The 62,188-nt window shown below is 36.3% G+C and overlaps 2 protein-coding genes and 1 long non-coding RNA gene across 3 annotated transcripts; all 3 read left to right on the forward strand.

Moving 5' to 3' along the window:
- Positions 1 to 4,406: 4,406 nt before the first annotated feature.
- LOC138312476 (uncharacterized protein KIAA1958-like) lies at positions 4,407 to 5,366 on the forward strand. Its single transcript, XM_069253336.1, has one exon. It carries the CDS (start codon positions 4,407 to 4,409, stop codon positions 5,364 to 5,366), a length of 960 nt encoding a protein of 319 aa, XP_069109437.1.
- A 29-nt stretch (positions 5,367 to 5,395) lies between these two features.
- Positions 5,396 to 6,206, forward strand: LOC138312475 (uncharacterized). The gene has a single exon (XM_069253335.1). The coding sequence runs from the start codon at positions 5,463 to 5,465 to the stop codon at positions 6,084 to 6,086; it is 624 nt and encodes a 207-aa protein (XP_069109436.1). The 5' UTR covers positions 5,396 to 5,462; the 3' UTR covers positions 6,087 to 6,206.
- Positions 6,207 to 10,558: 4,352 nt separating this feature from the next.
- On the forward strand, positions 10,559 to 25,927 carry LOC138312474 (uncharacterized). The gene is made up of 3 exons (XR_011206960.1): positions 10,559 to 10,848; positions 12,299 to 12,464; positions 25,217 to 25,927. It is a non-coding gene; the product is annotated as an uncharacterized lncRNA (long non-coding RNA).
- Positions 25,928 to 62,188: the final 36,261 nt, after the last annotated feature.

A 62,188-nucleotide genomic window follows, 5' to 3' on the forward strand; every position in this document is an offset into this window, starting at 1 on the left:
ATGGATATAGGGCATATCTAGCAATTACGATCGAGATAGTATCTAAGACTAAGATAATTCATCTGCCGTGGGTAATGTGTGATTGCTATCATTGTATACGGAGTTGAGAAGTTAGAAGTGTAACGTGAGCAAGCAAAGTTTTCTTGTGTCTAATTGCGTTCTGTATACACGTGAACGATTGTCACTAATTTATAATTCAATACGCTCTATTTTTACTTGAAGAAAGAACAATTCCTCTTTTTTCTGAGAGTGAATTATATAACGTTAGGAATCTGTGGGTTATTAATTTTTAAAGAAAAATTGAAAACAAATTGAATTGAGGTTTGTTATGGGTAAAACCAATGCAGTTCTATCAGTTGAATAGGATTTTGGCCGTTCAACCATCGGAAATAGAATCGGGTTTGACACGGCAAAATATATTTCACTGCGCGGGTTGAGACTATCCTCCTGTTACCACATGACAAAACCCATGTAGGTTTCTACACTTATATTAGTTCTTCATACTACCCTATCAGAGAAACGAACCATGTATATGCTAAAGTCATAATAGCACAGTTGTTTGTAATTCCGGCTCTTCTTATTGCATCGATACTAATCTGAACTATTTAGAGACAACCAGGCTAACAGAGCTTTTAATTTTATTCCAAGGATTTGACACACGAATATGCACATGCACAGGATTCGCAATTGTGGGCACAATCATGGTAATGGTGGACTGTGGACTTACAAGATTCAATACGGGGCATTATCGTAGCGGTCCCAAGAAAACGACGTAGAAAGTACAGTACTATTTCACCGTAAGATCTTGTCCGCCACCTTATCCGGCTGATTACTGACGATCGTCATTTGACGTGAGTTTCGCTGGACTGTTCACTAATCCACAGGAAGGATGCTTGGGACTCAATCGAAGTGTCAAATTGTACTTTACAACCACGTCGTTTATAGATCTCGAAACCCCCGTATGTTCGTATAGACATTGTAATCGTTTTTGGAGAAAAGATTACAATTATAAATTGACATGAACTACCGTTATAGTTTACTCAGAAATGTCCTTTATTCTCAAACCAGCGCACAGCTGTTGTCAAGTACAAATTTCATTCCTTAATTACATCTTCTCATACATCATACATGTATTGTAAACCCGTTTCTACCTGATAGACAATGTATATTTATTTATTTATTTATGTTTATTATCTAGAATGGAGTTAGATTGAATTATACATGCATAGTATATACACATCAAGTGTGGAGTGAAGTTAAGTATATTATATATATCTACAATAGGTTTGTAAAAGTGGACAAAACGCCATCATGATAGTGACACGGTATCATTTTTTTCTAAAGATGTCGAGCGCAGAAAAACTGATAAAATCTGCCAAAATCTACGCATGCAATGTCCTGTCCTCAACTCATTATGATAAGGGGAAACGCCTTACTTGTTTGGACAAAGAAGAATTATAGATTAATTTGAAGTCATTTAGAAAATTCAAACACTCATCAAGAAAAGCGACGCTTTTATACGATGCTGACAAATGTGAGTTCTAAGAAGTCTGAATAACCTCTCAACGAGAATATCCTGATAATATTCAGATGACTTGGTTTCCTCTAAGTTCCGTGCTGGAGGAGCGAGTATACTTCCGGGACAGTAGACGAAATCTGATGACATTATAAGGACGGTTTTATCACACCTAAAGGACAGCTTGTGTATGATGGGCTGGACTACACTACCACGTTAATACGCCATTCAGTTTACTGCAACTAACAATTCCGGAGGTAGCAGGATTTATTGGTAAACAAATGGTAAGCATGATACAACCGTGTGTTTATAATTATTGTTACCATTTGAAAGGTTTTAACAGCTTAGACTCCATGAATCTGATATTATCTTATCTGTAAATCTAAACAACCTTACGTTTTAAGTCAATCAGAAATGAAAAGTTACTTACAGATTTTACTTGCAAACTAATCACTCTAGTCTCGTATGATCCAGGCCCCGCATTCACAAAAATTACCAAACTGAGACTAAAGCTCAGCCTGAAAGTTTCTTTGCAAGCGGGTCTCAATATTATGATACGTCTTTAGTCTTTAGTTTACTAAGTTGCATCAATTGGTGTCAACCGGAAATTACTGACATCATGAGGTTGTGCAACGAGGCATCCTAATGAAGCAGGTAGCATCATTGAAAGTGTTAGTAAAACCTAGCCAAAGAATGTTACAATATCTGACAATTTTAAGTTGGTTCTTAATTAACCTCATGGTCTCGTTAGAAATGAGTGTATCTTTTACGGGAACATCGGGAAATGGAGAATGCCGATTGACCACCGCGGTGTAACCTACCGTTAAAGATGTCATGGGGGGGGTACATTAATAAAAGCAAGGAAACAAAGGGGATAGTTGGTGGAATCGTTCTTGGCTATATTTTGCATCTTATTCTTATCTTATTTCTTATCAAGATCTTTGTCTGAAAAAATCTTCGTGGAAAGTGAAAATTGTTAGGCTACATGTAGTCTTCCAACAACACATATTGAGTAGGCAGACATATGTCTTGCAAAGCAGCTAGGATTGACATGTTGCAGGTTTCATCACTAAGACAGAGAACCAACTCTTTCCATGCGCATTTTATGAGTTTATATCTGGTTTTGGTTTGTTTAGTTTTACGTCCTATTAACAGCCAGGGTCATGTAAGGACGTGCCAGGTTTGTTGGTGGAGGAAAACCGGAGTACCCGGAGAAAAACCACCGTCCAGCAGTCAGTACCTGGCAACTGCACCACATGGGATTCGAACCCGCATCCCAGAGGTGGAGGGCTTGTGGTAATATGTCGGGACATCTTAACCACTCGGCCACCGCGGCCCAAAAAATATATTATTTCTGTCTTTTCTTTGAATTTGCTTTCGTTTATTAAAATTATGATTTCCTTATAAAGTTTTTGTCCTAATGCATCGTTCGATATCAATGTTAAATAACCTTTATTGTACTAGGTATATTTATTCCTTTTTAGGTAAGTTTTATGATTGGGGCAGTTATTGATGAAGGCCACAGTGCATTGACACAGGCTGCCAGAGTACGTGAGGAATTTCAACATAAAGGGATTTTTTCTCAGACGAAGAAATACATAGTTAACAATCTTATCCAGGGCCCGGGTAAAAAGTGTATATTGCGTTATAGATTCTGCTATACTACAAACCTTACAACAGAAGGGGTGCCATGTCGTATTCCAAAGGGTAAGCATATTTGCTGCTATTGTTAAGCGATGAAGCAAATATAAAAATCGTTTTCTGATAAGAAACTTCTGCTTCTATAACTTATATATATGTACTTGCATATGTTTTTGTTTTTTAGATTATGATCTTGTGTGGTGGTTATGATATACTATCTATCAATGTCAATAACAAAATACATAGATCTACATATTCCATAACATTATTGGTATCATCATCAGACGGAGGTTGATGATTTATTTGTGAGAATGTACAAGATTGTATTGCTATGGATGTTTCTGACCAATCAACGGATCATTTAACGTGTGCTTTTTAAAATCGTAAATCACATATGTAAGAATCATATCATTGTAGCGTTTATCTACGATTTGAAGCTGATCTTGTTGAATTATTGCTACAAACAATCTTGCTTACCGATTAAAGGAACACTAAAGAGATACTTAACTATGGTAACACTTTTCTTAACTATGGTGAAAACGTAAAGATATGTTTCTTAACGACATAAAACACTTGTTAAATCATTAGCATGCCTCATTGCACAAACACGTGACGTCAGTCATTTTCGGAAGTGACGTCACTAATTTCCGGTCATATACTGCATGCGACATCACTACACCAGCATTATGGTTTGACTATAAAAGTCATCCTATACTTATAAAAAATGGTAATCATACAAAGAAAAAGTTCCGCACTATCAAAGAAATGATTACTTATAAGGGTATAGGTATGGACATAATACAGTGTAGGGAAGGTATTTATACCGAATTCGTAATTTATTAAGATTCAATTGACACTGATACACTAATACATTGGATTTAACAGTACAAAGAGAGAGCGTCATCGCTAAGGTGATTTGATTCGCCGTTATCAGAGTAAACTATTTTCTTTTATCACATACCTGTTGAATCTGGTTATAGCAATACAAGCAAATTTCAGACCACGAAATACATTGTTTTGTATTGCACATGTACAATACGGAATGTTGTATTCACCTACTAGCCGGAACTACTTTTTAGGGGAATTCCCTTGTATTGCATTGGTTTATTTTGGGAAGAAAAAAAGTTTGCTACTTAATAAATTGTAAATTTTATTTTTGTACTTTATTTAAAATATAAATTAATAAAAATAATGTTGTGGACTTAGAATAGTTCTGGGTAGAATTTAAATTTGGAATATTAAAAGGAGGATGTTGGCAGCAAATAACAACAAGTTGTCGTCTGCTTACACCTTGATATCAGAGCCGGTGTTGGCTTTGTTTATAATGGCATTTGTTGGGGATTTCGACATTTTACATGATTTACTAATGGATCCAGAGACAGATGATGAATCAAGCATTCCTCAAGTTGAAGGTAACGAAACATCGAAGTCTGGAAATGAAATTAGATCTAGTTTATCATCCACGACCATCGCGTCTTGTGCTCCCCCTCCTCCTGACCCCACCCCCGATACCCATGGCCATGTTTCATCTGATTTAGACGACGCCGATGACCTTATTCCATCCAATATTTACACTTCCGGTGTCTCAGATCTGAGAAATTACATCATGAGTAAAAGAAATGAAAACACTGTTAAGAAAACTGAGGGATGCATTAAAAGATTCAAAGACTGGATCCAAGCTCCTCCTAGGTCCGATCCCAGGGAAGTTCTTCAGATTCTGCCATTTGAACTAGATACATACATTGGTGGGTTTTTGCTGTCCCTTCAGAAGAATGATGGTTCTAATTATGAGCCTGATACTCTTACCAGCTTTCACAGGGGTATCGACCGCTATCTGAGAGAAAATGGTTATAGTTTCAACATTTTAACCTCAGATTTATTTGCCACGAGTCGTCAGGTACTTCAGTCTCGGCGTAAAGAGTTGAAACAGAAAGGACTTGGGAATCGTCCCAATAAAGCTCAGCCTGTCTCAGACAACGAGGAGGAAATGTTGTGGGAATGTGGTCACCTGGGTCATGACAACCCACATGCTTTGCTAAACACCGTCTGGTTCAATAACACTAAACTTTTGGGGTTCAGGGGGTGTGATGAAAACAGACAATTAAAATGGGGAGATATAGAATTGAAGCACGATGAAACTGGATCAGAATACCTGGAATTTAACGAAAAAGAACAACAAAAACAAGAGGGGGAAACAGTACTCACATGAGATCGTTTAATCCGAAAACAGTTTGGAAATCCTGAAAATAAATCGCGATGTCCGATCGAGGCCTACAAACTGTACGCAAAGCATCGACCTCAGGCGATGAATACACCGGAATCTCCATTTTACGTTGCTGTTAATCAAAACAACAGTGGTCAGAAGTGGTTCAAAAATCAACCCGTCGGAAGAAACAAACTTGGTGTAATGATGAAAACAATGGCAAGTAATGCTGGTTTAACTGGTAAGAAAACAAACCAATCCTTGAGAAAGACTCTGTGTACAAAACTCCTTCATTCAGGTGTTGCTCCTACGACAATTATGCAGTTATCTGGTCACAAAAACGTAAATAGCGTAAATAACTATGCCGTCGCCTCATTTAACCAACAGCGTGAAATGTGCGAAATTCTTCAAAATGTGAAAAAGTCTGCTGCATTCTCCAGTGTAGCTTCCAGTGTAACTTCCACAGTATCACACAGGCCTATGACCATGACGGAAACACCACACAGGAAGAGTTTACCAGATGTCACCACGTGTTGTGAGAAAGACGTAAGCCTACAAAATCTTGCGACGGGAATGTTTTCTGGTGCAAATATCAGTGGTGGAACTTTCAATATCTCATTCCAAATATCATCCCAGTCAAAAAATACAACATCTCATAACACTTCACCTCCTCGCAAGTACAAACGTATAGCTCAGCTACCGGATTCCGATTCTGACAGAAGTTAAGCCGTGGGAAATTTTGAGTGTGTGACCGATGTCGGTGACGTCACGATCAGACCATGATATCGCGAGTTGGGAGAATTTACTATGTTATTGTGTTTTTTTTTATCTTATTTTACAAGTAATTGTTGTAAATCTTAACGAGAAATTATTGTCATATATAAAAATCAAAACCTGTATCTTACTTGTTGAGTTATAATTTCCTGACTCAATTCGAAAAACGAGATAGTTTGCAAAATCTACACTTTGTAGCATTTTCTCTCCTCTCTCTGACAAGTAAGGCAGTGGCTTGTATCGAAACTGGTTCAGACCGGTTTTTGAAAGACGAAGCAAACTGAACATTTGGATTTTTGTTAATCATCTCAAAGTCAATAAAACGATCTACATCAAATAGGGAAGGTATGTGATAAAAGCACTCGTGAATATATTCGTCCGCACAATAAACTCGTGCTTTCTGATTCGTTAGAAAAACACAAGTGTGTGGTCTTGCATATTTATATTACAGATCTCGGAATATAGGTCAGGAACCAAATATTTCTTTAATAATGTCATATTTCAAGTCATTTCGATTAATTTGTTGTAAAAGTGTATTATAAATTCGATCGCGTTGGCTCGATTTGTTAAGTAAAATACTTATTGAGTTGAAATGTATAGTAATTTCTCTTTTTCAGAATGCCGCAATTTTCAAAACTTCAAGAACAGCTCTGTTAAATGCAGCTCGATCGATTGAAGACAAACTGTTGATAAAAAACGTTTAAAAACGTTGGAAAAAATATTCCTCTCTAAGGAAACGACCCAAGGTTTATTTCCAGAAAATAGGATGGTCGTACGAGGCATTCCATTTCAATTATTAGTATCAAATGTTACCTACATATTTAATACAAATATCACACTGTTGATCAATGAAACAGAAGCGATGGAAAGAAGAAGAAAAAAAGTCCATGTTTAATGTCCGCTGTGACCACCATGCCTTGTGAAGCGGGACGACTGATACACCTGGATTTTTTTGGTCCTATCTGCGATAGGAATGTTGTAACAGCTCACATCTCTCAACAATTATCGAGGTTTTTAAAGGATAGCGAAGAAAATCTTGTCCTGTACGTAACCTACGGGGTGGACCAACAGATAAGCGTCACTCTTGATGTTTTAACGAGGTACTCGTGGAAACTAAAAAACTCTGAAATACTCTCGGGTATAGAGGAAATAATCAATATATAAATCGATGGATAATTCTGTCTTAGAGTACATTAAGCATACAAATCGGAAACAAACCAGTTCAATGGAAATTAAATTAGTTGATTTTACTGTGATATGCCAGAAAAGCCAACTGTATGTGAATTGTTCAAACTCGCCAGCCGCCCGCCATTACACATTGAGGTCGGACGTCTTGTATGCCAAACCCTGGCCTTTGCCAGTGTAGTAAAGATTTTTTTTGTCTAGAATTACTCGCTCTTACAGTAGTGTGTTTACGTTATAAGGTCATCTTCTTGTCTAAATATTATTTCACTAACTCCTCAGTGGTTATGTATTTCATTTGATTAACGTAAGTGACTTTGGCTCGGATATCGGTACAGCATACTTGTTATACCTACTTAATCTTATTGATAAACGATTTGGAATTTCAACGGTCTTAATTAAAATATAATGTTGTGCAATTCGACAATTTTTCTTGCTATAGTTTTCATAAGGAATGTGATAACAGAATTAGCTTCATTGAATTGTCTCTTTAAGACAAAAGCTTTTTTAACATCATCATAATAAAACAACTGTGGGAATACCATAAAATCCGTTATATGAATATTGTATGAGTGTTTCGTATGATTTATCTCTGTTATTAGGATAATTGTGCTGATACTTGCATTATCTCCTTTTCTTATATAAATAGCATTTTTTACCTTATTTTTACAAATTTGATACTTCATTAATATTTTAGACGGAAACATATTACGTGTGTTTCAATATACCTAGTTCGAATCCTTAAGCCGTACTGGTCGCAATCGGTGGTTTTTCTCTGATATATCCAGCTTTCCACCACCATTTAAACCTGATACTTCTTTCAAAAACCTTGGCCGTTTATCAGACACTAAACTAATGAAACTATTTCCATGTTATTGGCATTTTTCCATGTATCTTTCACTGACGTTGTGATCGTTTGTTGTCTTGGAGTTATATGACCATATGATCCAGAATAATCAACGTTATACTACGTTCCTTTATGGTTTGTACTATATTAGTGTCAGCCTTCCTAGTAGTCGCGGTTGTGAAAAGTTTTAAAACTAAAACCGGTATCAAAAACTGCTGCAAATGATTGGGAAACTTAAAGTTCGTTTCACAACATTCATTCCCAACACTTTTTTTCTGAAAAAGTGCCAAGACAGTACATCTGAACACGTGTTACATTGATCAACATTAACTGTTCATACATTGTAGAAACGTACGTCGTTGAATATTGTTATGAAGCTTTGAATAAAACTTTGGCTTTTGGCTATTTACTATTGTTATCATTTGTAATCTACATCATCTCCTCAGACTACAATGCTTTCAGTGTATTTTCTCCCCATAAGCCGTAGGACGTTAGAATTATACATATTAGCCCCATTGCATGATCGTAAAAGGCAACTAAATTTGATAACTTATCTTTTCTAATCTTCCTTTTTTGACTAAGTTTTCTTCTTCCAAGCTTATCTTAACACAGCCTCACTTAAGGCCTTCAGATGAGCGCTTGCCCCTCTCGGTTCTTTCTCCATGCCGAGATACACCACAGTCTAAGGGATTGGGATTATGACAACTGATTTGCCTGTTGTCAGCATAATGTTACTGGCTGATTTTCTTTAATGATAAAAGGATTGTTAGATTGCATTTATTGGAGAAATAAATGCAATCTGGGTGGCAGATAAATAGAATAGCGCCCGTTAGATGCGAGTGAACAATTGAATCTCCCGCTTCAGCCATTTAACCTCAACAGCCAAGTTCAATGATATGAAAAAGACTCTCTATAAAAAATGGAAAAGACTACAAAAAATTTCAATGTTTTTCAATAGCTTTTTAATTTACTTTCAATTAATTAGACATTTAACAGATTTTTTATAGTTTCATAGCCAAACTGGTTTGTTCAACTACAACGTCAATTTTTCCGCGATGACTAACATGGTGTCAGTAAACAAGTCTCGCATCCATTTATATAGAGATTACTACACCAAGTCTAGGCTGCATTTATTGGCTCATACAGCAGATCACGATTATCATCAGAGTAATTGGAGTCTCTGTGGCAAAATGTAAATATTCAGTGACATACCACTATTACAAAGAGTCAAAACACGACCATACCACCAACACAACCTACCTAAGTCGTCTTAATAACCCTGGCTGTTACTAGGAGGTTATTCTACTAAAGCAAACCATTGGTGTCCACAGACGTTCAAATATCATGTTTTCAGTGTATGTTTTCTCTTCTGATTTATAATATATTGATGTCACCGAAGTGTAGTTCTTTGTCTTCATGCTTCTGATAAAAAAAGGGAAAATACCAGATTTACATTAGGTAATACCTCGCTCTCCTTTTGTTTATGATCATTGCTTTATATGGATGGAGGCCTATTGGGGTTCTATAACGGTAAAGTAAGTTAGTGCTGCGCATAATGTCTCTACGTAGACTGAAAAGTTTTTTATGTTAAGCTTCATTTTGGCATCTGCTTAGCAATCAGACAGTGAAAATAGATTACAATGTTTTCTCTACCAACAAAAAATATTCATATTCGTACATTAAAGTATATGACAAAGAACTGTGTCCATATTTAATCTACACAATGCCGTTGGCATCTCCAGAGATTGACTAATGTTGTCGAGGTTCAACGGAGAAATGGTGCACGTTTATCTAGCTTGAAATGACCTTTACGAACATCGAAAGGGCATCGGCATAGTCTAACCGATATCTGCCACTGTAGAGTTCACGAGAATTAGTGTCAATACTCATTTTAAAAGCCGTGCACTAAGTTAACTATATGTTATGTGTCCTATAATTAACTTGATTAGATGATGTTTTGTGTTTGATGAAGTGAACACTACAAGACACATTTAAAATGGTAGAGGACTACTTGGAAGTCGGTAATTGATTGGTGGAAAGCACTCTTGTCACTAAGTTTGAATTCTGATCACGCCGTTTATCTGCCAGCGATTGTTCATGCCACATTGTTATTGATTTAAGGGTGTGTATGGCAGGTTCAGAAAGGTCATCTTAATTACTGTCTCCTTCTTAAAGTTACAACCAAAACTAGCATTGTCAGCTAAATCGGGAATATGTCGCGGTCTCTATTAGAGCGCGTCCGGAAGTAGATTAGGTATCATGAGAACAGAAGGCAAAGATGTGTTGAGAAGAATCTGTCCATTATAATTAGTTTTAACTATTCTATCAAATACAAGTAGTCTATCTAAATACAACTTGACAGTGTTAAAGTGTCTTTTAAGACCATCATCTCACCTTTCCATTTTGTAAATGAGAGAAACAGCATCCTTTTCTACCTATATGGGTGTGACTTTAATGTCCAACCATCTGCAAGCCTCGAGGAGAACGTTCATGAAGTATCCCTCGGGTTATGATTTAGTTGTCACACCCTCCTGGTAAGGACAGATTCTATTCAAGTGTCACACACATTTAAGAACGTATATTTACATAGTTTATATATACTGGATACACATTTACGAAATATTAACGGAAGACGGATGTTGTCAGACTGACATCAGTGGGTATCGTTAACCGGTATTTGTCAATGTAAGTATGATGTATTATCATAAGTACATTTTCCATCTATTCAACAAGAGTGATGATTTATGGATACGGGCATATCAGCAATACGATCAATAAATAGCCTCGATAATTCTCTGCCGTGGTAATGGGATGTATCTATGTATCGGAGTTAAGTAACGTTGAGCACGCCAGTTTTCTTGGATAGTTGCGTTCTAAACACGTGCAGATTGTCACTATTTCTAAACAAATACGCTCTATTTTTACTGAAAACAATTCCTCTTTTTCTGCGAGCATATATAATTTCGGATCAGGGTTTATTTTACAGAAAGTTGTAACAAATTGGATTTAGGTTGTTTTGGTAACCACTGCAGTTCATCAGTGAAAGATTTTGGCCGTCAACCCTCGGAAAGACTCGGGTTGACCGGCCAAAATCTTTCACTCGGGTTGAGATATCCCTGTCCACCTGACAGACCCATGTAGGATTATATTAGTCTTCATCTCCCTAAAGAGAAACGAACCAGATATCTAAAGTCTAAAGCCCAGTTGTTTTATTCCGGCCTTCTTATGCATGATACTATCTGAATATTTAGACAACCAGGCTAACAGAGCTTTAATTTTATTCCAAGATACCACAATATGCACATGCACGGATTCAATGGGACAATATGTGGTAGTGGATGTGGACTTCCGCTCCAATACGGGGCATTCGAGGTCCCAAAACGACGTGAGTACAGTACTATTCACCGTCGATTTGTCCCACCTTCTGGTGATTATGACGTCGTCATTTGACGTGAGTTTCGTGACGTCATAATCACCGGAAGGTGGGACTAATCGACGGTAAAATGTACTTTACCCACGTCGTTAAAAATCTCGAAACCCCCGTATTTGTATAGAATTGAATCGTTTTTGGAGAACGATTACAATTATAGATTGGCATGAACTACCGTTATAAGTTTACTCAGAAATGTCCTTTATTCTCAAACTAGCGGACAGCTGTTGTCAAGTACCAATTTTATTGCTAAATTATATCTTCTCATACATCAAATGTATTGTAAACCCGTTTCTACCTGATAGACCATGTAATATATTATATTAGTTTATTATCTAGAATGGAGTTAAATAGAATTATATATGCATAGTCTATACACATCAAGTGTGGAGTGAAGCTAGATATATTATACATATCTACAGTAGGTTTGTAAAAGTGGACAAAACGTCATCATGATAGTGACACGGTTACATTTTTTTTACTAAAGATGTCGAGCGCAGAACAGCTTATAAAATCTGCCAAAACCAATGCGATGTCCGTCTCACACATTGCTATGGGGAAAGGCTTATTGTTTGGACAAAGGACACTCGAGCGTCCGAGTCATTTAAATTCAAGCACATCAAGAAAAGCTGACAATGTGAGTTCGAAGAAGCAGGAATCACTTCCAGAGAAACCTGAAACATTAGATGACACGGTTTCTTCCAGTTCCGTGACTGAGCAGCTGTACTTCCGGCAGACGACATCTGATGACTATAAGGACGTTATATCACTAAGACAGCATGTGTATAATGGTCTGGACTACATACCCGGGGAATACCATCAGTTACTGAAATACAATACCGGGGTAGCAGGATTTATTGGTAAACAAATGGTAAGCATGATACAACCGTGTGCTTATAATTATTGTTATCATTTAAAGGTTTTGAAAGCTTAGACTCCATGAATCTGATATCATCATTTTAAACAACCTTACGTTTTAAGTCAATCAGAAATGAAAAGTTACTTACAGATTTTATTTGTAAACTAATCACTCTAGTCTCGTATGATTCAGGCCCCGCATTCACAAAATTTACCAAACTGAGACTAAAGCTCAGCCTGAAAATTTCTTTGCAAGCGGGTCTCAATATTGTGATACAGTCTTCAGTCTAGAATTGTACTAATTTTACATGACGTTGCATCAGTATTGTTTGACCGGAAATGACTGACGCCATGTGGTTGTGCAATGAGGCATCCTAATGAAGCAGGTAGCATCATTGAAAGTGTTAGTAAAACCTAGCCAAAGAATGTTACAATATCTGACAATTTTACGTTGGTTCTTAACTAGTGGGGCAACACCTTAAGGGATGTTGCAGATGAAATGAGAGACGAAAAGGACCACGATAACTCGTGATAATTCTCCAAAATATATGCTATGCATATAAATGTACATGTATACGGTGCATACGTGCATGGAAATTAAATGAAAAATAACGCACAACGGGTCATGTTACATATATCTCTGATCTATTTTGTCTGTATGAAGGAGTGTCGCAAAAGGGATATAACTTTTGCTTTTACTCTTAACAGAGAGCGGTTTCATAAGCTTAGGAAACAATATCCAACAATTCAAAGTCATTTTACAATTTTAGTCTATTTGACCCCTGTGGCTGTGACTTTAAATGAAGGTCAAGGTCATTCTTTTGATCAAAATCAAAATTGGTAGCCCTTCAGCCTAGCATGCTGCAAACGTAATACATGTACCATGCATATGACTACATCAGACCAGTCAATTATTGATAGAGGAGTCATTTAAAGATTTAAGCTCATTTGACACTGTGACCTTAAATTAAGGTCAAGTCCATTTATTTTAACAAACTCTGTAGCCTTCCATTTGATTTCAGCATGTTACTGGCACTCCGAATTCAAAACTGGTAGTTTGATTCTTTTAATACTTATCCTAACCTTGGGAAGATACCCCGATTCTATTACAACTTACCAATACTTCGGAAGGTATTCTTTCACGTCTCATCCTAATCTTCATAAAAAATATATTAATTTCCTAACAAAAAGCACCTGAATGTACACATTCACATACCTTTTTGGTGAATAATGTATTTACTTGTTAAGATAAGATGCATTATTTTGTCTTAAGGTTACTTTCCCTAATAAAAGTAGCATTAGAATGACTATTTAATGTTTTGTATTCCTATGAAAATCTGCCTTGGGTATGGGTCTACCAAATTATTTTTCATCAATTCTACATACACTACTGTACATTTATGGACCCTTTGACAGTGTGATATGAAGGTTTATTTATCTGAAGATGAAATATTTACTGAGGAATATTACATCTTAGGGTAAATTAACCTTCATATCACACTGTCTCCGGGGACAAACATTTTATTATATAACTCAGTGAAAGAGGAGCGGTTGTACTAGAATTAAATATTTAACATTATGCTTGGAAGTTTTGTGTTCTTACATGTACCCTGAAAATATGCATGTTCATGAATACTCATGAAAAAACTCCCCTATACCCATTTTATCAAAAAGAAACTGTTTTTCCTCATATAAATATGAAAATGAAATTGGTAATAATAAACAATATCGTCCTCGTCGAACACTCAATCAAATTGGTAAAAATAAATAATATCGTCCTCTTCGAACACTCAATCCCTTACAAATACATACATTTTAGAGAACAAGATTAAACTGTTTAACATTGTTTTTATATCATATAATAGAGAATCACATAATTACACTGTAATGCTACACATTAAATTAATATCCAGAATTCATGTAATATGGATTGTATGACACCCAACAAGTTATTAAGAGGTACCGGGAAGTTTTGCAATGAATGTTAGCTGAATGCATGAAAGTGAGCAATCAGCCAATTACCTCCCCTTTCCTATTCCAGATGAAAATCTTATTTTATACCTGCAATTTTAACCACTCAGTACCCACAGCCCCTAACAAGCTACTCCATCTTTTTCACCTTCTGAATAATTTAAAACAGTGCGTTCTAATATACGTGACCAATACTGATGAAAGGACGGCAAAGAAAATTAATCAGAAAGTTGAAATTAAAGTGATCATAAAGTCATTTTGCAGGGACAAATATTATGCAATCATTGTGTGTTTGACTTAAGTGGTGTCTTGACATATTTACCACCAGCCCACTACCTTTGGGTTACGAGTTTGAATCCCATGTGTGGTAGATTCCAGGTATTGACTGCTGGTCAGTGATTTTTCTCTGGGTACTCCAACTTTCCTCTATCATCTCCTTAAATGACCTTGCAATTAATACTGATTCTGATATTCAATTTAGATATTATAATGGCATGACATTAACGATTTTGAAATGTCTTGAATATTAGGGGGCCGCGGTGGCCAAGTGGTTAAGATGTCTCGACATATTACCACAAGTCCTCCACCACTGGGTCACGAATTCGAATCCCACGTGGGGCAGTTGCCAGGTACTGACCGCTGGTCGGTGGTTTTTCTCCCGAGTACTTTGGCTTTCCTCCACCAACAAACCTCACATCCTTACATGACCCTGGCCGTTAATAGGACATTAAACCACAGGTGTTTGTTTCTAATATAAGTATACGTTTGTTTTCTACCAAACTTTCATTCTTATGATGCTGAAGTGTTGACATGCAGTGGTTTTTGAGCTACCCATTAGAGCCCTGGCGTGTTTATCGGAGGACACCACAGTGTCCGACCAGTTGAAATCTGGCTGTTTTCCGATGTTTCTGGATACCTAGTGACATTTATACGGCATGATTTATATTGTATCATATACCAAATTAAAGATAAATTATCTGGCTGTCGATTGAGAGTATTCATATTATCATATCCTATACTGTTGATTAATAATCATACTTTTTCTGAAATTGGGTAGTGTTATATGGCCGGCCAAGTTATAAACCTTGACCCAGTATTATACTTATACTTATATTAGAAACGAACACCTGTGATTAAACTAATACTCATGTAAAAGTCTCCGCTATCCCTATTTGAGGCTATTTCATCAAAAAGAAACTTTTTTTCCTCATATGAATAAGAGAATGGTAATAATAGACAATATCGGTCTGGCTAAACAAGAAATATGTTACCAATTACATACATTTCCATATATTGCCTATTCTTTTAATTGTATTAAGCATTATGCTAGAAAATGAACAAATAGACAAATTACCTCCCTTTATTCAATCCCAGTATTAAAAGACTTTTTATGTGAACATGTAAAGAATGAAGTATTTAATTGTAAGCAAACCTTTTCAAAGTCAGCTGTCATTTTTCATACGTTGAATGTATACATGCATCAGATTACAGCAGATATTGTCAGAAAACACTTGTAATTGATAAGATGTATAATTATAATGCTACTGAAAAAATTCTGAGGTGGGCATGGCTAGGTGTCCATCTTTCTAATTTTGTTCTTTCCCCTCTGAAACATGACATTTACGAGACCGCATTTCCAAGCGCTGACTGTTGGTTAGTGGTTTTTTTCTGTAGGACCTCTTTTGTACATCCGAATTCGAAACACATATATATTATTGTCAAGGATATGAAAATCAATTAACTAAATTCTTAGTACATAAGACACAGAAATGAACTATTTAGATACTTTTTTTTGTTATTATTTAGCCTTATTATTATAGCCTTTACATGTTCAGGGGTCAATACTAACAGTAGCCTGGCAGCCTGGGGCTGATGAAAAAAATCAGGCTGCCAAAATGTCAAAGTACAGTAGCCCTGTTATATTTCAGACATGTACTATTTAGTTGAGGAAGATAAAATGGATGCTTTTAGATCTGCAAATTGTGTACCAAAATTCACTAGAATGCCGGAAATTGAATATAGAAATTGTTCCCCGTCCCGGAGGAGAATCACCCCAACCTACATGTACTCCATTATATACTGCTCGCGCCTTTTTCCACAAATTAGAGAACATTTTTTTATAATTAATTTTTAATATAAAAAAATCAATTAGCCTAAAAATTTAGTTGGTTTCTGAAATGCTCGAAACTGAAGAGGCTGTTGAATGTTTGACATTCAGTACAATTAATTTAAAAAAAAACCTGTTGTTAACTATGCCCCCACCCCCTCCCTCTATTCTAAGTGAACAGTAACTTACAAGGCAATGTACATACATGTAGGGTACGTGTCATACTGAAGTGCATATAATGTTAATCATATCCATTGTCAAACTACCAGATTTTTCAGGTTTGTCTTCTTTAGTTGTCACTTTATAAGCCTGTATTCATGATATTTGGTTCACAGTTATCTCTTGTCTGACATTGTTGCATGGACGTGTCATATGCTCGCGCGATCGGTAAGTCTATTTTTAGACTGCAGACGAAAACAGCTGACAACAAATCATGTGTCATCTTAACTATACTAGCAGTAGGTAGCAATTAAAACATTTATAATCAAGCAATATATTAGGAGAAACATATTCAAACGGCATCTGTCTCAGAGTATACACAATAGACTGTCAATTTACGAGTTTTTTTTTTATTCATATCTAACTGTTACACGTATGATTCAGTCGCTGTCATGATCAGACTCGGTACTGCAGTAACGTTAGGCCTACGCCAAAAACAATTATAACGGACAACAGCAACCTCAAATATAATATAAAGATACTAACATCCGCCGATCGTGATATAGCCTAACAAGTAAAATACACAACTAGGCCTACTTACCTGATATTGACGATTGCAACTTGAAAAGCGAGGCGGCTTTCAACATCAACACAAACCGGTTCAAACCGGATACACAAGTGACACAACACATTCCTCCTACCAGATGGCGCTTGCCGTTGGCATTTCTTTGTGCGGTTGAATGCCCAAAACAACACACACTACCCAAATTCACGCAATCCCAAATATCTACTTGGATATCATTGCAAGACTTGTAAAACGTTTTATAAATTTAAGTAATTATTTCATAAAATAAACAGAATTTTTCATTAATACGACCCATTTGTGAATGGTTCACCAGTCGATTCAATCGTCAGAATAGCTTTGAAGGAAGGCGGCCCAAGTCCCAAAATATCTCGTCTGCCGTGGAAATTTACTGAGAACCTGTGAAATACCACCAATTTCCAAGACCGTCTTGTGGTCGTTCTTTATAATATTTTCAAAAACCAAAAATACCGTTTTGTTCAGAATTACTTGTACTATTAATGTGTAAAATCTCAATTTGTCAACTATGAGCGTTTGTTTGCTAGGACGAATTTAACAGAAACTAGCGATGAAAATGTCGATTTTTGCCTGTTTGACCCTAAATTTCTCCCTCAAATGAATTTTCGCAGAGTCAACAACTATCTCAGAAGATAGATCACGCCTGGATTTACTTAACTGTAAAATATCATTAAAAACTTTCTGTCAATTTCCTTATTACCCAACTTGCGGTTATAAGCGTGTTGGTAGGTTAAAATCGTCGTGGTTAACATTCGTTCCGAAGGAACGATAACTCTGTTATCGCACCTTACGTCTCTCATTTCATACTAGTGGGCAACACCTTAAGGGATGTTGCAGATGAAATGAGAGACGAAAAAGGACCATGATAACTCGTGATAATTCTCCAAAATATGCGCTATGCATATAAATGTCCACGTATACGGTGCATATGTGTATGGAAATTAAATGAAAAATAACGCACAAGGGGTCATGTTACATATCTCTGATCTAATTTTTCTGTATGAAGGAGTGTCGCGAAAGGGATATAACTCTTCCTTTTACTCTTAAAAGAGAGCGGTTTCATAAGCTTATGAAACAATATCCAACAATTCAAAGCCATTTTACAATTTTAGTCTATTTGACCCCTGTGGCTGTGACTTGAATGAAGGTCAAGGTCATTCATTTGATCAAAATCATAATTGGTAGCCCTTCAGCCCAGCATGCTGCACTCGTAATACATGTACCATGCATATGCTACATCAAACCAGTCAATTATTGATAGAGGAGTCATTTAAAGATTTAAGCTCATTTGACACTGTGACCTTAAATTAAGGTCAAGCCCATTTATTTGAACAAACTCTGTAGCCTTCCATTTGATTTCAGCATGTTACAGGCACTCCGAATTCAAAACTGGTAGTTTGATTCTTTTAAGACTTATCCTTACCTTGGGAAGATAGTCCGAATCTATTACAACTTACCAATTCTTCGGAAGGTAGCCTATTCTTTCACGTCTCATCCTAATCTTCGAAAAATATCTTAATTTCCTTACAAAAAGCACCTGAATGTACACATTCACATACCTTTTTGGTGAATAATGTATTTACTTGTTAAGATAAGATGCATTATTTTGTCTTAAGGTTACTTTCCCTAATAAAAGTAGCATTAGAATGACTATTTAATGTTTTGTATTCCTATGAAAATCTGCCTTGGGTATGGGTCTACCAAATTATTTTTCATCAATTCTACATACACTACTGTACATTTATGGACCCTTTGACAGTGTGATATGAAGGTTTATTTATCTGAAGATGAATTATTTACTGAGGAATATTACATCTTAGGGTAAATTAACCTTCATATCACACTGTCTCCGGGGACAAACATTTTATTATATAACTCAGTGAAAGAGGAGCGGTTATACTAGAATTAAATATTTAGCATTATGCTTGGAAGTTTTGTGTTCTTACATGTACCCTGAAAATATGCATGTTCATGAATACTCATGAAAAAACTCCCCTATACCCATTTTATCAAAAAGAAACTGTTTTTCCTCATATAAATATGAAAATGAAATTGGTAATAATAAACAATATCGTCCTCGTCGAACACTCAATCAAATTGGTAAAAATAAATAATATCGTCCTCTTCGAACACTCAATCCCTTACAAATACATACATTTTAGAGAACAAGATTAAACTGTTTAACATTGTTTTTATATCATATAATAGAGAATCACATAATTACACTGTAATGCTACACATTAAATTAATATCCAGAAATCATGTAATATGGATTGTATGACACCCAACAAGTTATTAAGAGGTACCGGGAAGATTTGCAATGAATGTTAGCTGAATGCATGAAAGTGATATCAATCAGCCAATTACCTCCCCTTTCCTATTCCAGATGAAAATCTTATTTTATACCTGCAATTTTAACCACTCAGTACCCACAGCCCCTAACAAGCTACTCCATCTTTTTCACCTTCTGAATAATTTAAAACAGTGCGTTCTAATATACGTGACCAATACTGATGAAATTACGGCAAAGAAAATTAATCAGAAAGTTGAAATTAAAGTGATCATAAAGTCATTTTGCAGGGACAAATATTATGCAATCATTGTGTGTTTGACTTAAGTGGTGTCTTGACATATTTACCACCAGCCCACTACCTTTGGGTTACGAGTTTGAATCCCATGTGTGGTAGATTCCAGGTATTGACTGCTGGTCAGTGATTTGTCTCTGGGTACTCCAACTTTCCTCTATCATCTCCTTAAATGACCTTGCAATTAATACTTATTCTGATATTCAATTTAGATATTATAATGGCATGACACTAACGATTTTGAAATGTCTTGAATATTAGGGGGCCGCGATGGCCAAGTGGTTAAGATGTCTCGACATATTACCACAAGTCCTCCACCACTGGGTCACGAATTCGAATCCCATGTGGGGCAGTTGCCAGGTACTGACCGCTGGTCGGTGTTTTTTCTCCCAGTACTCCGGCTTTCCTACACCAACAAGCCTGGCACGTCCTTACATGGCCGTGGCTGTTAATAGGACATTAAACAAATAAACCAATCTTGAATATTATAACCATGTAAAAGTCTGGGCCACGGTGGCCAAGTGGTTAAGATGTAAATACATAATTATTACCACAAGCCTATAGCTAGCTCCACCTCTGGGTCGCGAGTTCAAATCCCATTTGGGGCAGTTGCCAGGTACTGCCACTGGTCGGTGGTTTTTCTCCCGAGTATTTTGGCTTTCCTCCACCAACAAACCTCACATCCTTACATGCCCCTGGCCGTTAATAGGACATTAAACCACAGGTGTTTGTTTCTAATATAAGTATACGTTTGTTTTCTACCAAACTTTCATTCTTATGATGCTGAAGTGTTGACATGCAGTGGTTTTTGAGCTACCCATTAGAGCCCTGGCGTGTTTATCGGAGGACACCACAGTGTTACTGACCGCTGGTCGGTGGGTTTTCTCCCAGTACTCCGGCTTTCCTACACCAACAAGCCTGGCACGTCCTTACATGGCCGTAGCTGTTAATAGGACATTAAACAAATAAACCAATCTTGAATATTATAACCATGTAAAAGTCTGGGCCACGGTGGCCAAGTGGTTAAGATGTAAAGACATAATTATTACCACAAGCCTATAGCTAGCTCCACCTCTGGGTCGCGAGTTCAAATCCCATTTGGGGCAGTTGCCAGGTACTGACCACTGGTCGGTGGTTTTTTCTCCGAGTATTTTGGCTTTCCTCCACCAACAAACCTCACATCCATACATGACCCTGGCCGTTAATAGGACATTAAACTAATACTCATGTAAAAGTCTTCTCTATCTCTATTTCATCAAAAAGAAACTTTTTTTTCCTCATATGAATAAGAGAATGGTAATAATAGACAATATCGGTCTGGCTAAACAAGAAATAATGTTACCAATTACATACATTTCCATATTTTACCTATTCTTTTAATTGTATGAAGCATTATGCTAGAAAATGAACAAATAGACAAATTACTCCCTTTATTCAATCCCAGTATTAAAAGACTTTTTATGTGAACATGTAACAAATGAAGTATTTAATTGTATAAGCAAACCCTTTCAAAGTCAGCTGTCATTTTTCATACGTTGAATGTATACATGCATCAGATTACAGCAGATATTGTCAATATACACTTGTTATTTATAAGATGTATAATTATAATGCTACTGAAAAAATTCTGAGGTGGGCATGGCTAGGTGTCCATCTTTCTAATTTTGTTCTTTCGCCTCTGTAACATGACATTTACGAGACCGCATTTCCAACGCTGACTGTTGGTTAGTGGTTTTTTTTCTGTAGGACCTCTTTTGTACACCCGAATTCGAAACACATATATATATTATTGTCAAGGATATGAAAATCAATTAACTAAATTCTTGGTACATAAGACACAGAAATGAACTATTTAGATACTTTTTTTTATTATTATTTAGCCTTATTATTATAGCCTTTACATGTTCAGGGGTCGATACTAACTGAAGCCTGGCAGCCAGGGCTGATGAAAAAAATCAGGCTGCCAAAATGTCAAAGTACAGTAGCCCTGTTATATTTCAGACATGTACTATTTAGTTGAGGAAGATAAAATGGATGCTTTTAGATCTGCAAATTGTGTACCAAAATTCACAAGAATACCGGAAATTGAATATAGAAATTGTTCCCCGTCCCGGAGGAGGATCATCCCAACCTACATGTACTCCATTATATATTGCTCGCGCCTTTTTCCACAAATTAGAGAACATTTTTTTATAATTAATTTTTAATATAAAAAAATCAATTAGCCTAAAAATTTAGTTGGTTTCTGAAATGCTCGAAACTGAAGAGGCTGTTGAATGTTTGACATTCAGTACAATTAATTTAAAAAAAAACCTGTTGTTAACTATGCCCCCACCCCCTCCCTCTATTCTAAGTAAACAGTAACTTACAAGGCAATGTACATACATGTAGGGTACGTGTCATACTGAAGTATGTATAATGTTAATCATATCCATTGTCAAACTACCAGATTTTTCAGGTTTGTCTTCTTTAGTTGTCACTTTATAAGCCTGTATTCATGATATTTGGTTTACAGTTATCTCTTGTCTGACATTGTTGCATGGACGTGTCATATGCTCGCGCGATCGGTAAGTCTATTTTTAGACTGCAGACGAAAACAGCTGACAACAAATCATGTGTCATCTTAACTATATTAGCAGTAGGTAGCAATTAAAACATTTATAATCAAGCAATATATTAGGAGAAACATATTCAAACGGCATCTGTCTCAGAGTCTAAACAATAGACTGTCAATTTACGAGTTATTTTTTATTCATATCTAACTGTTACACGTATGATTCAGTCGCTGTCATGATCAGACTCGGTAGGCCTACAGTAGGCCTACGCCAAAAACAATTATAACGGACAACAGCAACCTCAAATATAATATAAAGATACTAACATCCGCCGATCGTGATATAGCCTAACAAGTAAAATACACAACTAGGCCTACTTACCTGATATTGACGATTGTAACTTGAAAAGCGAGGCGGCTTTCAACATCAACACAAACCGGTTCAAACCGGATTCAAAATCGGATCCACAAGTGACACAACACATTCCTCCTACCAGATGGCGCTTGCCGTTGGCATTTCTTTGTGCGGTTGAATGCCCAAAACAACACACACTTCCCAAATTCACGCAATCCCCAATATATACTTGGATATCATTGCAAGACTTGTAAAACGTTTTATAAATTTAAGTAATTATTTCATAAAATAAACAGAATTTTTCATTAATACGACCCATTTGTGAATGGTTCACCCGTCGATTCAATCGTCAGAATAGCTTTGAAGGAAGGCGGCCCAAGTCCCAAAATATCTCGTCTGCCGTGGAAATTTACTGAGAACCTGTGAAATATCACCAATTTCCAAGACCGTCTTGTGGTCGTTCTTTATAATATTTTCAAAAACCAAAAATACCGTTTTGTTCAGAATTACTTGTACAATTAATGTGTAAAATCTCAATTTGTCAACTATGAGCGTTTGTTTGCTAGGACGAATTTAACAGAAACTAGCGATGAAAATGTCGATTTTTTGCCTGTTTGACCCTAAATTTCTCCCTCAAATGAATTTTCGTAGAGTCAACAACTATCTCAGAAGATAGATCACGCCTGGATTTACTTAACTGTAAAATATCATTAAAAACTTTCTGTCAATTTCCTTATTACCCAACTTGCGGTTATAAGCGTGTTGGTAGGTTAAAATCGTCGTGGTTAACATTCGTTCCGAAGCAACGATAACTCTGTTATCGCACCTTACGTCTCTCATTTCATATTAACCTCATGGTCTCGTTAGAACATCTTCGAGAAAAGTGAAAATTGTTAGGCTAGTCTTCCAACAACTCATATTAAGTAGGCAGACATATGTCTTGAAAAGCAGCTAGGATTGACATGTTGCAGTTTTCATCACTTTGACAGAGAGCTATCTCTTTCCATGCGCATTTTATGAGTTTATTTCTGTCTTTTCTTTGAATTTGCTATCGTTTATCAAAATTATGATTTCCTTATAAAGTTTTTGTCCTAATGCAGTGTTCAATATTGAATAACCCGTATTGTACTAGGTATATTTATTCCTTTTTAGGTAAGTTTTATGATTGGGGCAGTTATTGATGAAGGCCACAGTGCATTGTTACAGGCTGCCAGAGTACGTGAGGAATTTCAACATAAAGGGATTTTTTCTCAGATGAAGAAATACATTGTTAACAATCTTATCCAGGGCCCGGGTAAAAGTGTATATTGCGTTATAGATTCTGCTATACTACAAACCTTACAACAGAAGGGGTGCCATGTCGTATTCCAAAGGGTAAGCATATTTGCTGCTATTGTTAAGCGATGAAGCAAATATAAAAATCGTTTTCTGCTAAGAAACTTCTGCTTCTATAACTTATATATATGTAATTGCATATGTTTTTGTTGATTAGATTATGATCTTGTGTGGTGGTTATGATATACTATCTATCAATGTCAATAACAAAATACATAGATCTACATATTCCATAACATTATTGGTATCATCATCAGACGGAGGTTGATGATTTATTTGTGAGAATGTACAAGATTGTATTGCTATGGATGTTTCTGACCAATCAACGGATCATTTAACGTGTGCTTTTTAAAATCGTAAATCACATATGTCAGAATCATATCATTGTAGCGTTTATCTACGATTTGAAGCTGATCTTGTTGAATTATTGCTACAAACAATCTTGCTTACCGATTAAAGAAACACTAAAGAGATATACTTAAACTATAACTATGAAAACGTGATATGTTTCTTAACGACATAAAACACTTGTTAAATCATTAGCATGCCTCAATGCACAAACACGTGACGTCAGTCATTTTCGGACGTGACGTCACTAATTTCCGGTCATATACTGCATGCGACATTACTTCACCAGCATTATGGTTTGACTATAAAAGTCACCCTATACAAGTACTTATAAAAAATGGCAATCATACAAAGAAAAAGTTCCGCACTATCAAAGAAATGATTACTTAGAAGGGTATAGGTATTGACATAATACAGTAAAGGGAAGGTATTTATACCGAATTCGTAATTTCTAATTTATTAAGATTTAATTGACACTGATACACTAATACATTGGATTTTACAGTACAAAGAGAGAGCGTCATCGCTAAGGTGATTTGATTCGCCGTTATCAGAGTAAACTATTTTCTTTTATATTATAGATCTAGGAATATAGGTCAGGAACCAAATGTCATTTCTTTAATAATGTCATATTTCAAGTCATTTCGATTAATTTGTTGTAAAAGTGTATTATAAATTCGATCGCGTTGGCTCGATTTGTTAAGTAAAATACTTATTGAGTTGAAATGTATAGTAATTTCTCTTTTTCAGAATGCCGCAATTTTTAAAACTTCAAGAACAGCTCTGTTAAATGCAGCTCGATCGATGGAAGACAAATTTTCAATTATGAAAACTATTGATAAAAAACGTTTGGAAAAAATATTCCTCTCTAAGGAAACGACCCAAGGTTTATTTCCAGAAAATAGGATGGTCGTACGAGGCATTCCATTTCAATTATTAGTATCAAATGTTACCTACATATTTAATACAAATATCACACTGTTGATCAATGAAACAGAAGCGATGGAAAGAAGTAGAAGAAAAAGTCCATGTTTAATGTCCGCTGTGACCACCATGCCTTGTGAAGCGGGACGACTGATACACCTGGATTTTTTTGGTCCTATCTGCGATAGGAATGTTGTAACAGCTCACATCTCTCAACAATTATCGAGGTTTTTAAAGGATAGCGAAGAAAATCTTGTCCTGTACGTAACCTACGGGGTGGACCAACAGATAAGCGTCACTCTTGATGTTTTAACGAGGTACTCGTGGAAACTAAACGACTCTGAAATACTCTCGGGTATAGAGGAAATAATCAATATATAAATCGAGGGATAATTCTGTCTTAGAGTACATTAAGCATACAAATCGGAAACAAACCAGCTCAATGGAAATTAAATTAGTTGATTTTACTGTGATATGCCAGAAAAGCCAACTGTATGTGAATTGTTCAAACTCGCCAGCCGCCCGCCATTACACATTGAGGTCGGACGTCTTGTATGCCAAACCCTGGCCTTTGCTAGTGTAGTAAAGATTTTTTTTGTCTAGAATTACTCGCTCTTACAGTAGTGTGTTTACGTTATAAGGTCATCTTCTTGTCTAAATATTATTTCACTAACTCCTCAGTGGTTATGTATTTCATTTGATTAACGTAAGTGACTTTGGCTCGGATATGGGTACAGCATACTTGTTATACCTACTTAATCTTATTGATAAACGATTATGAATTTCAACGGTCTCAATTAAAATATAATGTCGTGGAACTCGACAATTTTTCTTGCTATAGGTTTCATAAGGAATGTGATAACAGAATCAGCTTCATTGAATTGTCTCTTTAAGACAAAAGCTTTTTTAACATCATCATAATAAAACAACTGTGGGAATACCATAAAATCCGTTATATGAATATTTTATGAGTGTTTCGTATGATTTATCTCCGTTATTAGGATAATTGTGCTGATACTTGCATTATCTCCTTTTCTTATTTAAATAGGATTTTTTTACCTTATTTTTACAAATTTGATACTTCATTAATATTTTAGACGGAAACATATTACGTGTGTTTCAATATACCTAGTTCGAATCTTTAAGCCGTACTGGTCGCAATCGGTGGTTTTTCTCTGATATATCCAGCTTTCCACCACCATTTAAACCTGATACTTCCTTCAAAAAACCTTGGCCGTTTATCAGACACTAAACTAATGAAACTATTTCCATGTTATTGACATTTTTCCATGTATCTTTCACTGACGTTGTGATCGTTTGTTGTCTTGGAGTTATATGACCATATGATCCAGAATAATCAACGTTATACTACGTTCCGATATGGTTTGTACTATATTAGTGTCAGCCTTCCTAGTATTCGCGGTTGTGAAAAGTTTTAAAACTAAAACCGGTATCAAAAACTGCTGTAAATGATTGGGAAGCTTAAGGTTCGTTTCACAACATTCATTCCCAACACTTTTTTTCTGAAAAAGTGCCAAGACAGTACATCTGAACACGTGTTACATTGATCAACATTAACTCTTTATACATTGTAGAAACGTACGTCGTTGAATATTGTTATGAAGCTTTGAATAAAACTTTGGCTTTTGGCTATTTACTATTGTTATCATTTGTAATCTACAACATCTCCTCAGACTACAATGCTTTCAGTGTATTTTCTCCCCATTAGCCGTAGGACGTTAGAATTATACATATTAGCCCCATTGCATGATCGTAAAAGGCAACTAAATTTGATAACTTATCTTTTCTAATCTTCCTTTTTTGACTTTTTTGACTTTTGACTTTTTTTCTTCTTCCTAGCTTATCTTAACACAGCCTCGCTTAAGGCCTTCAGTTGAGCGCTCGCCCCTCTCGGTTCTTTCTCCATGCCGAGATACACCACAGTCTAAGGGTGGTAGCTTCTTCTGCCTAGCGCACAACACACTGGGATTATGACAACTGATTTGCCTGTTGTCAGCATAATGTTACTGGCTGATTTTCTTTAATGATAAACGGATTGTTAGATTGCATTTATTGGAGAAATAAATGCAATCTGGGTGGCAGATAAATAGAATAGCGCCCGTTAGATGCGAGTGAACAATTGAATCTCCCGCTTCATCCATTTAACCTCAACAGCCAAGTTGAATGATATGAAAAAGACTCTCTATAGAAAATGGAAAAGACTACAAAAATTTCAATGTTTATCAATAGCTTTTTAATTTTCTTTCAATTAATTAGACATTTAACAGATTTTTTATAGTTTCATAACCAAACTTGTTTGTTCAACTACAACGTCAATTTTTCCGCGATGACTAACATGGTGTCAGTAAACAAGTCTCGCATCCATTTATATAAAGATTACTACACCAAGTCTAGGCTGCACTTATTGGCTTATACAGCAGATCACGATTATTATCAGAGTTATTGGAGTCTCTGTGGCAAAATGTAAATATTCAGTGACATACCACTATTACAAAGAGTCAAAACACGACCATACCGCAGCCTCCCAAAATACACACGCAAAGTACCACATGAACAGAGGAGTCCGTCCTCAAATAACCCTGGCTGTTACTAGGAGGTTATTCTACTAAAGCAAACCATTGGTGTCCACAGACGTTCAAATATCATGTTTTCAGTGTATGTTTTCTCTTCTGATTTATAATCTATTGATGTCACCGAAGTGTAGTTCTTTGTCTTCATGCTTCTGATAAAAAAGGGAAAATACCAGATTTACATTAGGTAATACCTCGCTCTCCTTTTGTTTATGATCATTGCTTTATATGGATGGAGGCCTATTGGGGTTCTATAACGGTAAAGTAAGTTAGTGCTGCGCATAATGTCTCTACGTAGACTGAAAAGTTTTTTATGTTAAGCTTCATTTTGGCATCTGCTTAGCAATCAGACAGTGAAAATAGATTACAATGTTTTCTCTACCAACAAAAAATATTCATATTCGTACATTAAAGTATATGACAAAGAACTGTGTCCATATTTAATCTACACAATGCCGTTGGCATCTCCAGAGATCGACTAATGTTGTCGAGGTTCAACGGAGAAATGGTGCACGTTTATCTAGCTTGAAATGACATTTACGAACATCGAAAGGGCATCGGCATAGTCTAACCGATATCTGCCACTGTAGAGTTCACTAGAATTAGTGTCAATACTCATTTTAAAAGCCGTGCACTAAGTTAACTATATGTTATGTGTCCTATAATTAACTTGATTAGATGATGTTTTGTGTTTGATGAAGTGAACACTACAAGACACATTTAAAATAGTAGAGGACTATTTGGAAGTCGGTAATTTGATTGGTGGAAAGCACTCTTGTCACTAAGTTTGAATTCTGATCACGCCGTTTATCTGCCAGCGATTGTTCATGCCACATTGTTATTGATTTAAGAGTGTGTATGGCAGGTTCAGAAAGGTCATCTTAATTACTGTCTCCTTCTTAAAGTTACAACCAAAACTAGCATTGTCAGCTAAATCGGGAATATGTCGCGGGTCTCTATTAGAGCGCGTCCCGGAAGTAGATTAGGTATCAGGAGAACAGAAGGCAAAGATGTGTTGAGAAGAATCTGTCCATTATAATTAGTTTAACTATTCCATGTCGTATCTATCTAAATACAAGAGTGAACGTGCCCAGCATTAATGAAGTATTACTTATATCCAATACTTTGACATAGATGTTAAAGTCGTGGTGAAAACGCTTCTTTTAAGACCATCATCTCACCATTTCCATTTTGTAAATGAGAGAAACAGCATCCTTTTCTACCTATATGGGTGTGACTTTGATGTCCAACCCATCTGCAAGCCTCGAGGAGAACGTTCATGAATTATCCCTCGGGTTATGATTTAGTTGTCACACCCTTCTGGTAAGGACAGATTCTATTCAAGTGTCACACACATTTAAGAACGTATATTTACATAGTTTATATATACTGGATACACATTTACGAAATATTAACGGAAGACGGGTGTTGTCAGACTGACATCAGTGGGTATCGTTAACCGGTATTTGTCAATGTAAGTATGATTATTATAATAAGTACATTTTTCCATCTATTCAACAAGAGTGATGATTTATGGATACGGGCATATCAGCAATACGATCAATAAATAGCCTCGATAATTCTCTGCCGTGGTAATGGGATGTATCTATACATCGGAGTTAAGTAACGTTGAGCACGCCAGTTTTCTTGGATAGTTGCGTTCTAAACACGTGCAGATTTGTCACTATTTCTTAACAAATACGCTCTATTTTTACTGAAAACAATTCCTTTTTTCTGCGAGCATATATAATTTCGGATCAGGGTTAATTTTACAGAGAGTTGTAACAAATTGGATTTAGGTTGTTTTGGTAACCACTGCAGTTCATCAGTGAAAGATTTTGGCCGTCAACCCTCGGAAAGACTCGGGTTGACCGGCCAAAATATTTCACTCGGGTTGAGATATCCCTGTCCACCTGACAGACCCATGTAGGATTATATTAGTCTTCATCTCCCTAAAGAGAAACGAACCAGATATCTAAAGTCTAAAGTCCAGTTGTTTTATTCCGGCCTTCTTATGCATGATACTATCTGAATATTTAGACAACCAGGCTAACAGAGCTTTAATTTTATTCCAAGATACCACAATATGCACATGCACGGATTCAATGGGACAATATGTGGTAGTGGATGTGGACTTCCGCTCCAATACGGGGCATTCGAGGTCCCAAAACGACGTGAGTACAGTACTAATTACCGTCGATTTGTCCCACCTTCCGGTGGTTATGACGACGTCATTTGACGTGAGTTTCGTGACGTCATAATCAACCGGAAGGGTGGGACTAATCGACGGTAAAAATGTACTTTACCCACGTCGTTTAAAAATCTCGAAAACCCCACGTATTTGTTTTTGGAGAACGATTACAATTATAGATTGGCCATGAACTACCGTTATAAGTTTACTCAGAAATGTCCTTTATTCTCAAACTAGCGGACAGCTGTTGTCAAGTACCAATTTTATTGCTAAATTATATCTTCTCATACATCAAATGTATTGTAAAAACCCGTTTCTAATTGATAGAAAATGTAATATATTTATATAAATTTATTATCTAGAATGGAGTTTAAATAGAGAATTATATATTGCATAGTTCTATACACATCCAAGTGTGGAGAGGTGAAGTTAGATATATTATACATATCTACAGTAGGTTTGTAAAAGTGGACAAAAACGTCATCATGATAGTGACACGGTTACATTTTTTTCTAAAGATGTCGAGCGCAGAACAGCTTTATAAAATCTGCCAAAACCAATGCGATGCCCGTCTCACACATTGCTATGGGGAAAGGCTTATTGTTTGGAAAAAAAAGGACACTCGAGGCGTCCGAGTCATTTAAATTCAAGCACATCAAGAAAAGCTGACAATGTGAGTTCGAAGAAGCAGGATTCCTTTCCAGAGAAACCTGAAACATTAGATGACACGGTTTTCTTCCAGTTCCGTGACTGAGCAGCTGTACTTCCGGCAGACGACATCTGATGACTATAAGGAAGTTATATCACTAAGACAGCATGTGTATGATGGTCTGGACTACATACCCGGGGAATACCATCAGTTACTGAAATACAATACCGGGGTAGCAGGATTTATTGGTAAACAAATGGTAAGCATGATACAACCGTGTGTTTCTAATTATTGTTACCATTTTAATAGGTTTTAAACAGCCCTAGGACCTCCATGAATCTGATATCATCATTTTAAACAACCTTACGTTTTTAAGTCAATCAGAAATGAAAAGTTACTTACAGATTTTATTTGCAAACTAATCACTCTAGTCTCGTATGATTCAGATCCCCGCATTCACAAAATTTACCAAACTGAGACTAAAGCTTCAGCCTGAAAAATTTCTTTGCAAGCGGGTCTCAATATTGTGATAACAGTCTTCAGTCTAGAATTGTACTAATTTTTACATGACGTTGCATCAGTATTGTTTGACCGGAAATGACTGACGCCATTGTGGTTGTGCAATGAGGCATCCTAATGAAGCAGGTAGCATCATTGAAATGTGTTAGTAAAAACCTAGCCAAAGAATGTTACAATATCTGACAATTTTACGTTGGTTATCTTAAACTAGTGTGGGCAACACACTTAAGGGATGTTGCAGATGAAATGAGAGACGAAAAAGGACCACGATAACTCGTGATAATTCTCCAAAAATATTATGCTATGCATATAAATGTACATGTATACGGTGCATACGTGCATGGGAAATTAAAAATGAAAAAAATATCGCACAAACGGGTCATGTTACATATATCTCTGATCTATTTTGTCTGTATGAAGGAGTGTCGCAAAAGGGATATCTAACTTTTGCTTTTTACTCTATAACAGAGAGCGGTGTTTCATAAGCTTAGGAAACAATATTCCAACAATTCAAAGTCATTTTACAATTTTAGTCTATTTGACCACTGTGGCATGGTGACTTTAAATGAGAGGTCAAGGTCATTCTTTTGATCAAAATCAAAATTGGTAGCCCTTCAGCCCAGCATGCTGCATAACGTAATACATGTACCATGCATATATGACTACATCAGACCAGTCAATTATTGATAGAGATGAGTCATTTAAATATTTAAGCTCATTTGACACTGTGACCTTAAATTAAGGTCAAGTCCATTATATTTGAACAAACTCTGTAGCCTTCCATTTGATTTCAGCATGTTACAGGCATGCCCACTCCGAATTCAAACTGGTACTAGGTAGTTTTGATTCTTTTAAGACTTATCCTAGAACCTTTGGGAAGATAGTCCGATTCTATTACAAACTTACCAATTCTTCGGAAGGTAGCTCTATTCTTTCATCGTTTTCAAATCCTAATCTTCGAAAAAATATCTTAATTTACTAACAAAAAGCACCTGATGTACACATTCACATACCTGTTTGGTGAATAATGTATTTACTTGTTAAGATAAGATGCATTATTTTGTCTTAAGGTTACTTTCCCTAATAAAAGTAGCATTAGAATGACTATTTAATGTTTTGTATTCCTATGAAATATCTGCCTTGGGTATGGGCTCTACCAAATTATTTTTCATCAAATTCTACATACACTACTGTACATTTATGGACCCTTTGACAGTGTGATATGAAGGTTTATTTATCTGAAGATGAATTATTTACTGAGGAATATTACATCTTAGGGTAAATTAACCTTCATATCACACTGTCTCCGGGGACAAAACATTTTATTATATAACTCAGTCATCTCCTTAAATGACCTTGCAATTAATACTTATTCTGATATTCAATTTAGATATTATAATGGCATGACATTAACATTTTGAAATTCCTTGAATATTAGGTGGCCGCGATAGCCCAAGTGGTTAAGAATGATCTCAACATATTACCACAAGTTTCCTACCACCACGGGGTCACGAATACGAAATCCACGTGGGCTGCATGTAGCCAGAGTACTGAGCACGGCTGGTTCGGTTGTTTATTCTCCTGGGTACTTCCGGCTTTCCCACCACCAACACACACCTGGGGCACGTACCTTACATGGCCGAGGCTGTTTATATAGGGCACATTAAACAAATAAACCAATCTTGAATATTATATGCCATGTAAAAGTCTGGGGCCACGGTGGCCCAAGAGGTTAAGAGATTAACTACATAATTTATTTACCCACAAGCCTAGTAGCTAGCACCACCTCAGTGTCGCTAGTAGTGTTCCCAAATCGCCATTTGTGGATAGCAAGTTAACAGCCTAAGGATACTGGCCATTTGTGGTCTGTATGGTTTTTTAATCTCTCCACACCGAGTATGTATGCGCTATGCTTTTCCTTCCATCCAACAAACCTCAACAATCCATACATGCCCCCTGGTCTCCGCGTTAATAAGGACAATAAAACCACATGGTGTTATGTTTCTAATGATAAGTACACTTTTTGTTTCTAATTCTACCAAACTTATCATACACCTATATGAAAATGGACTGAAGTCAGAATACAGACATGCAGTAAGGTTTTTGAGGCAACCCATTATAGCACTCGGGCTTGAGACTTATTTTTAGTCGGAGGAACAACTCACATTTTCCCTAAACAGTTGAATACACTCTGGGCTGTTGTATTTTTCCGATGTTTCTGAGGTACCTAGTCGACTAACATTTTATTACTATAGCGCGAAATGAAATTTATTTTCATTGTATCAAATAATTACCAAATAAAAGACATAAATCTATCTGGGCTGGTCGAATCGCGAGAGTAACTCCACAATTATCATATCCTAAATACTGTTAGATTAAGTAATCTAATTTATTTATATTCTGACAATTTGAGCGGATAGTTGTTATATTGGCCGGCCAAGTTACAAAAACCTTTGACCCAGTAATTATAACTTATACTTATATAGAAACGAACACCTGTGAATTAAACTAATACTCATGTAAAAGTCTCCGCTATCCCTAATTGAGGCTATATTGTCCATCCAAAAAAGAAAACTTTTAGTATTGCCTCATAATGAATAACGAGAATAGTGTTAATTAAATAGACATATATTGGTCATGGCTAAACAAGAAACTAATTGTTAGCCAATTACAATACATTTCCATATATTGCCTATTCTTTTAATTGTATTAAGCATTATGCTACAGAAAATGAACAAATAGAAACAAATTACCTCCCTTTATTCAATCCCAGTATTAATAGAAGACTTTTTTTATGTGAACCATGGTAAAGAATGAATGTATTTAATTGGTAAGCAAAACCTTTTCAAAGTCAGCTGTCATTTTTCATAAGTTGAATGTATACATGCAACAGATTACAGCAGATATTGGTCAGAAAACACTTGTAAATATGATAAGTATGTATAAAAATTATAAGCTACTGAAAAAATTCATAGGTCATTCTAGAGTGCGGCATAGAGCTAGGTGTCCATCTTTTTCTAATTTTGTTCTTTCCCCTCTGAAATCATGACATTTTAACGAGACCGCATTTCCAAGCGCTGACTGTTTTGGTTAGTGTGGTTTTTTTTCTGTAGGAACCACTTTTGTAGCGATCGTCCGAAGTTCGAAACGAGTATATATATATTAATATTGTCAAGGATATGAAAAACAATTAACCTAAATTTCTTAGTACAAAGAGACACAGAAATGAACTATATAGATACCATACTGATGTTTTTTTGTTATTATTTAGAGCCTTATTATTAATAGCACTTTGTAACATGTTCAGAGGCGTGGTCCAATACTATACTAACAGTAGCCTGGCAGCCTGGGGCTGAATGAAAAAAAATCCAGGCTGCCCAAAAATTGTCCAAAGTACAGTAGCCCTGTATATATTTCAGACATGTACTACTATTAAGTTGAGGAAGATGAAACATGGATTTTTTATTAGATACTGCAAATTGTTTACCCAAAATTCCACTAGAATACCGGAAATTGAATATAGGAAATTGGTGTATCCCTCGTCCCGGAGCGAGGATCATGCCCAACCTATCATGTTACTCACTCCGATTATATACTGCTTGCTTCGCGCCTTTTTCCACAAATTAGAAAACATTTTTTTATTAATTAATTTTAATATAAAAAAATTCAATTAGCCTAAAAATTTAATTGGTTTCTGAAATGGCTCGAAACTGAAGAGCGCTGTTGAATGTTTGAACATTCAGTACAATTAATTTAAAAAAAAAAACCTGTTGTTAACTATGCCCCACCCCCTCCCTCTATTCTAAGTAAACAGTAACTTACAAGGCAATGTACATACATGTAAGGGTACGTGTCATACTGAAGTATGTATAATGTTAATCATATCCATAGTCAAACTACCCAGATTTTTCAGGTTTTGTCTTCTTTAGTTGTCACTTTAAAAGCCTGTATTCATGATATTTGGTGTTACAGTTCTCTCTTTGTCTGACATTGTTGCATGGACGTGTACATATGCTCGCCGGGGCCCCCCCACGGATCGGTAGAGACTATTTTTAAGACACTGCAGACGAAAACAGCTGACAACAAATCAATGTGTCTAGTCCTTAACTATAATTCAGAGCAGTAGGTAGCTAATAAAACAATTATATAATCAAGACAATAATATTAGGAGAAACATATTCAAAACGGCATCTGTCCCTCAGAGTATACAACAATAGAACATGTCATTTTACGGAGGTTTTTTTTTATGTCATATCTAACTGTCTACACGTAATGATTTCAGTCCGCTGTCATGATCATAACTCGGTACTCTTGAGCAGAAGACAGTTAGGCCTAGCGCCAAAAAACAAATTATAAACGACAACAGCAACCTCAAATATAATATAAAGATAAACTACACATCCGGGCCGGACTCGTGAGATATAGCCCTGAAACCAGGAGCGCAAATACACGAACTATAGGCCCTACTAACCTGATATTGAGACGATTGCATAACTTTGAAAAGCGCGAGGCGGCTTTCAACACATCAACACAAACCGGTTCAAACCGGGAATACACAAGTGACACAACACATTCCTCCTACCAGACATGGCGCTTGCCGTTGGCATATTTCTTTGTGCGGTTGAATGCCAAAAAAACACTAACTAACAACACTCAAAACTCCAAATTCACGCAATCCCAAATATCTACTTGGATATCATTGCAAGACTTGTAAAACGTTTTATAAATTTAAGTAATTCTTTTCATAAAATAAACAGAATTTTTCATTAACTACGACCCATTTGTGAATGTTCACACGCCGTCGATTCAAATCGTCAGAATAGCTTTGAAGGAAGGCGGCCCAAGTCCCAAAATATACTCGTCTGCCGTGAAATTTACTGAGAACCTGTGAAATATCACCAATTTCCAAGACCGTCCCTTGTGGTCGTTCTTTATAATATTTTCAAAAACCAAAAATACCGTTTTGTTGAGAATTACTTGTACTATTAATGTGTAAAATCTCAATTTGTCACACTATGAGCGTTTGTTTGCTAGGACGAATTTAACAGAAACTAGCGATGAAAATGGTCGATTTTTGCCTGTTTTGACCACTAAATTTATCTCCCTCAAATGAATTTTCCGCAGAGTCAACAACTATCTCAGAAGATAGATCACGCCTGGATTTACTTAACTGTAAAATATCATTAAAAACTTTCTGTCAATTTCCTTATTACCCAACTTGCGGTTATAAGCGTGTTGGTAGGTTAAAATCGTCGTGGTTAACATTCGTTCCGAAGGAACGATAACTCTGATATCGCACCTTACGTCTCTCATTTCATACTAGTTGGGCGACACCTGAAGGAGTGTCGCGGATGAAATGAAGAGAAGAGAAAGGGAAGATAACTCTTGTTGTTACCCTTAAACGGGACCAATTCCATTAGGTTATGAACGAGAGGCCGATGGGCCTTAACGGTCATCTGACTATTGGCACAATACAACACATCAAAGAATAAAGTAGTGGCACACAGTTAAGGCAATCCAAAAAGAAATAATTTATTAGAAGAAGTCCAGGTCCTGATATATTTAATGAATTAGACCATGAATGAAGGTCCCTTGATCCCCACCATGCTGCAAATCCAATTTCCAGTCTCAAGGAGTCAAGGTAGTCATTCATGTTACAGGCTCAATATCAGGTCTCTATAGGCCATTAAGTTATTCACACGAAGTCGTTTAAAAGATTTTAGCCTATTTGACCTGAATGAAGGTCAAGATAATTTATTTGAACAAACTTGATAAGCCCTTCATCCCAAGCATTGTCCACAGACCCAATATGAGTACCCTGGGCCTTTTGGTTCTTGAGAAGAAGTCGTTTAAAGATTTTAGCCTTTTTGACCACTGTGACCTTGAGTGAAGGTCAAGGTCCTTCATTTGAACAAACTTGGTAGCCATTCATTCTAGCATGCCACAGACCCAATATCAGATCTCTAGGCCTCTTAGTTATTCACAAGAGGTCGTTTAAAGATTTTTACCCTATTTGACCCCTGTGACCTTGAATGAAGGTCACTGTCTTTCATTTGAAACAAAGTTGGTAGCCATTCATATCAGCATGTCACAGGCCCAATATCAGGTCTCTAGGCTACTTACTTATTCACATGAAGTCGTTTAAAGATTTTAGCCTATTTGACCCCTGTGACCTTGAATGAAAGTCAACGTCATCTGTTTGAACAAATTTGGTAGCCATTCATTCTAGCATGCCACAGACCCAATATCAGATCTCTAGGCCTATTAGTTATTCACAAGAGGTCGTTTAAAGATTTTACCCTATTTGACCCCTGTGACCTTGAATGAAGGTCATTGGCCTTCATTTGAATAAAGTTGGTAGCCATTCATCATCATGCATGTCACAGGCCCAATATCAGGTCTCTAGAAGCTACTTACTTTATTCACATGAAGTCGTTTAAAGATTTTAGCCTGATTTGACCCCTGTGGACCTTGAATGAAAGTCCAAGGTCATCTGTTTGAACAAATTTTGGTCGCCATTCATTCTAGCATGCACAGATGCCCAATATCAGGTCTCTAGGACCCTCTTTTGTTATTCACAAGAAGTTTGTTTAAATATTTTAGCCTATTTGACCCCTGTGACCTTGAAGAAGGTCAAGGTCATTTATTTGAACAAAAATTGGCAGCCCTTCAACATCCCAGTCTCTATGCCGCATTCACAAACCTAATATGAGTTGACCCCCTGGGATCCCATTTGGTTTCATGATACAGAATAATTTTTCCCAGCATGCCCGCAAGAATCTTGTTTTAGATGATAAGAATTGAATTTAGCCTTTTTGACCACTGTGACCTTGAATGAAGGTCAAGGTCATTCATTTGAACAAACTTGGTAGCCCTTCATCCCAGCATGGTACAGGCCAAATATCAGTACCCTGGGCCTTTCGTTTGAATGAAAAAGTTTTGCACTGCAGACTGCGGACGGCGCACGATAGCGGACGGCGCACGATGACGGACGATGCATGATGACAATAGATCTTCCTGACCTAAAAATATACCAGAGCTGGAAGTCATTTAAGGATTTTAGTCTATTTGACCCCTGTGACCCTTGAATAAAGGTCAAGGTTATTTATTTAAACAACCTTGGTAGTTCATTGTATAATATATACTGGCAGTTAACCTGAAAGATATACATATATAATTGATTGTCTAAAAAAACACCAATAAAGGAATGTAATTAAAAACTGAAAAAATCCTTTTAAGCTACATCCTCAATACTCCATGGGTAACTATCACTGACGTAATATCCACTCTTGGACTATCTCATAGTAACATTGGAGCCACTTCAGAGAAACAAACTGACCAATCACAGGCTAGCAGAAATCATTTTTGGCTACATCCTCAATAACTCCAGGGGTTACTATTACGTAATTATCACTGACGTTACATTGAAAAGTTGGTCACCTGAGATTTCAAATCTTTAAAAAAATCATTAATGAATTAAAAGAAACCCCTTTTGGACCCACTCCTCAGGCCTCTGTGGGTCAATCATGGAAAATTTGTTAATAGGATTCAATGGCCAATATCATACTGATAATTCTAACAAACAATTTGACTCATTTTCTATTACAAATGACCAAATAATGTTCAAAAATGTGTTTTACCTATAAATAAACTATAGTAAACGTGACCCCCCTCCCAACCCACGTAAAGGACCTTAAGATTCCATCTATGAAGAGTATTTGATTCCACTATTTCTAGAATTTTAGAATGAATAATTGTTGAAGTTTTAGCCTAATAGACACCCTTTTGGCCCCAACCCTCAGGTTCCCTAGGGGGACCATATAATTCACAATTTTGATTGACCTTTGGCCTTGAAAAGTCTCTGCAAAATTAGATTAGGTCACTGGAGACTTCATCTCAAAAAGGTGACGGTACCAAAACTGATTCCTGCATTAGACTTTTTTTTCCTTTCAAGATTACAGAGAAAGTCACACCCTACTTTCAAACCAACACATATGTACAGTGAAACCACATTATAAAAATTCCTTTTGATGTATGTTAAAATGATCTAGTGACCTGTAATTTGTCATTTCTGTTGCCTGCAGTTTCATTGACCGATTGCCAGGTGTAAAATAGCCACGCCTCACTACCCCCAGGAACAAAACAATGGCGGTTTGATTGACAGCTGTCGATCAGTTAATTATGAAATAGTGCAGGGGTAGATAATTATGTCAGTGATAGTAACCCCTGGCGTATGGAGAAGGATTAGGCTATTACTCTGCTATTTTCTTAAATAAAGGGAGACTTAAAACTTGAATGTGGCATTTTATAATTGTCCCTATGACATACAATTAAGCAAGGAGTTCATCATAATTGCTATTGCTGCCTGGAATATGCATTTTCATGAATAATCATGCAAAAGTCTCTGCTAGCTACCCCCATTTTATCGAAAAAAAAGTAAAAAAAATGGTAATAATAGACAATATCGCCTGGCTGGCACTCAATCTCTTACAAATACATACATTTTAGAGAACAAGAAATGTTAAACAGTTTTTTTACAGAGAAAAAAAAACAACAAAATAAAACTACTGCTATAATCAAGTTAAAATAACCAGAAAATGTATAAATCTATGTAATAGATGTATAAATGTATGTATGTACTTCATATGATTGCAATTACTATACATACATGTATAATGTATATGGTATGTCGGAGTGAATGTGTATATGCCTGTATTATGTTATGTACTATAAAATGTCTTGAAAAATAAAAAAAAAATATAAAAAAAATAAAATAACCAGAATTCATTTAATATGGATTATATCGTTTCATAATGACACGGCATCAAAGATTTGAAAAATATCATGTAATTATACATGTACATCACGAATAATCATGTAAAAGTCTCTGCTACCCCCATTTTATCAATAAGAAACTGTTTTTCCACATGTAGATAAAAAAAAATGTCAAAATATAGACAATATTGGTCTGACCGAATACTCAATCCAAAACTAAAACATACATTTCTCTGTTTTCGCAATTCTTTTAGTGATATTGAGGATTTTGCTAGAAAATATACCTTAAAAAAAAATAAGCCAATTACCTCCCTTTATCCAATCCAATGAAATACTGTTCATATGACCATTTAAAGAATATAAAGTTTTTAATTTACAAAACCCACGTACCCTTTAACAAGTAAGTCAGTTGTTTGATGGTATACATGCATCTGATCATACATGTACTTGCATAAGATATTTAACAATATAGTGCTTTAATCAAGAAATGCCTTGGAAATGTATAATGCTAATTCGAATTTCATGTTGGGCAATTAGGGTAATGAGTTATATTAGGTGCCAATCTTTCTAATTATCATAACATTTATGAGACCTTTTATGAGAACTCTATTCGTGGGGCCACGGTGACCAAGTGGTAAAGTTGTCCCAACATATTACCACAAGCCGTCCACCTCTGGGTCACAAGTTCGAATCCTATGTGGAGAATTTGCCAGGTACTGACAGCTGGTCGGTGATTTTTCTCCGGGTTCTCCGGCTTTCCTCCACCATCAAACCTGGCACGTCCTTAAATGACCCTGCATGGCTGTTAATAGGACGTTAAACTAATAAAAAAGAGAACTCTATTCTACATCCGAATTGTACATCCTAATTGGAACACATATGGTACCAGGTAATTAAATTATTTTAAATCCTTGATACTGCTGAATGATATGAAAATCAGTTAAATAAATCATCACATTAAAGGATCTATTTGTAGCTTTTATTCATACGCAGAAATGAATTACTTAATTGGTACATCTTTCATACTTCAGTCTTTTGTTTTATTAATCATATTTAATTTTTATATTGAGGAAGATTACCTACATATATATATATATATAGGTACTAGTATTTAAAATAGTTACCGTTTCCAAGTGTTATTCATCACAGATGAAAAAAATGTCAACAGCAAGCAAATCATATATTTAAAAGTCTATACCTTAACCGAAATGGCTTTCAATGTATCAATTTTTTTTTTTAAATTGTTTTTTATTTAGAAAAATTTTGAAAAAAACAAGCTGATTTGATAATTTTTTAAGTCGCAGTTTTTTTAAACTACATTTACAGTCACACTGTATAGTGAGTACTTATAAACTAGGTGGGGCAATTTAACCTTTAGATAATTGTATGAAATATTTCCCATAAAACTGTTTTATTTTTTCAGAAATAAATTGCCACGCGGTACTTGACTATCATCCCAAAGAAACTCGTGCGAATTTCAAATTCCACTTTGCATAAATTTAAGGTTTGTAAAAATTTCAAATGATGTAGCCATGAGTGTAAGATTTCTATTTATCACATAACTTTTTTAATCAAAACATAGTCAAAACTTCAGTGATTTTTTAGGAAAGATGAAACGTAGTGGGGGGCAAAGGGGGGGCTTTCAAAGGTCCTCAATATTTTTTTTTAATTGTTTTTTTTCATTGATATAGAAACATTTTGAAAACCTTTTCGCAGCCAGTAATGATGAGGCTGTTACAAGTTTGACATTCACTACTGTATAGTGAGTGTTATAACTAGGTCTCCTTTTACCTAGATACTGTATGATATTTTTAAAAAAAAACCAGAAAACTGTTGTTATTTTGGAAATAAAATGTCAAAATATCCTTAAAGGCTCGTGGTATTTCAAATTTTGGGTTTATAAATTTCAAATGATGTAGCCATGAGTGTAAGAAATCACACAACTAGTATTAAATCAAAAAACATTTTTTAAAAAGCATTTCTTTGGACAGTGGCGTAGGAAGATGAAAGGTAATGGGGGGGGGGTCATTAAAAAATAGTTCGTTTTGTATAACATGAATTTTCATTATTAAAGGTTTCATTATACATTATTTTATAATTTTAGGCAACCCAGCTTAATCTGAACATACACCACCCCCCACATTGTCCCTAATCAAATGTTATCTTGCTAAAAATAAAAAATAAATCCTGCAAGCATTTTTTGTAAATTGTTATAATCCTTGATTTACTTTTTTCATCGTGTGTATAATTTTCATTATTAAAGATTACATAATTTTATTATTTAAATTAGGGGGTCCGAGGGATTTTTGAAAAAGAATGTGTACCGGATTCACAAGATGGTGCATTTTTTAGAACATTGTTTAAATGTAACTCAATTAATAATCAACTGAACTATTCTGAATCCTTGAGAGAATAGCCAGGGCTTAAGCTCTGGGTCAAAATTGGGATTACTTTTTTTTTTCAATTCTGTTTTATGTAAGAGTGGCGAAATCAGGCTTGGATTCGACGTGTCAACCGAGATAATCATACAACATCACAGACGTCATTAATATCTACGACGCCACAATAACGTTCGTCTTACAACATTTATGACATGACCGTATATAACATTGCTAAATGGGTCAGAGTGATATTATACATGTATGCTAATTTTCACAACACGGGTCAATCTGATGATTCCTGTCGGCATCCTAATTATTACGCAGTAGTTGTCTATCACTATACACAACACAGCAAAATTGTGAAATGAATTTTCATTAACATTATTGACCTCACCCACCCAGTCTGTACAGTAACTTAAGCCTAAGCAATTATTATGTGTCATGTAAAACTGCAGTGCATACAAATGTCCATATCTACATGTAATAATGTTGATCATATCCATTGTCAAACTACATGTACATATCTACATTGTTACCTTTTTTTTTTTTCTGGTTTGTTTTCTTTAGTTGTCTAATATTCAGATTACTCAAAGACGTTTCGGTACCTTCTGAAAGTCATTTCGCCCTGTTCACTTTATGATACCGAAAAGACTTCCGCATGTACCGAAATGACATGTAACGAAGCTAACGTTACGTACGTTACATGTGAGCCTACGCACTACCGAAACGATATGTGCATGACTTTATGGTTTAACTACTAGCAATTTAATCAAATGCTCAAACAATATATTAGGAGATACATATATTCAAACGGCATCTGCCTCAAAGTCGGTACAATTTCAGTTTACGTGCTGTTATTGACCACGATATTTAGAACACATTGCAAAGGTTTTCTGTAGTCGAGCGGTCCCGTCGCGATGTGATCATAAACAGAACTGTAACGTTATAATATGCATGCCTACAAAAACAATCAAATGTATATCTGATAATAACTAAATATCCACCGATAATGACAATTGATGTCCTAAAACAAGTAAAAATGACAATTACTTTACCTGTAAATGCCGGAATTTAACTTGAACATCATAAGCGGCTATCAAAACGTCTTATTATTCAACCTGATACAAAACAACAAACATTCTCATATAGGGGCGCGATAGGTCCTCGCCCATGATATTGTGCGTTCGAGACAAGTACCAATTAGGATGCTCATACACTGTTGCATATGATTGGGCCATTTTGATAACATAAATTGTGATGATTTGGCTTAATTTATTGCATACATTATTTACTCATTTTATAATGTTTAGATCACTTACTACAGAAAAGTTCAAGAAAATATCCACTCATTTATTATAAATGGTAAATTTGCCGGTCCCAATCGTTCAGAATAGCTCAGAAGGAAGGCGACTGGACCCCCGAAAATATCTCGTTGCTTGTGGAAAATTTACCGAGAAAACTAGACGAAATCCACCTTTATTCATGGCTGTATTGTGGCCGTTGTATATAAACATTTCAAAAAGTAAGACCTGAACCTACCGTGTTTTTGTCAGAAATTACAAAGGAACTTTTTTACATGTAAAGTTTCTAGCTCTCTCAGCTTTTATTTAATCTTAGTTATCTAGGATCGATAAAGAAATCATTGCGTTCTTTGAGCGTCAAAATGCCCGATATTTGGGTTTTATACACCAAATTATCTCGTCGTTTTGAAATTTTCACAGCTAAGGTTGGATAATATCAATCGATAGATCACGCGCGTGCATTAGCTTACATTCAAAATTACAGCAAAAAGATATCCTATGGAGTTCCCGTACTTACACATACATCGCGGTTATAAGGCGGGTTTGACAGCTAAAAGTGGTCTGTTAACATTACGTTCCGAAGGAACGGATAACAGTTGTATATCGTTCCATTAAGTTCCTCTTCATTACATATATTTTCGTCATAAATCTTGCCTACCTGGCGAAACAATGCATTTATCAACCTCCTTTTTTTTCCGGAGAGTTCCGATACGAAGCGGAGGTTATGAAATTTTTTAGCTGTTTGTACCGATGTGAATTAGTGTACTTGAAGACTAAATGCTGTTCGAGGGTTCTCGTTTCTAGATATCAAAAGTACCAGAGAAGAAGATCGAAGAAATATACCAGGCTGACGTTATGAAGCAAAACTTATTCAGCTGAAGAACATTATAACACTTGTATACATGGCTTCGATCTGCGATTGAAGACGATTCTGTAGTTCTAGGTCATTGATATTCAATTAATATAGTATACAAATGTACCTGAGGTTCTTGTTTCAGATATCATAGTGTAGGACAAGAGAAGATCGAAGGAAATACCAAAACTGACGTTATCACTTGTGTTAACTGTTGAAAAACTGAAGAGGACAATGAAATTGATCGTGTTGATTTTTTTACATCCCTGAAAAACTCTGATATATTTTCCCTATAAATGGCGTTTTGTAACACCAATCCAAGGACGTATAAATTATACTATTATTATGTACTTATAAATCCTTGCACCAATCACAGAGTTCCTTTGATGTGGTCACAGGTAACCTTCAACCCCTCACCGATCTGTCGACACCCGAATGCCAATCCCATTCGAAACTTCCAACGATTAACAATGGATTTCATCAGACCAATATCACGCTTGCGCGTCATTGCGTAAGAAATCAATCTGATCATCAAATCCATTACAACATCTGTCAGTCTGCTCTAGACTATGTTCCTAATTTGATCAGTAATTAAAATAGTGATACCTCTGCAAACTTTGCATTTTATTACTGCTTATCCATACATCAAATTACAGATAACATATATACAAGTATTATCTATAAGTATCATATTTTAATATTAATGAATTCAGTGTATATCTTAATCAGTGCCGTCTATGAACAATACCTTTTAGAAAACAATTAGGGGCGTAATTAAATGCTCGACATATCATTGAGTAATAATACAAAGATATTTTACTACATACAGTTGAATTCTGGTGATTTTTATGAACGTATTAATCAGTATCAATTTCTAAAAAATCGAAGAAATGTCTGAATCCTCGACTCACTCATGTCACACAAACGCCACCCGCCCCATGTATACAGACCGCACACCCCTCCCCGTCATGAAATAACTACACCCTGCGTGATCCACGACGACCTTTCTGTTCCTGTCAAACTTATATCAGTACCTGGTCATCACGTGTTCAGCCACGCGTAAACTGTAATATGGTGTGTTTTAACAGGTGTAAAAAAATCCTCAAGAGACAGACTTATCTAATATATAAAAAAGAATTTGGATTTGAAAATTATCTTATAAAATTATCGGAAATGGATAGAGTATACATAACTAAATTCCGTACATCAAATTTAAAAGTTCCAATTGAGACTGGAAGACTGCGTTATGTTGAGAAACGTGAAAGAATATGCCATTTATGCAATGAAAATATCGGGGATGAATTTCACTCTCTTTTTGTATGTAAACACGAAGAAAATAAAAAAAAATATACGTATTAAATATATCCCACAGTATTATTATAGTAATCCCAGTCTTCATAAGATGGGTGGCTTTACAGGTATTTGTAATATCCAATTATTGAAGAAGGTGTCTCTATTCATTAGAAAAATGATGGTATTTTTGTAGATGTGAATAAAAGCTATGATAGTAGTACGGTATAAGTATTTTTAATTTTCAAATTAATTTTCCATATTTTAGTAATTGGTAATGATATATATTGTCCATCCTGCCACGTGCAGTTAAAAATGTAACTTGTATAATCCATGTAACACATTAATGTGTCTGGGAGACTATAATGAAATCTTTGAAACTATCTTCTGAGTTGCAGTGACATGGATTAATTACATATTAGAGTACCCGTTGACTGGTTAGACTAGTCTGTGAATCAAAAGCACGACAGGTGGGCTTTCCATGTGTTTTCGTGAGGTATGACCCCGTTGTCTTGGTCACGCTAGAACCCCGCGGCGATTTACGTGCCAAGCCACGCAACCGTATTAGTTCTCAGGTAACTTTCTGGGTACAACTCCGCCAATTTTCGTTATGGGTTCGTTGGAATGGCCACGCGTGTTAGAGTTGCCGCTGGCGGTTAATTGCCAACCTTTGTCCATGGTCCGTAAACATGAGGTTAAAAGAGAAATTTTAGTGATAGATTGGATTAAATATCCCTCTTGCTAAATAACATTTTTGTGGGAAATCGGTTTTTATTTTTTTATATTATATGTATATATATATACAATTAACCAGGCAATTCACGCTAAAATATGTATATAAACAGAAATATAGTTCCATAAATGCACACGATACAATAAAACACGTAACGCAATAAGTCGGTGGATTTTATGAATAGTAAAGAAATTTGTAAAGTGAGTTTGACCAAAAGACATAACGGCCGAGTATAAAATAATATATATCATTACTGGGTTTGCGCTGGTGTTCCATAACTGAGGTCCTCAGATTGAATGGGGTCCTTTTAATACATCATTGATATACAAAGTTCATTTGTTCATTTTTTTTTATTTCAAGTTTAATACGATCTTTGATCAATCTAAATGATTCAACCTGCGGGCCGATTATAAACAATCAGGTAAAAAGTGGTTTCAAAAGCATTTAGTGTTTCATGTACATCGACAAAACACATCAAATTAATGAGAATAATTAAAACAGATGACATGGGTCGTTTAGCTGTACTTTTTTTTTGTAGATCAATCGATACAATCCATAAATATCTTCATAATTCCTTCCACGGTAAAAAAAAATTGTGTGAGTCCATATTCGTCATATCTTCTAGGTCCAAAATCTGCTGCATAAAGTCCTTGAATACATTATTGTTTTTGTCAAAACTGCATACTACTTTTAAAATCACTGCTCCGTTAAATCAGTATCGTTTAGTACTGTAGTTGAGTGATGACATGATGTGAGAACACGTGGACGACATTACATCTTTTGCTTATCCGTACGTTTAATTGAAAGAAGTCTACAAATAGTCAATTAAAGAAGTCGTATCACCTGACTGGCTATAATGTTTAAAATTGTCTGAAAAATGAACATTATTCTTTATGAAAAATGTCACCGTGCCTCATGGGCTATGTCATGAGTACTATTACCCAATCACATAAGAAGCGTAACTTGATTGGTATTACTTGACTCCGCCCCTTGTCATCACTTCTCTCGCTGAATCTTGAATTGACAATTTTTTCAATTCATTTTATTCCGACCCGACTTCAGTAACAAGCGGCCCTTTAATGACTTGGGGGTTGTATATTCCTTGGGCTAAGTCGTCTATCTTCATAATTTTGAAGGGGGACTTCTAACACGACCATGAAGATTTGTCTCATACTGTTTTAGAGCTGATATTTTGCGATGACATAGTGACCTTGATGATGCAACATATCGATTTGATATGGTCCAAAGCTAGCTCGTGGAGTGACCGCATTTGTGTTAGGTACTTGAACACAACTAGAAGTGACTGGTTAGCTTGACAAATTTGGACGTTTACTAACCTAAGAATTAGGTACTAACCTAAGAATACGGATGTAACATATAGTAACTAGTACTAAGGGTATATTTATACAGGATTTTTTCGCAGAGGCTTAGCTAGAACTGTAAATATAGTAACTGAAAACTATATATATTCCATGCTCAGTTGCACAGCACATGCGATACGGTAGCGATACAGAGACAGCGATACCGCCAGTCGACTATATATTGGGAGCCGTGCTCTCGTCATGGGTGAGTGGTCAACACACTAGCGAAGCTCGCCCGCCGGCTCACTGCGCTGTCGCCGTAGGGGGTCAATGAGAACAATAGGCAGTGGTATTTCCACGAAAAAAATAACGCTTTCAAAACAAAATAACAAGATTTTTTCAAGATTTTCAAGATTTTATTTATTCACTCAGATACACAAAATAGTGTATAACAAGAGGTCAGACATTTTTAACAGAATGGATGCATGACAGGCAAAATGTAACATTATTTGCAGAGAAAATATGGAAAAATACATACATTTTAACATTTCATAATTGTAACTATAAATATAATAAACTTATCTACTACATAATCACAGTGCTGGGTGATACTAGTGTGTTATAATAACTTGACTATTTTTTGGATGAACAAACTGACATTAGTATATAGTTTCTTATAAAATATTGAGAACATTTCTTTAATTTTGTAGTAATTAGGATTTTTGCAATAATAATTTGGTCTGACATTTTTAACAGAATGGATGCATGTCAGGCAAAATGTAACATTATTTGCAGAGAAAATATGGAAAAATACATACATTTTAACATTTCATAATTGTAACTATAAATATAATAAACTTATCTACTACATAATCACAGTGCTGGGTGATACTAGTGTGTTATAATAACTTGACTATTTTTTGGATGAACAAACTGACATTAATATATAGTTTCTTATCAAATATTGAGAACATTCCTTTCATTTTGTAGTAATTAGGATTTCTCTAATAGTAATTTGGGATATATTTACTACGCAGTTGGGCTACATTATGGTTGTTACACACAAATAAAAAATGGAACTCGTCTCCAGTACCTGCGCTACAAAGTGGACATACTCTATCTTGACGTTGTATCCCAGCCCATCTTCAAGTTTCAACCGGAAATTTTATATTAGATGTTCTAAATTTACATATTGTTTTCCTGTCTTTTACATTTAATTGCATAAGATAATCTTCGAATCCAAAATGGTATTTAAATATAGAGTATGTCCGTCCTCTCGGCGTGTTTTCTAATTGGTTAAACCATGTTTGTATAAATTGGTCTTGCAATTTTTGAGTAATAATTGAATGTAGATATTTAATATTAGGTAAACAATTTCTCTGATGTATCCAAACAAAACTTAATCCAACACTGTCTAAAATATTTTTAACATATTTCATCCATTTAAACTCAATCTGACCAGTTACATGGAGAGTATACATCAATTTGTACATAAAACTAGACAGTTTGCTTTCATTGGATAGAAGAGTATACCAAAATTTTATCATTTTTAGTTTTATATTAACAGTAAGAGGATACCTGCCGGTTTCTCCGTAAATCATAAAATTAGATGTATTTTTTCGTAGACCAAGAATTCTTTTACAGAACTGTAGATGTATTTTTTCCAACATACTTGTAATAATATTGGAGTAACTAATGAATCGAATAACTTAAGTTGTATATCAACAGGTAAATTAATATTTCTTATCTTACGGTAAAGAGCAAAAAGTGCTTTATTGGCTTGAATACTCAATTGTTTTTTGGCAGCTGTGAAGCTTCCATTGTAGTTAAATAGTACACCTAAGTATGAGAAAGTATCTTGAATATCTAGTTGCTTTTTGAACACCAAAAATCGGTTTCTTCCTGTAGGTTTTCGTTTTGCAAAAATTACGACTTTTGTTTTCTTTGTGTTAACCTCAAGTTTCCATTTTTGACAATATTCTTCAAACATATTTAACATATTTTGTAGACCAGTCGCTGTTTCGGACATTAAAACAGTGTCGTCAGCGTATAGAATAATAAACAGCTTAACATACATATCAATATTGTCGCGACACAGTTCATAAATTTTAGACAAACAATCAACATTTTTTTCAATAAAAAAACGTTTCTAAGTCGTTCAAATACAGAGCAAACAAAAACGGGGAGCAATTTTCCCCTTGTTTCAAACCGATGTTGGAGGTGAACATTTGTGACATTTCATTACCATTTTTCACACAAGATTTAGTGTTTGAATACATACCATATAAAACATTAAATATCTTCCCAGTTATGTTACTTTTTATAATAAAATTTTTACATAAAACTATACGCCAGACCGAGTCGAAGGCCTTCCTAAAATCAATAAAGGCACAATAGAGCTTTTTACCTGAAGCCAGATACAAAGATGTCAGAGCATGTAAAATGAAAATATTATCTATGGTCGAGTGTCCTTTCCTAAAGCCCGCCTGAGCGCAACTAATAAGATTAATTTCATCTGACAGTGTTTGAAGTCTGGAATTTATTATTGACGTAAAAACTTTACCCAAGCATGAGACTAGCGTTATAGCTCTGTAATTATCTAATTCTTTACGATCACCTTTGTTCTTAAAAATTGGCTTAATTATGCCAGTGCTCCAACTGTCTGGTATTATACCTGTGTCCAATACAATATTAAAAAGTTTATGGTATGTGGGCAACATTTCATTAATTGTACTTTTAATGTATTCATTAAATATATCATCAATTCCGCACGCTTTATTATTATCTAATATTTTAACAGCGACTACTATTTCTTCACTAAGAATTGGACCGTTCAGTATATTGTCATATAAAGGTATATCAGTCCAGACTGGAATTTCAAATTCGTCTTCAGTATTATTAGGATTCAGATTTAAATTTCTAAAGTAATCATGGAGCTCATCAATTGGCATGTCAATTCTCGTTGAATTATCTAGTTTATCAATTCTATTTAAGATATCCCAGAATGCTTTCGGTTCATACATGGAGGTTTTCCTCATTTCGTTTTCAGTTTTTTCTTGGAACTTTCTAAAATTTGCATTAATTATTTTTTTATATTCCCTACTTTTCTTGATTAACTTTTTACGATTCTCATCATTTTTAAGGATTTTGAACCGTTTTTTAGCTTCATGGAATTCCTTTCTTTTATTTGCGCATTCGCGTGTAAACCATGGTTGATCTTTCCCTAGTGTAACTGATTTTGTACCTATTCTAGTCTGTTTCGTACCCAGGACATTTTTTGCCGTTTTCTTAAATATGTCTGTAAGGCTATTCACAACATCATTCATATCAGCTTGCGAAACTGGTGTGGGGGGACTCTTGCATTTTCTCGATTAAGTCATTTATATCGCTCAGTTTGCTGCCGCTCTCAGACTGTAAATTATATACAAAATCTGCTTGTTTTTCTTTAGCCCATTTACCAACTTTCTCGGTTGGTTTAAATATTTCTTCTATTTCAGTATTAATCTCCGAGCGTTGAATACAAAATACTAATCTACAGTGAACATCCGATATTAGAGGATTAAAATCTAAAACTTCGAAATCATTAAGCGCTGGAAATACATTCGACGATACGATCAAATAGTCTACAAGACTTACATTTTTACATGTATTTTTCCCAATGGACTTGTCATTGCCAACTCTGCCATTCGCAATATACAGGTTATTATTTTTACAAAGTTCCAGTAGTTTTATGCCAAATCTGTTTGGTCTTGACATATCTTGGCTAGATCTTTGTAATGGTACTCCTAATTGGGGGAGGACTTCAAAGTCATATAAATAATTATGCATTTCATTAGTTTCAATTAAATTTGACACTTCGATAAATTGTTGATCTGGTATTACATAATCATCACAAACTTGGGTTCTGGCGTTAAAATCTCCAACTAGCATGATTTTTTGTTCACTTTTCATAAGATTAATCATTTCATTTTCAATATCTTGAAAAGCTTCATTAGAGGTGTACTTTGATGTTTCAGGTGGCACATACACACAACCTACAAGTAAACTAGGTGATTTTTTACAAGTACGGATATCTATCCACTGTACAAATTCTGACAAAGTTTCATGTAACACAATAGATGATTTGAGTTTGTTTTTATATATGACGACTATTCCACCTGACTTATGCTTTACATGTGACCTATTTTTCGCTATGTAACTGTAACCTGATGGTAAATCTAAAATATCATAATTATCAGTTTTTGTTTCAGCCAATAATATGACGTCATTAGACGTTATAATATCAGTAAACTCTGGTAACAATAGTTTTGACCTTATACCACATACGTTTAAGAAAGTAAATTTCAAGTCCTCGGTCACCCGACCTCTTGTCGCGTGACGCTAATGGCGGTCAGCACTTCCGGGAGGTGGTGGTGGATCAGTGGATGGGTACCTGGGAGGAGGGGCTCGATGGGGCTCTCCATTTATGTACAATGTGTCATAGTTCAGCACAGCCCTGTTTCCACGACGCTTGTGCTCCCTCATCATTGGGTACAGTGCACCTCGTCTTCGCGCGATTTCTGGGGGGAACTGCCGCTGGATGCTGATCTCGGGTTTGTCACGCAGCTTGTTTGGCGCTGCTTTGAGGACTTCCTCCAAGTCATTGAACTTCGAGAACTTGGCAACGATTGTACGGGGTTTTCGATCATTCCTCGGTCTAAGGCGATGTACGTTGTCAAACGCGATCTCATCTACATTTTCCAACTCTAAAGTATCACGCAAAAAACTTTTCACGGTGTTCTCAGTGTTCTCTGTCTGATCATTAGTATCTGGTATCCCGGAGAGTAGTAGGTTGTATTTCATAGACTGCGTTTGTAGCCTCAGGAAATTTTCAGATAGGTCGCGATTTTCATTCAACAAAGATTCATTTTTTTCCTCCAACTCGCATACGCGTGATTCCAAACTATAATGGTGTTCTTCCTGTTTGTCGTTTGTGTGTTTGTTCCGCTCCGCAATTTGCCTGACATCTGTCAATTCCTGCTGTATATTTCGGATACATGCTTCAAAACTACTCATTTTTTCATTTATTTTGTCGAGCACTTCCAATTTCGGTAAAATTAGGTCTAATTGCGAGAGTCTATCGTGCAGGTCTTTGATAATGTACATCGTTGGAGGAGGAACCGGGGGCAGGGGTGGTGGTGGAGGTATATGATGACTTTGGCCATTGTCGAGGCGCGCTGGAATGTTAGATGTAGGCCTGTATAGGGCTGGCGACACTCCGCACGCGCTGGGCGACATTACTGGTATCGGTACGTGAATATTACCGGGTAGTGGCGTCGATGAATTCTGGCCGCTATAGCCATCAAAATTCCCACTGATATTCACATTAGCAGGCGTTGTAAAGTTATACCCATCATAAATTGAGTTATGTGCGTCCGTAATCACTGAGTGTAACGACGTGACGGGGGTAGGGGTGGCCATTTGCTGCACGTGAACTTTATCGGGTGGGGAGACACCAGTCGGCGAGCTTTTGCTTCCTCTACGATGTTTTTTCCCCATGATACAAACTTCAGACAGTCAATTAAACGTTACCACATGTTGTCCACAGCTGAATAAACAAGTATTTCCCATTAATTGGACGTGTTTATAAAAAAGTTCGGGAGCACATACCTGAACACGTCCGTTCACCTGCCTGTCATGCGCAGAGAACGTTTTCAACTATACTTGTAACGTGGTCACGTTAATAATCACATGTTCTGTTGATGCTAACAAAGTTTCACATAAAAATCACGTAACATTCTGGCAATAACATGGGAAACAAAATCATTAACAATCATTGCTGACACTAACACGTGAAATGAAATGAATAACAATGCAAAATAAATAATAACATCAGCCACTAAATCTAACATCATTTAAAAAAGACAAACGCATGCAAAGATAGAGATAACACAGCAGCAAAAATATAACATGTGCTTGAAAATGATAACATGTTTTTAGTTAAAGATAACTAAAATTTTGATAATAACAGTAAAACAGATATAACCAACATAAATATTTAAAAAATCACGAATATGGTTAAAATAACAGTTTAAGAACGAAAATTAACAGAACAGGGCTACCAGTGTATGCCCACCAAAAAGCTGAAGACATATCCGGATTACGAAGAGACCTGTATGGCGAAATTGTAGACGTTGTTTCCGGATCCGAAGACGATGATGAAGAGTGACCAAGAATCGAAGCAGTCTTGAATCCTATAGCAACGGCTCTTTTCAGAGCCAAACACTTTTCTCGAAAAGTGCCCATTAACCTCGAAAATACGCAAAATAGTTGTGTTTTGTTGTTATTTATTTCTATCTATCGAAAACAAATAGTTGTATATATCTAAATATAAGCCGGGGTAGCTCGGTGATTTAGTCGCTAAGTAATAAGTACATGTATCTTATACGAGAATATGAGTTCGAATATTGCTAAAATGTTTTTCTCTTCAATTTATCAACGTCTTAAGATAATTTCAATAGTACAAAATAATACATATCAATTAAATTTCTGATTATTTCCTTAATCATAGCTACAAATGCGTGTAGACCCATGTTTATTCCTTGTGATCAAATGTATATTGGTAAATGTATAATGAACATGATAACACGAGTTACGTCCCTTGAATCAAGCTGGTATACATGTATAATTACTCGACAACAAAATCACTCGTATAATATGCTTAAATATACCACATACAGAGGTATAACTAAAGACGCGTCTTCACCTTTTTGTGCGTAAATACTCCTTTGTTTATGACAATGAAATAGCTTTTTGTGCGTAAATACTCCTTTGTTTATGACAATGAAATAGCCCCCCCCCCCCCCCCAACCCACCCCCGTTGTCACGATTCCGTTGATATAAATTAGATTTGATACATACACGTATAAGAGGCGTCCGACCAGTATGAAATACTGCTTTCCGATACATGCGACGGTATGTTGTAAATCGAACCGTCTCGCCGGCGTACATTTTCATAATTAGCCGCGTGTAATTAACGGAAGTTCACTGCCTATAGTGTTCGGTTACAACCGTTAACTACCGAAGACTGCCGACGAGATGTTGCGATTGTATCCCATTGTTCTATGACGTCATCAATAACGTTACCATGGAGCGTCACAATATCTTTCTCGGCAATTCTAAGTTATGTGGCTTATATATATATCACTAGTATACCATGCAGTTATTTCTACTGTCCAGTGTCTGGTCAAGCCTGCAGTCGAGCGCACAGACCGTGACCGCGTAACGGTAAATGGTGTGCCTTTCACTCAATATACTAAATGCGCTGACACGCGTCAGAATGTGTACTGACAATGTGTACACGAGTTTCTCGTTATGGCCTATGACACTTGAAGTCAGCTGGGGTATAAATACCCGACGACAATCTACTGTCATCACTTAATCTTGAGACAATCATGAAGACGAAAGCAAGAAACTCCCGACTCGATCAACGATTCACTCTGCTGAATAGCGAACGTCGATTCCGAAGAGCCTGTGAACAGATCGTACAACTGAATTACAAGCTAGACGAGTTGCAGTCCCGTTACCTCGGTGCCAAGAGAGACGGACTGAGAACCTTTCGCTACAGCTACAGACTTAGAATGTCGGTTGTAGAAGGCCTGCGTAACATGTACTACGACTATGCCCACCAAAAAGCTGAAGACATATCCGGATTACGAAGAGACCTGTATGGCGAAATTGTAGACGTTGTTTCCGGATCCGAAGACGATGATGAAGAGTGACCAAGAATCGAAGCAGTCTTGAATCCTATAGCAACGGCTCTTTTCAGAGCCAAACACTTTTCTCGAAAAGTGCCCATTAACCTCGAAAATACGCAAAATAGTTGTGTTTTGTTGTTATTTATTTCTATCTATCGAAAACAAATAGTTGTATATATCTAAATATAAGCCGGGGTAGCTCGGTGATTTAGTCGCTAAGTAATAAGTACATGTATCTTATACGAGAATATGAGTTCGAATATTGCTAAAATGTTTTTTCTCTTCAATTTATCAACGTCTTAAGATAATTTCAATAGTACAAAATAATACATATCAATTAAATTTCTGATTATTTCCTTAATCATAGCTACAAATGCGTGTAGACCCATGTTTATTCCTTGTGATCAAATGTATATTGGTAAATGTATAATGAACATGATAACACGAGTTACGTCCCTTGAATCAAGCTGGTATACATGTATAATTACTCGACAACAAAATCACTCGTATAATATGCTTAAATATACCACATACAGAGGTATAACTAAAGACGCGTCTTCACCTTTTTGTGCGTAAATACTCCTTTGTTTATGACAATGAAATAGCTTTTTGTGCGTAAATACTCCTTTGTTTATGACAATGAAATAGCCCCCCCCCCCCCCAACCCACCCCCGTTGTCACGATTCCGTTGATATAAATTAGATTTGATACATACACGTATAAGAGGCGCCCGACCAGTATGAAATACTGCTTTTCGATACATGCGACGGTATGTTGTAAATCGAACCGTCTCGCCCGGCGTACATTTTCATAATTAGCCGCGTGTAATTAACGGAAGTTCACTGCCTATAGTGTTCGGTTACAACCGTTAACTTCCGAAGACTGCCGACGAGATGTTGCGATTGTATCCCATTGTTCTATGACGTCATCAATAACGTTACCATGGAGCGTCACAATATCTTTCTCGGCAATTCTAAGTTATGTGGCTTATATATATATCACTAGTATACCATGCAGTTATTTCTACTGTCCAGTGTCTGGTCAAGCCTGCAGTCGAGCGCACAGACCGTGACCGCGTAACGGTAAATGGTGTGCCTTTCACTCAATATACTAAATGCGCTGACACGCGTCAGAATGTGTACTGACAATGTGTACACGAGTTTCTCGTTATGGCCTATGACACTTGAAGTCAGGGGTATAAATACCCGACGAACAATCTACTGTCATCACTTAATCTTGAGACAATCATGAAGACGAAAGCAAGAAACTCCCGACTCGATCAACGATTCACTCTGCTGAATAGCGAACGTCGATTCCGAAGAGCCTGTGAACAGATCGTACAACTGAATTACAAGCTAGACGAGTTGCAGTCCCGTTACCTCGGTGCCAAGAGAGACGGACTGAGAACCTTTCGCTACAGCTACAGACTTAGAATGTCGGTTGTAGAAGGCCTGCGTAACATGTACTACGACTATGCCCACCAAAAAGCTGAAGACATATCCGGATTACGAAGAGACCTGTATGGCGAAATTGTAGACGTTGTTTCCGGATCCGAAGACGATGATGAAGAGTGACCAAGAATCGAAGCAGTCTTGAATCCTATAGCAACGGCTCTTTTCAGAGCCAAACACTTTTCTCGAAAAGTGCCCATTAACCTCGAAAATACGCAAAATAGTTGTGTTTTGTTGTTATTTATTTCTATCTATCGAAAACAAATAGTTGTATATATCTAAATATAAGCCGGGGTAGCTCGGTGATTTAGTCGCTAAGTAATAAGTACATGTATCTTATACGAGAATATGAGTTCGAATATTGCTAAAATGTTTTTCTCTTCAATTTATCAACGTCTTAAGATAATTTCAATAGTACAAAATAATACATATCAATTAAATTTCTGATTATTTCCTTAATCATAGCTACAAATGCGTGTAGACCCATGTTTATTCCTTGTGATCAAATGTATATTGGTAAATGTATAATGAACATGATAACACGAGTTACGTCCCTTGAATCAAGCTGGTATACATGTATAATTACTCGACAACAAAATCACTCGTATAATATGCTTAAATATACCACATACAGAGGTATAACTAAAGACGCGTCTTCACCTTTTTGTGCGTAAATACTCCTTTGTTTATGACAATGAAATAGCTTTTTGTGCGTAAATACTCCTTTGTTTATGACAATGAAATAGCCCCCCAACCCAACCCCCGTTGTCACGATTCCGTTGATATAAATTAGATTTGATACATACACGTATAAGAGGCGCCCGACCAGTATGAAATACTGCTTTTCGATACATGCGACGGTATGTTGTAAATCGAACCGTCTCGCCCGGCGTACATTTTCATAATTAGCCGCGTGTAATTAACGGAAGTTCACTGCCTATAGTGTTCGGTTACAACCGTTAACTTCCGAAGACTGCCGACGAGATGTTGCGATTGTATCCCATTGTTCTATGACGTCATCAATAACGTTACCATGGAGCGTCACAATATCTTTCTCGGCAATTCTAAGTTATGTGGCTTATATATATATATCACTAGTATACCATGCAGTTATTTCTACTGTCCAGTGTCTGGTCAAGCCTGCAGTCGAGCGCACAGACCGTGACCGCGTAACGGTAAATGGTGTGCCTTTCACTCAATATACTAAATGCGCTGACACGCGTCAGAATGTGTACTGACAATGTGTACACGAGTTTCTCGTTATGGCCTATGACACTTGAAGTCAGGGGTATAAATACCCGACGACAATCTACTGTCATCACTTAATCTTGAGACAATCATGAAGACGAAAGCAAGAAACTCCCGACTCGATCAACGATTCACTCTGCTGAATAGCGAACGTCGATTCCGAAGAGCCTGTGAACAGATCGTACAACTGAATTACAAGCTAGACGAGTTGCAGTCCCGTTACCTCGGTGCCAAGAGAGACGGACTGAGAACCTTTCGCTACAGCTACAGACTTAGAATGTCGGTTGTAGAAGGCCTGCGTAACATGTACTACGACTATGCCCACCAAAAAGCTGAAGACATATCCGGATTACGAAGAGACCTGTATGGCGAAATTGTAGACGTTGTTTCCGGATCCGAAGACGATGATGAAGAGTGACCAAGAATCGAAGCAGTCTTGAATCCTATAGCAACGGCTCTTTTCAGAGCCAAACACTTTTCTCGAAAAGTGCCCATTAACCTCGAAAATACGCAAAATAGTTGTGTTTTGTTGTTATTTATTTCTATCTATCGAAAACAAATAGTTGTATATATCTAAATATAAGCCGGGGTAGCTCGGTGATTTAGTCGCTAAGTAATAAGTACATGTATCTTATACGAGAATATGAGTTCGAATATTGCTAAAATGTTTTTCTCTTCAATTTATCAACGTCTTAAGATAATTTCAATAGTACAAAATAATACATATCAATTAAATTTCTGATTATTTCCTTAATCATAGCTACAAATGCGTGTAGACCCATGTTTATTCCTTGTGATCAAATGTATATTGGTAAATGTATAATGAACATGATAACACGAGTTACGTCCCTTGAATCAAGCTGGTATACATGTATAATTACTCGACAACAAAATCACTCGTATAATATGCTTAAATATACCACATACAGAGGTATAACTAAAGACGCGTCTTCACCTTTTTGTGCGTAAATACTCCTTTGTTTATGACAATGAAATAGCTTTTTGTGCGTAAATACTCCTTTGTTTATGACAATGAAATAGCCCCCCCCCCCCCCCCAACCCACCCCCGTTGTCACGATTCCGTTGATATAAATTAGATTTGATACATACACGTATAAGAGGCGCCCGACCAGTATGAAATACTGCTTTTCGATACATGCGACGGTATGTTGTAAATCGAACCGTCTCGCCCGGCGTACATTTTCATAATTAGCCGCGTGTAATTAACGGAAGTTCACTGCCTATAGTGTTCGGTTACAACCGTTAACTTCCGAAGACTGCCGACGAGATGTTGCGATTGTATCCCATTGTTCTATGACGTCATCAATAACGTTACCATGGAGCGTCACAATATCTTTCTCGGCAATTCTAAGTTATGTGGCTTATATATATATCACTTGTATACCATGCAGTTATTTCTACTGTCCAGTGTCTGGTCAAGCCTGCAGTCGAGCGCACAGACCGTGACCGCATAACGGTAAATGGTGTGCCTTTCACTCAATATACTAAATGCGCTGACACGCGTCAGAATGTGTACTGACAATGTGTACACGAGTTTCTCGTTATGGCCTATGACACTTGAAGTCAGGGGTATAAATACCCGACGACAATCTACTGTCATCACTTAATCTTGAGACAATCATGAAGACGAAAGCAAGAAACTCCCGACTCGATCAACGATTCACTCTGCTGAATAGCGAACGTCGATTCCGAAGAGCCTGTGAACAGATCGTACAACTGAATTACAAGCTAGACGAGTTGCAGTCCCGTTACCTCGGTGCCAAGAGAGACGGACTGAGAACCTTTCGCTACAGCTACAGACTTAGAATGTGATGTCGGTTGTAGAAGGCCTGCGTAACATGTACTACGACTATGCCCACCAAAAAGCTGAAGACATATCCGGATTACGAAGAGACCTGTATGGCGAAATTGTAGACGTTGTTTCCGGATCCGAAGACGATGATGAAGAGTGACCAAGAATCGAAGCAGTCTTGAATCCTATAGCAACGGCTCTTTTCAGAGCCAAACACTTTTCTCGAAAAGTGCCCATTAACCTCGAAAATACGCAAAATAGTTGTGTTTTGTTGTTATTTATTTCTATCTATCGAAATCAAATAGTTGTATATATCTAAATATAAGCCGGGGTAGCTCGGTGATTTAGTCGCTAAGTAATAAGTACATGTATCTTATACGAGAATATGAGTTCGAATATTGCTAAAATGTTTTTTCTCTTCAATTTATCAACGTCTTAAGATAATTTCAATAGTACAAAATAATACATATCAATTAAATTTCTGATTATTTCCTTAATCATAGCTACAAATGCGTGTAGACCCATGTTTATTCCTTGTGATCAAATGTATATTGGTAAATGTATAATGAACATGATAACACGAGTTACGTCCCTTGAATCAAGCTGGTATACATGTATAATTACTCGACAACAAAATCACTCGTATAATATGCTTAAATATACCACATACAGAGGTATAACTAAAGACGCGTCTTCACCTTTTTGTGCGTAAATACTCCTTTGTTTATGACAATGAAATAGCTTTTTGTGCGTAAATACTCCTTTGTTTATGACAATGAAATAGCCCCCCCAACCCACCCCCGTTGTCACGATTCCGTTGATATAAATTAGATTTGATACATACACGTATAAGAGGCGCCCGACCAGTATGAAATACTGCTTTTCGATACATGCGACGGTATGTTGTAAATCGAACCGTCTCGCCCGGCGCACATTTTCATAGCCGCGTGTAATTAACGGAAGTTCACTGCCTATAGTGTTCGGTTACAACCGTTAACTTCCGAAGACTGCCGACGAGATGTTGCGATTGTATCCCATTGTTCTATGACGTCATCAATAACGTTACCATGGAGCGTCTCAATATCTTTCTCGGCAATTCTAAGTTATGTGGCTTATATATATGTGACAGGGTATTGAAAGCTGGGGTACGAGGTAAGATTGCTCAAAAGTTTAATGATATACCTGTGACAGGGTATTCCTAGATTGTAGATATCTAGTAATGTGTGAAATTATTGAATATTAGTATTGTGTTTTAATTAACCATTTAACTGCCAACGGGCCGATTTGGGCCGATCATACTAGTCCCTGACTGCCAAAGGCCGATTTGGGCCGATCATACATATGCCCTGACTGCCAAAGGCCGATTTGGGCCGATGGGGATACATTTATTTTACTATAAACACATATTTTTAACCTAGAGATAGTAGACAAGAAATAGAACATGTATATTGATAAAATTGCATTTCCCACTAAATAACGTGTACTGACGCCATCGACGTGATGACGCCATTGACATTATGACCTCATGTATCATGACGTCAGACATTGACGGCGTAATGGCGTGGTTCCGCTTATTTCCCCCAGAAGAAAATCGAAGAAATGCAAGATTTCAAGAAAATCCAAGACCGCTCAACATGCCTCCAAGGGCTGCCAGGTCCATTATATACTTTTGGCTTTTATTTCCCGAATGCCTGTTGAAGGAGATCGTCCGTCAAACGAACAGGTAAACAAGGCAACATGATAAACAGTCTGCGTTAACAAGTGCGACGTGATTACACCTAGAACCAGTAATATTGATTTACAAAGTTGAAACGGAATAGAATATATTTGATGACCAACCTTAGAAATTATTTGTCATGCACTTTGCGAGTGGATCTTTTAAAGGAAATTATTTACCAAATGTTGTGAAACATGTAGATACTACGGAAATCAGCAAAATATGTAGCACAATAACATTGACCACAAT

This window comes from Argopecten irradians, unplaced genomic scaffold (assembly GCF_041381155.1).
Source record: "Argopecten irradians isolate NY unplaced genomic scaffold, Ai_NY scaffold_0333, whole genome shotgun sequence".
In the NCBI taxonomy this organism is placed as follows: Eukaryota; Metazoa; Mollusca; class Bivalvia; order Pectinida; family Pectinidae; genus Argopecten; species Argopecten irradians.

Coding starts and splice junctions, on each gene's coding strand:
- LOC138312476 (XM_069253336.1), top strand. CDS start 4,407: ATGTTGGCAGCAAATAACAACAAGTTGTCGTCTGCTTACACCTTGATA.
- LOC138312475 (XM_069253335.1), top strand. CDS start 5,463: ATGAATACACCGGAATCTCCATTTTACGTTGCTGTTAATCAAAACAAC.